The following is a 72,089-nucleotide window of genomic DNA, read 5'->3' on the forward strand; positions in this document are numbered from 1 at the left end:
AAATCCCATCTAAAAGTGGAACACTCCCTTTAACATGATCAAAGATGAATGGTTCTTGAATGAAATGATCTCCAAAGCCCGTCTTGCCCCACACAGCACCGACGTAAACAATACTGAGGCAGCCGGCATCCAACCCCTCCGACCGATGCACATTGCTGATTGCCAGGCCGAGTATTTTTCTTTACATTGTGTGAGCTAAAGGCATGAGCTGAAGAAATGTCTTTGGAGGATCTCGTTGAATATAACAAACGCATGTTTGATGGGAACCATTTCTTTGTTGTTCTTGTTGTATATTCGTGGAATTGCATGAAATCAATATTTTTATTCATCAAGTTACAGTCCCGCAATGCTTCGCACGGTCCGTTCTGCCCTCTCACGTTAGCTGACCTTTATCGCGAGCGCTGCCACCGGCCACAGACCATATCTGTCAAGGAGAAATAGCTAGCGCCTAAAGCGACTCGAACTCACTCCGCCACAGCTGGATGATTCGGATTTCATGTGCTCTAACCAACCGAGCCATCGGGACGGACTGTTCAGAGTGCTTTTCTACTCAAGCGTTCAGTATATACTTTAACTTCATAGAAGCATTTAAAAAAAGTTATTTTTAGCTTTTCAGTGCAATAATTCGTCTTGAAAACGGTGTTTGTATTTCTGCAGACCTTGATCAAGTTATGAAGGTGCAACTCATCTTGTTTTGTTGATATTTGGCTTGGGCGTCCAATGTTTTGATGCCATTTTTAAATTTGGAGACTTCGAACCAAAACAAGACCGACCGACTAGAGTGATTCTTTATTTTACTTTTTCCGTGTCAAATTTGCATTCTATTACGGCGGGGATGACGAGGTCCTACCTAAAACACACTATCGAGACCACGAAAATTGCACATACTATCTGCGTCGCGTTCTTACCAGCCATAACTCCGTTCCACAACAAGGACTTAAATTTCCTAACGGCAGTAATGCTCAAGAGCCAGCGGAAACACCCGCTGCAACGTAATGTTATGTTTAACGACGCATTGTTGCGTCACGTTAAGTCCATGCTACATTCAGCAAGTAATGACATGTTATGGAAGGTAAACCGAAGACTGACTTGCCCACATGAGGTCTACCACCTGAGGTGAGATTATGTGACGATCCTGACATAGCATAAAACTCCGTAAGGAGATCTGCGACTAACACAACGCATATAACAATGAACAACACAATACGCGCATCAAATGCCCAATATGCAGCACACAACGGAAGCCCATGGTAAGATACCTGGCAGAAGCCCGTCACACCGGCGGAACCGGCCGAGTCCTCACAGGAGGCTGAGAGAGAGCAGGCAGCAGTACTGCGGCCTGCTCCAGAGTGCCGCGGGTTTCGGTCCACTTCACTCCAGCGCACCGCCGCCCAGCGCCCGGGCTGTAGTATGCACCTATGCTGTCACCGCGGGGGTGTATGGTGGTAACGACGACGGCAGAAACTGTTGACAGTCGGCTTATTGTGACTGACAGGGGCGGAGAGCGTCCTCGCCCCCCCCCCCCCCCCCCGGCTCCCAGTCTCCCTATGCCCTCTCTCGCGCGCGTGTTTGAGTTCAGGTTCATGGACGGGAGCGGGAGCGACTGTAGACTTCCCGTCGTCGTTGGCGTCTGTCAGCGGGAAGCGGCAGCAGACTAGTCAGCCGGCCCTCGGACGTGCGGACGACCTGTAATCGCGGTGTGGAGAAGCAGACGTCCTGTACAGTCTATGTCGCCCACGTCCACGGCCAGTGTGATATGACCCTGCCAGAAGTATAGAATCAGTGTGATTTACATCCACCGTGCCCTCAAACATTGTTCGTCATGACCTCTTGTACGCCAGGAGCTTAGGCGATGCTAACAAATCCTAGCTGAGAATGACTACGACGAGTGATATAGCGACAATACGACGACGACGACGACGACGAGAGAGAGAGAGAGAAGAGAGAAGAGAGAGAGAGAGAGAGAGAGAGAGAGAAACATATATATATATATATATATATATATATATATATATATATATATATATATATATATATATATATATGTGTGTGTGTGTGTGTGTGTGTGTGTGGTGTGTGTGTGTGGTGTGTGTGTGTGGTGTGTGTGTGTGTGTGTGTGTGTGTGTGTGTGTGTGTGTGTGTGTGTGTGTGTGTGTGTGTGTGGTGTGTGTGTGTGTGTGTGTGTGTGTGTGTGTGTGTGTGTGTGTGTGTGTGTGTGTGTGTGTGTGTGTGTGTTATTCTCGCTAACAAACAAATGCGCATGGAACCATCCATATATGTGAAGGATCACGATAAGGTCGGATTGTAATGCGTTTTATGTGTGGCGGATGGGCGTTTGTGCCTTCAAAGATGATGGTATGTCAAGCGCAGCTGCTTATGTCTGTTTTGTGATATGTATGTAGTATGTTTGTTATATTCTTGCATTACAAAAGTCATGTCTAGGCATGTGGTTCCAGTTAAAACTATCGCGTGATAGTCTAAATTCTGGAAATGTGTGATGATATCGACTTTGTCCAAAACCGTTACTCTAGAAAATGTTCGATGCAGGATGAAGAGCCTGTCGATATATTTATACTGGATCATGTATTATGGTCACTTGTACCAGTTTTTATCATGAGCTTGATGCCATTTTCAACGAGCATCGACGGCAGCTTAAAGCTGTCATCAGATCCCTCGAAAAAAAACATCAAAAGATCGTTAATGGCGAATCCCCTGGGCTTGTTAACAAAAAATGTATGAAGATGCGTAAAAGTATATAACTGATGCATAAAGAGAAAAGGAGAGTCTGATTGTTAAATTTACACACATCATCGCTAGATGCATAATTTTGTGTATTACCGGTATAGCACAGAAATACTACATACATATCACAATGCAGACATGACCATTCACGCATTACATATGCTCATTATTAACAGGTAACAATGTTCATCCGTGACACGCAAAACGCTCAATTGATGATGGATTCCACACAGAGTGAGGATATATATATATATATATATATATATATATATATATATATATATATATATCAAACCAATCTGACGATGATTGACACCTGGTTCTGTTCTTTATGACCTGTTGCCTGAGGTCAGATATGCCGCCAAATTATACAGTCAATACGATGCAATCTGAACAACATCACACATCAACTCAAAGCTGCATGTCATACGCGCATGCTCAATGCGTTTATGTTGAGCCACCTTGGTCGCGTCGGGTCCTACACGATTTCGGACCTGATTCAGGTCACCATTGTACTGAGTGCACAATGGTGGATTATGGCCCAAGAGATCTCTCGGCTTTGGCCGCAACGTAATATAATCAAGGTTGTTTCGGAGAATATATCGCTCACCGCTTCCTGGTTAGGCACTGGAGCACGCACGGATCGGCCAGCGTTATGATTACTTTTTTACTTTGTAAACGGTGCATTTGTCCCCACAGTGTAGCTGGTTTTAAAGTGCTAGCTACTTTGATTTTCCACGTCGAACACTAAGTATTGGCAATGCCTCACACCGACAGCTCGCTGATTCTCACACCCGTCTGAAAAGTTGAGTTCGCGCCGCTGCCCCGCGGGGTTCTCGATTTCTGGACCTGGTTCCAATTCGGGTTCTTCGGGCATTTTTAGTTGCCTTTTTTCATTTCCATATTAATCACATGTGTAGCTGTTGTACTTTGTCCAAATCACAATCCTGCAAGAAAAACAAGTTTCCGGTCGGGCAGTTTGTGAAGCGGCTGAAGATGTGCAGCAAAGGTTTGAGCAAATTGCACATCCTCTTGCTGAAACCTGCGTGAAGATGCATTTAGCCGTTTGCACAGGTACTAGTCTCTAGACATCGTGACGACCGGCCCGGGGCAGGCTGCTCAGGTCCGGGCCGCGGGGAGGAGATGAAGCGGAACATGGTTTTACAAGCAGCTCAAGCAAGGCTCGCTGGGCCGCCACCTCGCTGGCTGCGAAATGGTCGACCAGTAACAGGATTGGGAGGCCCACCAATTGAATCGCTGGGACGCTCATGCGTACATGTGTAAGTGCGTAAACGGGTAAATGTATAAAGGTCACATCATTCCGTCGTCATGGCACACAGGCTAGTTTTGCCAGCCGTTGGTTATTCACACAGATGTTTGTGTTGATTCATTTTTGTAATCTTCTTAGTCACTTTAGGGTAAGCCGGTATGTAACTGAAAACATTAGGCATCGGAGCATGCACGTCGCAGGGCACAACGTTATTGCGCAGCGCGCTGAAACGAGCAGTCTTTCCGACGCTCTGTGTAAGCTGCTTCGGATTGGAAAGCTACTGTTTGGAGCTAAGTTATTTTGTTTCACCAAGCGATCACATTTAATTATATTTTTTGTTGAGCCTAGTTCCTTTAAACACAAACCAGCCTGGTTATTGATTACTATTTCAGGAATATCAGCATCATGTTCAGTTAAATTTGGAGAGAGACGCCTACACCACTCCTGCCTGAGACCGACGGACGCAGTACGACCAAGCGGGCTGCAGCCATACTGGCTTCCTGTCCACATTCCAAATTTCTACTCATAATTTCTCCTAGTGCTCAGTTGTCCTCAATTCTAGCTTCAATTTTCTTAAGAGTGTCCCAAACCACATTCACAAAGCGTTTCATTGTCCACAGGAGGCCGGCCATTGTTCCAAGTGGCTGGGGCGAGGGGCGTTGGGTTCTTCAGAACTCTTGAGGCGAAGGAAGGATCAGGGAAAAGCCAATTATATGAGGCTCGTCTGGTGATGTGTGCGAGGACGTTTTCTTGCGTGACCAGCTCTGTGGAAATGAAAACGGCGTGCTGCTTTCTCAGTCTGGGAGCTCCCATTGATTGGTCAGAAACCAACGTCAAAGTCCCCCGCGCCTTTTACTTTCGAAATGCGATTCGCTGTGGCCGCGGTGATCGGCGCCTTGGAGAGTGGCGTGGCTGAGGGCATGCTTCATCACGGCAAGGCCCTAGAAGAGCGGTCAAACGGCGGCATCGCTTAGCATTCTCAGATGAATCTTCTTTTTGGGGTGGGGACGATGAGCAACTTCAAGGACAAAGCCAAGAGCGCGGGCGTAGTCTACCATTGAGGAGCTGGGGCCCCTGGCTCCCCCTAGGCAGCCGGAGGACTCATCAATTTATATTTTTTGAGCTCTCCTCTCAAGATATTAAAATGCAACAGTGAATCGAGCATGAGGTAGTTAGATCAGATGATAAAAGCAATTTCGTATGCTCTAAGTAAGCGCTGGGTCCCTCAGGCTGCGGGGCCCTTCTTACAAACGTTTTCCTACCCTTTGTGAGATCAAGACTACGTGCCCTATTTATTTTGTCGTGCTTACGTCCCAGCTTGTCACTAAAGCTGGCAAAAGGAAAGACCCCGTCACGCTCATGTTGTTTGGTTTCGGTGTGCGGGGTGAGAAACATCGTCTCACCACTACGGTCGACGGATTGTGAGCCATTGGAGCTCACCTGCTGACGCGGTGGTACAGACACCTCGCTGTGTATTGGAAATAAACAATGGACGCTGCTGCTAAGATATGAGGCCTAATAAAGTTGGCGCTTTGATCTGACGTTAGCAGGTGTGCCTGCTTGGCATACAACCTGCTTCGATTACCGTCCAATGAAATAATCAGTAGGCTCGAATTGCTCGGCCAGAGACGAGCGCAGGCACGCATAGATGATATACACGCGCAGTATACCGAACATGTTTGCGCTGGCGGAAATCATCACTATTATCTGTTTATAATAAACGCAGTCACTAAGCTTCAGCCGAGCTCAGGAACCAGCTGAGGAATGGCTCTGATCTATAACACAAATAAACCGACACATAAATCCGGCTGCCCCGGTCGCCCGTGCTCAGCAGAGCGAGTCATCTCGCGCCACGCTCGGCGGTCGGCACTGATTCCGGCGCCGCCGAGCTGATTGCAGCTAACATGGAGCATGTCGCATGAATAATTCAGGCGACGCTCACGGATGCGGCGTGCGCCGCGCAGCCGCGTCGGGTTCGCCGGAGACGCCGCGCTGGGCGGCGCGGCGACGCGAACATAAATCAATGGCCGTGCGGGCGTCATGGACCTCCCAGCCGGGCCCGGCCCTGGGGTCCGTCCGTCAGCTGCCGCGTGACACATTCCATGTACGGGTTCATTAGTCTCATCGCCAGCCGCCTCTGTGTTGTCTGCCGGCGGGCTCCGGCTGTCGTCGTCACTTTGCCGGGTCTGGCCTGGCTTCTTTCCGCTGTGCCGGTCTGGATCGGTTGTCAGTTTTGTCGGGACGGGTCCGGTTTTCGTCTGTGCGTCAGGGTTTGTGCGTCGTCGGGGTCTGGTCCGGCTGCCCGCTCCGTCAGGATCTGCTCTGGCTGCAAGCTCTGTTCCGTTGTAGCAAGGTCCGTTATCGTATCGGTTTTGTGAACAGCCGTCTGGTTATTGTCCGTTCAGTCGTGATCTGGTCAGTTGTGTTCTTCCGTTTGCCAGCGATCATTCCCCACTCCATTACCTGAGTCAGAAAAGTGCAGTGATGATAGCAAGCTGTGGTGGGAGGCTCGACCGGATCATATGCGAAAGCATAGGTGTCAGGCTCCTACCACCTGATAGAGAGCTATTCGGTATTCGACCAATCTCAGCTGTGTTGCGTGCTAGCTAGGTGCCAATAAATTTCGATTGGGCAGCTGCATACTAAACAAACGGTGACACTCCTGGTGAGGTGTGCCACCTCGTCAGCAGTTCCTCTGCTGGTAAGGTGACGCACGGTAATTTTGGTCATTGCATTTCAGCGATTCACCGTGTTTTTGATGGCGTAAAAATAAGAAACAGCAGATACAGTGTGCGCGAGGATACGGAAGACCACTTTCCACTGTTCTACCACCGTCCAACTTTGTTCAAAACAAACCCTTGCCGTGCTCCACGGTTCCCCATTGTTTCGCCGGCCGCAGATAAGATCGCTCTACAAACAGGACACGCCGGGCGGTGCGAGGAACGGTGAGAGTCCGTCTGCTGGCGGTGGGGGGTCGCGCCACCCCTGCCACCCCCACCACCCTCAGGCGTACGTCCCGTCACCTTGCCGGCGCCGCCGCGTTCTCCCCGTCACGCCCCTTCCCCGTACCCCGCCGCGGCGCCGTCCGACCCCCCGCCTCCCCGCCCCCCCCCCCCCCCCCCCACCACAGAGGACCATTTGCATCGGCCGGCCGGCGCGCCAGCGGCCGATTTGTCTTGCATTGTGCGTGCGCCGGACACCCGGCCGGCCTTCGATGCACCGATCGCACCCCACCGGCACGACTCTGTGCCGCGGTCGTAAAGCGCCCTGTCACCGTGCGAGGCGCGTGCGGCGTGCAGCGGCGTGCACGTGAGCGAACGCACGTCCGCGACGTGCGGGCGCGCCTGCCGCGGCCGTCGCGGGCGCCGCGCCGGACGCTGGTGCGCTGCACAGCGGGTGGACTCGACCGCTGCCCGCGGGCACGGCGGGCCGCTGGGCAACTGGTCGAAGAGAAGGGACACGGCCGGCCGGCTCGCCGGCGCCGCTGACGCCGCGTGACGGCCGACGGGTGACGTGGTGTTGGTCGATGCCGGGCCCGTTCCCCTCACTCGTGACGGATTCGTAATGATGGGGGGACGGGAGGGGGGGGGGGGGAGATGGACGGATAGCGGCTGGTTCCGAGTCCCGCCGCGTGCCCGGCAGCACTAGGCCATGTTGCACGTGGCTGACGATGAGCAGGGAAGCTGCCGGTGCACCGGCACTGCACTGTCCGGCGGGAGGCGAGGGGGGCCTCTATCAGGGCGGACCCCTCTCTTTACTGCGGGGACACCCCTTCCCGCACACCTAAACAATTACTGTGTGGGTCGCCGCGTGGGATGGCCGCTGCTGGCCGGCCCACTATGATGATGACATGCAAACCTCGCCGTGGCATTGTACTGCAGTGGACGGGCTGCCAAGGAGTCGGGTGTGCGAACCACCACACCGCTCGGGGCTCACAAACTCGAAATGACAGCCAGGGTGGTAGTGTAAAAATGGAAATATTAAAAACGTGGAACCATTGGTATGGAGCAGAAGCATAACTTGCACCGGTTTCAAAAAAGTGCGTGCAGGCATAGTGTGTAACCGTATTCTGAGCTGAGACATTGCGCAATGCTTCTTAAGCTTTCAGCTGTTTGGTCATTTACACATAGGACAAAGTGATGAAATTAATAACTCCTGGCATATATTCCACGACGCAGTAGAACGTAGATTGTATTTACGCTTGATGAGCTTGATTAAAGGGGTTACCAGACGTCAGAATTGTGCAGCAAATGTCCAATTCAGTTTTGTGGTGCCGACAATGCACTTTCTTGCTTATATAGAAACTTCGTCGCTTGCCAACTAGTGTCGGTCTTGGCGACTGAGCTAACAGTGTTACCTGAGACAAGATCAAATATTTCCGGATTTTGATAACTCTCTATAAACAAAATTACAGCGAATATAGCCGCTTTCTCTGATGGACGTTTCTGGTTTTGGTATTTTCCGCGTGGAAAAGTCCAATAACGGTTCTGTAAATAGCCCCACTATTGAATATTGTATGCGCTTGTTGGGTACGCTGACAGTGTAATGACGCCACGTATGGAACCAAATAACAGCATGGACACACATAACGAGCCCCCGCCAACGAGCACGCCGTGTTCATGTAATCATACGTGTTGGGCCGTGAAGATCGATGCAAAATGGCTGGCCGCCCCTGTCTGAGGGAGGGCGCCAATGTGTGTTCTTGTTGTGTGACACGCAGGGCATGGTCCGATCAGATTGCTGGATCAACAGTGAATAGACCAGGGTGTATTGAACATGCAGAGGCGGAAACTTTCCAAATTGTGGCCAAATGGGCTATAGTGCTTGTGGGGAGGTTGTCGTAAAGCTCAATATGCCTTTCATTAAGGTCAGTTATATGTGACTGTATGGGTGTCTAGCGGACATTAATGAGCTGCGGTCATGATTGTGCCCACGAATTCGAGGTTAGTCATACGGCAACAATTTTAGAAGGTAGGGGTGTTGAGTCACCTGGGGTGAAGCTCACTTGGACCGAGGTTGTAGCATTCGCATTCTTTGAACAGTAACGGCGAGTGTTGACCGCCCACGCTCACCCCGTATGTAAATATTTGGTAGATCATTGAAAAGGAGTCGTTTTGATAGACCTTTAAATGCCGGGTTAAAGACGGGAGAATCGCGTGCCGCCCGCCTCTGCCTGCAAACCTGTGTCAGACGACTGGGTTTCGACACACGGTGAGCGGTGACCCCATGGCAGCGACTGGGCAACATTCGGCGGCTGGTTTGTAGTCCTCTTTGGCGACATTTATGTTCTTGAGCGATAAATTGAAGGGAATTGATAGGCCTCCTGAGGCTCGTAAACAGGTACATTTAGTTTTACGTGACTGGGAAACGGCCCACATCGGAGCAGATTTTCTATTCTGGCACTGGGTAGCTCAAATAACACGATGATTCAAACCCACCATTCCTGATGAGCTCCTCTAGCGTGGGCTCGATGAAAACAGCCCGAACGGCTCATATTTCCTGCTTTAATCATCGCCACCGCGCCGTTATGCGGACGCCCGCCCGCGTCGGGCCGTCGGCCCAGACGATCCTCGCCGTCGATTTCGATGTCCGTCTGTTGCCGGGCGGCCGGGCGGCGATGCGGGTCGCCAGTCGACATTTGTCGCGCTGACGGATGGCCAGTCCGGCACTCGGGTCCAGCTGGCGACAGCGCCGCTGCGATAGAGACTATCAGCGGCGCATCAGGGCGAGCGACGAAGCGGTCGCCCGCGCTTAGAGCTTGTCACTTTCAGCCTATGTCTGCCTTTGTTTTAAATCGGCAGCTGGGTATTTCTTCCCTGAACTTCGGCTCCCGGTTCTAGCAGTTCCGTTAGTGTTTCGTGGATGCTGCCTCGCGTGGACCGGGCCTGTAGGATACGCCCGACGTACCCCGCACTGTCGGGCCCACTGATTCAGGCACGCTGCTGGGCTTTGCTGACCCTCATTCGAGTCAGATGTCCGGACGTTCCCTCCAACCTCGCGGAAACTGACATGTGTCTATGTGAACGGGTTACACTTAAGATTCGCTTCAATACGAAGTGCCAATGTCGGGCTACCGTACGCCATCAGGGACTGCCGGAAAGAATTAAGACAGAATCATGAGTTGTGGGGTCCACTTAACTTTCTTAGGTGTTATGCTAAGTATTACCCGAACTCAAAATATCGGGCAGCCCGGGGAAGTTGCATTTGTGCTTCTCAGCAACATGTAACTTCATATGGGTCCGCAAGACATGTGGTATTGTGTAATTGTGTCCGCATGTGGGTCCGCTTCATGTGGGTCCGTTAAGTTCTTGCGGGGACTTTGTCAGCACTCCGTCATAACGGGGGCTCAGCTGTTGCTGGTCAGGATATAGCAGGACGTCCAAAACTCGGCGAGGGTTATCAAGCTTTATTTCGCATCGATAGAAGTTCCAATGTGTGCATTCACCGAGGTGAAAGCATCATTCAGTCAGGCGAAAAGAGATGAAAACATTTTCCCATCAAGTCCGAGATGAGATGCAAACACTTTCCACATCTGCGCATATCCGACGCAAGGGTAACAGGGGCTCCTTCGGAGCCTCGGCGCGCGCAGTTGGGCAACAACAGCTAGATCAATACACCACACATGGGGTTGCGTTGACAACTGGCGTGCTTGCATGGACGCACGACTGGAATAACCTGCACATCTACCAATGAGCGGAGACAAGGGGGAAGAGATCGCGAAGGAAATACGGCGTTCGAACATAGCCACACTGATAAGAGCGAGAGGGAAGAACGAATGTGCAAAACTGGATTGGTATAAAAGATAATCAGCAGGTTTTGCTGTTTACACCGTAACATCATAAGACAGCATTGGGTGAAGCGGCTATGCCTTCCATTCATTATATTCGACTAGAAAATGGGGTAGAAACACACATGTAACACTCACTCAGTACCTAAGCATCGTTCTGTTTTGCGCTCGGTTTTCGGAGCCTCACGGCTCGCTGCAGATATAGACCGTACGACCTAAATTATATCACAGTAATCTCTCAGCCAACACTAATGTCTATGCTTGTGACCGAACCACAGAGGTCTCACTCGCGTTGCATGCAATACATATTGCACTGAATTCGAGCGACCCAGAAGTAGAACACCAGGACCGGTTAGTCTTAAAGCCTTCGCAGGCGACGGTTGTGGCGTCGGTGACGGAGCCACCGAGAGGATCTGAACGAACAAGGCGGGCCAATTTGCCTCGTGCTCCGTCGCAGAGCAGCGGGCGCTGCCAACTGCACGGATGCAACATGTCCTCCCACATCTGCACCAGCGGGCCGAGCCACTGAAGGGTGCGGGATACCGCGGCTACAGGTAGTGGCTGAGCTGCTTGCTGAAGCCGTGCAGGTAGTCGAGGATCTGCTCGGCCGTCGGCCGCTCCTCCGGCTCGCGGCTCCAGCAGAACGCCATCACAGAAAACCTGCCGGCCCAATGCAGCACGCTCAGGCTTTAAATCAACCGAAAAAATGCCAGATAAAACATCTGGCCGGTGTCACAGTCACTCAAGTGTGGCCTCGTTACAGTTTAGCATAGGCCCTGCAGCTGCGGACTTCGGGAGCTCTACACCTGCAGAAAACGTCATCTCCATTTGTTACGGCCCTTGATAGAGCACATCAACGCTGCCCTGCTGCCGTAGCCGTAAGTGTAACTGGTGTGTATCTGTCGGTCCGTTGGGGGAGGAAGGGTCGGGGAGTGCAATGGGGATAATATCAGCTGCACCCTTAACCAGTGCGATGGTAAGTGCCCAAGTGACGTCACGCCCCGCTCTTTATAGCGGTCACTGATACCGGTATTGAATTAATTTGATTCCATCTCAGTACATATCAATGACAACTATCACCCGACAAGTGATGAATTTCACGCACATGCTTCCGTTTTTCCTCTCGTCTGCTGCACCTTGAGTGGCTCGTAAAACAGGCTTCAGCTCGCGCAGACCCTCAGCAGCGAACATTATCATCACGGCCGCCAGTCAACGCTATCTTCCTGACAGTAACAAATGGTTTGCAACACATCCCGACTGTTGATGACGGTGTGCAGCCTTCAGCATTATGCTCAGACAAAGGGCTCTTCATTGCGTGTCATCATGTGATAAAAACAAGCCTTCTTACACTGGGCTCGACAATGCCAAAATCCGCAACACAGGGTGGCGGCCCGGCGCGCGCAGCCACATCATGCGACATTATACTCACAGCTTATCGGGGCAGTTGAGGGGCTGGGCCAGCCGATAGCCCTCGTCCAGGAAGCTGGCCATTTCAAAGGGGTCCACTTCCACATATGGCTGCTGTGCCAACGTGGTCAGCTCCCACAACAGCACACCAAACGACCACTGAAACAGCGACATGGTGTAAGCCGTAACACATACGGCTGCTGTGGCAACGTGGTCAGCCCCCACAGCAGCACAACAAACGACCACTGAAAGAGCGGCATGGTGCGGACGGTAACACATATAAATCAGATTAAAAAAGCTCTCAGAGGCGCCGGTCCGACAATCACGAGCGCGTGTCCGTGTGATCAGCCCCTGTCCAGCCACCTTATGGCCCACACCGTTCAGGGCACCTCATCTCGTGTTTCACCAGGCCTTTACGGAGGGAGCTTGCACTCACCCTGATAGCCACAAAGACAGGACCTAAATGGGCACCGCTGTCCATCAGGACGCTACAGCGACTAATTAGTCCAGCCCGCAAACACTGCTAATACGCACAGCGATAGCGACGTGTGGCAGGCATCGCCCGCATGGTATTTCCGATACCAGTACAAAGCTCAGAAACCAGCATCCTCACACACGAAATGCTGGTTGCGCCGGTACACTTTCAAGAAGCACAATGTACTGCAATTGTAATTACTGTAGATATGTTTGGATTGCGCAACATAGTAATATTGACGTTGTGATGTCTCTCATTTTCTGGCGACTAGACCATGCCAGATTGGCCTTCGTTCAAAGTAGGGGCAAAGTCACACAATATTGGCTAAACCATGTGAAAAATGTTACTTGCTGCTTCAGATGGTGAAGCTTTTTCCTGGAACCAGTGTCTTATCGTAGAGGCCCCGGCACGACTGCCATTTGCACCATGTCCGCGTTCACGAGGGGAACCCACAGCATATTTATCTGTCTTACAGACGCGAGAAAGGAACGTGGCCTCACCACGTCCGCGGCTGGTGTGTACTGGTTGGTGAGGATGGCCTCCATCGCCATCCACTTGATGGAACGGTTGATGTTGTCGGCCAGACAGCAGTAGTCGTCCGGGAAGAGGTCACGTGACAGCGCGCTGTCTGCCAGCTTCACGTGCAAACTGTCGTCCACGCTGCAACACGCCCGGCCACCTCATCAGACCAGACGGCCGGGAAAGAGCCGGCCACAAACACGGAGACAATGCCTCAACTTCTCACGAAAGGAGCGCGATTAATTGACAGGAGGGCATTGCTGGGCATTGCAGCCGGCTCGGTCGTCAAGTGACGAGAGCACTTGCGAGTGACACGGATCATTTGACCGCGCCCCAGCTTTCGCCAGCGAACAGGGCCGGGCTCGCGCTCTCGGACGACCCGACGACAGCCCCCGTCAGGATATGTGCAGTTAAGTCGACAGTTTAATGGTAGGTCTAATTTGGCCACGTTGACGTCCTGAGGACAGTAATCCTGCACGGAGCCACATTGAAATCCTGCCGCGTAGTATGCAAGGCTATGCAGGAGTAGCTGTACTTTGCAACTGCTTCCCATTACAATGTTTTATGTGCTAAACGATGTACTTAGCAGAGGCATCATTTTTATGCATATTATATTAACGATCAAGTATGGATATATTCTGATATTTCATGATGTATTCAAGGTATATTCCTTTATGTCAGGCGATGTGTTCACATATATTCAGACTTTAACATGAAATGTACCACGAGATACACCTGATGCCGGCAGCTTTGCCCAGTCTGGCTAGTAGCAGCACCGGCCCACGTAAGACCGGCCCGTGCCAGTGGGCCCACCGGCCCACCCCGCAAGACGGCTGTCACGCTGACACGTGACTGACAGACTGCTGACGGGGGACCCCCGACTGACAGACTGCTGACGGGGGACCCCCGACTGACAGACTGCTGACGGGTGACCCCCGACTGACAGACTGCTGACGGGGGACCCCCGACTGACAGACTGCTGACGGGGGACCCCCGACTGACAGACTGCTGACGGGGGACCCCCGACTGACAGACTGCTGACGGGGGACCCCCGACTGACAGACTGCTGACGGGGGACCCCCGACTGACAGACTGCTGACGGGGGACCCCCGACTGACAGACTGCTGACGGGGGACCCCCGACTGACAGACTGCTGACGGGGGACCCCCGACTGACAGACTGCTGACGGGGGACCCCCGACTGACAGACTGCTGACGGGGGACCCCCGACTGACAGACTGCTGACGGGTGACCCCCGACTGACAGACTGCTGACGGGTGACCCCCGACTGACAGACTGCTGACGGGGGACCCCCGACTGACAGACTGCTGACGGGGGACCCCCGACTGACAGACTGCTGACGGGGGACCCCCGACTGACAGACTGCTGACGGGGGACCCCCGACTGACAGACTGCTGACGGGGGACCCCCGCTATCTGACTGGGCAAAAGGCCGGCCAGCTGGCTTTTTCTCATGCAGCGGTTTTCGGTTACGTGACAAGTTGGCACACGTGCTTTCAGGGAGCCGCCGTGATAAACGTGACCGTGCATGTCATCACGGGGTTCCTGCACCGTCGCCGCAGACAGGGGTGTTGTGACGGCACATTGCAGAAGCTGGTCCGTTGACCCCCCCTCCCCCCCCCCCCCCCCCCACCGAACGACCGGTCTCGCCGCGCGTCCTCCAGTGTTTTGCATGTTCGCGCAATCCCACAAGCTCAACGCTTTCGGCCATAGAATCTGCACTCCCTTCAACTTCTTTGAGTTGGGCCATGACACTAAGACGCCCTTCGGGAACAAACTTGCCTTGTTTGTCTGACACCGATGGGATATCCGCGAAACATCCGTTGGGAGTCCGTTGAACCATGAAGCGACGTTAAACAAGTGTCCGATAAGCGTCCGGCAAATTTTCGCTTCACAAATCACATGTCATCCTTGAGTGTTTGTTCAGCTACGAAACGCAGAATAACGTTTACCGCTGACTGTTTTAAAACGCTGGTGGGACGCCGATCGAACCCCGAAGACAGCCTACCGACCTCTCGAGCGTGTCCGCTGAAGTTTACCAGCGAGCGCTTCGGCCGCCAGGACACTCTCTCTCTCGCGGGCGTCCCCCGAAAGTCCGCTGGCCATCCGCCAACCGTCGCGCGAGCGCCGACCTGACGCGTCGCCCTCGCCAGACACCGGCAGGAGCTGTGACCAGCGATCCCGCAGGAGCGGCTCCTGCAGCAGCGGCCCGGCGGTAGCCGCTCCTGTAGGAGCCCCTCCGTCAGCCGCAGCCCGGCAGGTGCGGCTCCTGCAGCAGCGGCCCGACGGGAGCCGCTCCTGTAGGAGCCCCTCCGTCAGCCGCAGCCCGGCAGGTGCGGCTTCTGCAGCAGCAGCCCGACGGGAGCGGTGACCAGTGGCCCAGACCGGGTGTCTCAGCGTCGTACCGGGCGGCCCCCGCTATGTTAACGGGCCAGCGAATTTAGCGGCCTCGACTTCTGCGGGGCGTCAGCGGCGCTCCGCGGCAGCGCACGGCCCTGGCCGCGGTCTGAGATCCCGGCGGATGATGAAGATGGTGGTGTCAAACCACTATCGTGGAGGAGAACGGGCACTGGTTTATTGCCCCCGTCGGAGGTTTAGAATTGCCGTGTGCGAAACTCTCGTGGCCAATAGTCATCTATAACCCTCATCAATCTCTTGAAGAATGGAGGCATCTGAAAAAGATGGGAAGCATACCATGCCACAGGCACGGCATTGGCTGACATGACCTTGTGGACCTCGGAGCGGAGGACGGTGTCAGATTTTTGGGAGGGGAATCCAAGGACCTCATTGCCCATCTGCCTCCTCCCTTGGCATAGTAGCTAAAACACCGTTCCACCAGCGACCTCCTCCACGGGCACATGTGCCCCTGAAACGGTCAGATGTCCGGGAACTGGAGCAGCCAGTGATGTGACGCCTCCAAAGCACCCCATCGATCAGGACACCCCGCGAACTCTGCCTGACAGCCCTCCCCCCCCCCCCCCTTCCCACCGCGAAACGTGTTTTTCAGCGCCAGAGGGGTCCCAGCAGGCGGACCGCAATTTATGCCTTCCGTCAAATTTATGACGACTCTGTTGTTGGTTAGCTGCTTATGCGGATGGACGGGCACAAAAACGAACTTGCCCATCCCCTCTCGGCCTCTGATGAAGATATCTGGCACAGGAAACTGCCAGACCCTCCTCCAGTGAGAACCTAACCAACTAAGAAGGATAAGACGTCAGGAGATGAGGCAGTTGCTTCATGGAGCGAGAAGTATGATAGTCGTTAACATGAAGTCAAAAGTGTTGAGCACCACGTACACATCAAAGCCCACCGACTCACCAGCAGTTCCTGGCCGCTACGTCTGTGTGGCAGATGTTCTGCACGTGCAGGTACAACAGGGCCTGTGTCACCTGCTCAGCCAAGTCCACCACGTCCCGTACAGTCAGGGTCTTCACGTCGCTCCTGGCCCCAAAGCTGCATGTCTGAAGATACCTGCGGAGCAGGGGCATGAGTCAGGTCCAACACGTCCCGCATGACTATCGGCCAGCGTCCTCGCGTCTCCAAAGCTGTAAGACCAAAGCCATGCACCTGCGCAGCAGAAGCCGGTAATGATTGTTGGATAGACTATAAATTTAAGCCGTGTCGCTTCTTCCTAATGCTGATTAAGGTGTTCGGCACAGAAATAAATAAAACTGCGATCCAATCCAAGGTAGCGTGGACGAGAGCTTCTGAGCCTTGATCCTATCGCAAAAAGCACCAGGCCTCTGGTAGGACCCCACTCTGATCCGAGGAGCTGAGCGACACATGACGCCCCTAACCGCCCTACGTCACGCTCCCCACGTCACGTGACACCGCAAGGCGGTCGCACATGGCCGCAGTGCGTGGAGAAGCTCATGACTCAGCTGCATTTGTTGTTGCCCTCCGTCGGGCGGGCTTGATCTAAATCAGGCTAAATCATTGCCCTCGGGAGGTGATAATGGGCGGCGCTATTTTCTCAGCTCGGGCCGGGCGGCTCTGGCTCTGCCCAGTGAAAACACCGTAAATCTTGGCCAGTGACGAGAGCCAGAGCCGGGACACTACACACAAATCCGGCGCAACGGCGGCCTCGCAGGACAGGCTGAGAGCCCCGCTGTTTGTTTTCGCGGCCCGAGAGGGACGGCAGCGTGCAGAGTACGCTCACGATAGAGACTCCACAAATGTTGTCTTCTGAGGCTCAACCTGTTTCGTCTCAAAAACCGCGGAATTTCCTTTCGAAACACGCAACGCTTAGTTCGTGCACGAAACATTCCCAGTCGCTCGCTGCGGGTCTTTCACCGACGGGACGCCTGGGCGTGTGTTGGATCCCGTACTTGTGGGTATACGCTTTCAGCAGGCGACGGGTGTATACACGCCGATGGGGCGTGACGGGTGAGCTGGGCGTGACGTCCAGCATGCACGCGCGCTCTCACGCCGCGCTGGCCGTGTGAGCCGGGGTTGGTGTGACCTGCGTGAGACGGCTGACCGCTGGATGACAGGGCGCGACTCGCGGGCGGGGCGTGACTGCCAGACACGCACGCTCTCAGGCCCCCACACTGGCCCAGCACCGCACCCAGATTTGTGGACAGCGGACGGAGCGCGCCGGCTCTGTCTGGGCTGCCATGCCGGGGCGCAGTGAATGTACTGCGATGCGCCCATACGTGTCGAACGCGTATGGACGGAACGTAAGCTGGACACTTATATATATATATATATATATATATATATAAATATTCATGGCATTTCAATTATATGCCAGGTAGCTGTAGATCCAATAAATCTGATTAAATGCATCCAAGATTCAACACATTTCCACCTAGGTCTCCGGTTTGTCATTAGTACCATTTGTGTCACGTAAGTTGATTCATTTCAGAGTACAAATCTGTCATGTTCGTCAAGTATGTCATATATGACCGATATGCCACGCATGACACATCTTAACGACCAACCGCATATTTTGGACGAATTATCCGTCATGAATGTGACATATGGCACCAAAATGATAGTGACGACAGATGTCAGAACCATGACAGGACGTGACAGACGTGACGGGTGGCCCGGCCAACGGAGCTCTCGGACGCACCGTCCCGTGTCGCCGATCGCGCGCAGTGCGACCCCCTGCCGGGACATGCGTCGCCGCGACTCCAGCAGCGCGTCACAATGGCCAGCGCAGGCATCGTCTACCGCGAACACCGGCCGCACTCATAGCTAGGTGCCATCCCGGGAACAACGCAGGGCACCGTCTGCCGCCGACGCGTCGCCTTTGTCTGTGTCGCAGTGGTTGCGCCGCTTTTGTCGACGCCGCTTTTGTGAGACAGCCGGCGCGGAGGCGAAACGCGAGGGACGTGCCGAAGACGCCGCTAACGGCTGGGCCGCGTGACACCGGGGGAGAGAGTGGTCTGACGCCTCACACCGCCGAGAAAGAACCGATCTGGCGTCCCATGACACCGGCAACGAGCGTAGTCTGACGCCTTACACTACCGATAAAGACCCGGTCTGGCGTCCCAGGACACCGGCCACGAGCGTAGTGTGACGCCTTACACTGCCGAGAAAGAGCCGCTCTGGCGTCCCAGGACACCGGCCACGAGCGTAGTGTGACGCCTTACACTGCCGAGAAAGAGCCGCTCTGGCGTCCCAGGACACCGGCCACGAGCGTACCGTGACGCCGCGAGAGCGTACGACATCCTGCGTCGCGGGGCGCTTACGAGCGGTGGCACAGAAATGGGGCTGGCACGGGGGGCACGTGCTACCCCATATCCCTTAAGCTCCGAGGGGTCCGCCCATTCCCCGAGCAAGCACACAGCCGAGCCCGCAGTTTGCATTGGTAGGGGCGCTGCAACGTTGCGGGACTCCTGTGTCGGTCAGCAGCCCATAGTACCTAACAGAGTGTCCTTCGTCAATAAGGGGCCTCGAGTCGAGAAACCGAGACCTAATGATTAGAGTTCAGATTGAAATAATGGAGAGGCCCGGTGACCGTCAGCCACCAGGACCGAATATTGCACCCACTAACCTAATTCCAGCTATGGGACCGGTAAGTCAATCTGGAGTCTATGCGCCAATGATCCGACCACGCGTGGCGATCAGGAATCTTGTTGCGTCAAGGAGAATTCCTGCGTCGATCCGGGACCAGCTTCGCGGTTCAGAAGGCCTCCCGCGTCAGGGGGAGGACCAGTGTGATATGATGTATCCTTCTAAGGGCCTCCGGCTCGCCCAAGGTACCACGTCACCGTGTCGCCAGAATGGTAGCAGGAAGAGCAGCCCCACGCTGGACTTCCGAAAGTCCTTCAAAATAAATCCGCACCGTCTTAAGATTAGACTGGGGCACACTTCTGAAAGCTAGGGATGTCCTCTGGACGGATTAACAACTAAGGAGCACACAAAGTAGTTGTTCTGTCTTTTCTCTTTTAATCCTACACCCTATTTTCGCCCGTCTTTTTGACACCGCATAGTGTTAGTCGCTGGGCCGACGCCGTGCGACCAATGAAGACTGCAACACCAAGCGTAGAGATTTTTGGTGGCTTGGGGATGCGATCATGGATATTAACAATTGTATTGCGCTATTTTTCCCACTTAACGCCTCTGACTGAATGCTCAACACTTCCGGAAAAACATGGGTTGGCCATGTTAAGACGAGTTTCAGGGTCTAATGAGCCGTTATAAAATGAAGACCGCTGGCGATTTGTTCCATGCGAAAGCCTTACACCTGATTTCTTCAGTTTATTGCTTTCAAATTGCAAACCAAATTGACAGCGCGACAGCTTTTGGCTTCTGTTCTAGTTATAAAAAGTCAAAATATAAACAAAACCAACTAAATTCGTACGCTTAAACTACAAGTGGGCCATATCAACCGATATTTTTCAAGCGGGTCTTTCACGCTAAGGGGCCTTTCTGAGCCCTGCGCCCCCTAGCTAAGGCTCTGGCTGTGCCCCTGCCTACGAGCCGTGACGGTGTAGTGTTGTTCCATGGCGGTGTTACGAACCGAGACGTCATGAGACCGCGTCTCGGCGGTGGGTACGACACATGACACTCGGACACATGAGGTGGTGGCGTCGGGCTCGGCACGCGACGACCAGACACTTGTTTTTTCTTGTTTTTGCTTTCGTGTTTGCTCCGTCCGATTACAGCTTAAGGTGTGAGACGAAGCCAACGCACTGTCTGCCTGCAGGAGTTGAAATCATGTATGCCACTGCTATCAGAGCTGTCATTTTCTAACTTTAAGGGGCCCGACCTCTTGGAAAAAATAATTCGCAGCGTCAAGGATAATGTCCACGTATGGAAAGAATGACATCGAAAAACACGGAATAGTTTTTAAAGTCCCCTATCGTTTTTGGAAAGTGCCGCCATTGGTTGATTCAAATAAGTTGATCCACATGGCAACTTCAGCTTTAACCAGTAGATCCATCACCATCTTGAACCGCGTGGCTCTAGACTGGCGACTGCCTCAGTGTGGCTGGTGCTTTAATCCATATTGTCTGCACTGGGTATCACTCAGATCATAATTATCGGAATTGACAGACCGTCCGAATATTCCATTTCCATGCAAATCTAAACTTCTAAAGAACTGGGAGAGCGTCGATCACAAACCATACAGTGCGCAAGTTTCCCATGTATCCGACAATGTCGACGTCGATTAGGAGCATGATAAATCGATCGGAGCACGTCGTTCCCACATAACTCAAGCGGCGCGCGGATTATTCAACATAAATAAACCCATGTTTCGGGTCTGACGGTCCGTGGGGCGAAAATAGAGGGTTGGCTAGCCATGCGAACTCAACCGGAAGAGGATCGGACGCCAGTGACGGATCGCCGGGCGTCGCTGACAAAACACACCGACGGGGCGGCTCGCCCGCGCTCGCGGCGCGCTAGACGCCTAGCCGAGGCGCACCGACCGACGAACGCATTCGAAAGCATGTGGGAGTAAGAGGCTCGGTTGCCTCGCGTTTCTCAGGCATTGCTATGAATGTGGTCGGGGCGTGACTGTCAAACCGCGTCAGCACATAGCGTGCGGTGTGGACGGATGCCTACGCCGTGCCTCGTCCCTTTGAAATGAGCAAAAAGGTGGTTGGTGACTGCGACATGAAAACAAGCCCTTCCGCAAGCCGGCGGCTCCGAACGCGAACTCTGGCACGCCACGGAACCGCACCTCCACCGCCATTGGAAACAGCCCAACCGAGCCCGCTCTCGCCACATTTTACGGCAGGCGCGGCTGAACAGCCTCCCATGAAGGCCATTCGCAGCGTGAAACGAACCGCACGCCCCCGCAGCCGGTGGCCGGCAGCGCGGCCGGGAGGGGCGGCCCGCGCCCTGTGTAGCGGTCCCGGCCGCGACCGCCGCCGGAGCGTCACGCGCCGCCCCCGCCCCCGAGCCGCACCAGCAGCCGCTCGGCACTGCCGGGCATGGCACGGCTCCAGGCCACAGCTCGGCCTGGTGCAGAGGGACGGCAGGGGGGACGGCAGAGGGGATGGCCGGCTGCGGCGGTGCCAAACGCAGAAGCGAGCAGCCGCAGACACGTCAGTTTCTTGCCATCCACGGCCAAAACACGGATATTTCCTGGTTGTGGCCGTTGCGCACGTGCACGCGAGTGCGCAGGTGACAAAACAGTCCGTAACTGTCGTCAACGCCGATTGGTCAACTGACTGGAATAGTCAACCGATACACACACACAATGGTTTCACATTCACTCGCCGTTGGTTGCTTCGAGGTTAACGAAAGTACCATTTGAAGTCTTTTTAACTGAGGGGTGGGGGGGGGGGGGGGAGGCTATAGACATACCGTTCATAAGGCAACTCTTAATTGTATTAACACTGACTTACCAGTAATGAATGATATCATTAACATCAGCAATTGAAAATGGCCTGTTTACCTGCTCGGATCGTTTAAAATTTAAAATCCAATATAAAACCAGAGTAACTTTGGTCACGCGAAGAGTGGTGAAATGGAACAGACGATGCTCGTGAGGTTCGGTATTTCCGGCCACTGTCTCCCAGCCACGGTCTGGTGCGAGGTCACGTGACTAACCTCGCCTCGGGCGATGGCCCGGGCTCGGCGGGGTCGGGGCTCAGTGTGGAGCGGGGCAGACTACATCTCGACAAGGCGCAGCAGTGGCGGCAATACAGGGCAATGCCGTGGGACAGTGTACATCAGACAACAGCGTCAAGTCTTCATGCCACAAACTGATGTCCATGTAGCGGTGACGCCCTGATTAGTCGCACGGGGAAAGCAATTCAAAATTAGTCTTGTAATCAGTTTAAAGGCATCTGATATCCTCGCACGCTTCAGCGCCTGATTCTGACTGGCGTGTCTCCATGTAGGAGAAGCTGCTTCGAGCTGATTTCGAACGCGGTCGATGAGTCGCCCAGGTTCAGATGGGTTTACGAACGAGACTGGTGAGTGATGCTAGCTGCATCGCTAGGGGGAAGAAGGCGAGCGGTCGGTAGGATGGTGACTACCGACGGCTGCCAGGCGCTTCCAAACCAAACGACCTTAAAGTCCGGCTGACAAATGCTCACGTCAGCTGACCATGAACAAATCAGCTGACGCCGCCTGAAAGTGGCTTAAACGGACGAGGTCAGTCGAATATTGTTGTTGAAGTCAGCCAAACTGATAACTAACCCAACGAAGCTGTAAGCCAGCTCGCGTCGGTAAGAATACGCCGGAGAGAAGATGGCACATCTATAGATAGAGCCGAGTCAGGACATCCCCAGCTGGCAGGCTTTTTAGGACGGTAAACCCGATGGTGACATATGCGCTTCGTTCATCCGGGATCAGAGGGCGGACGTTTTTGCATCTGACAGGTTTTTGCGGACGAATCAGTGTTTTGCGCAGTTTGCAGCTGATAGATGGGGAGGGGGAGTGAAATTGAGAGGGATTAGAGACCTTTGTACATACCACCTCTCACTCACGGGGCACGTAACAAAAGATACAAATTGTAGAAATGAAACTATACGTTTCCTGGACCACCGCATGCAGGATGAAGTCAGCTATCAGACACATGTATCATCATAATGTACTGTTTAGGTTGGGCTTACATCAGGACTAAACACGAGCCAGTCTGCAAATAAGCCGTCACGGCCGGTTTCCTGTCGTTTCCAGATGAAGACGTTCCACATAAGCAGGCCTGTACAGTGCTGCTGGTCCACGGTCGACGTCACGTCACTGTGGAGGCGCCCCGGCCGCCTGCGACCGAGGCCATCACGTCATGGTGTACGGCGTCCCCATTCCGGGCATCTGCATCACCACTGGACCGCCGCAGCCATGTCCGCACAAAGACCGGGGCCATCGCTTTCAGCGGCAGACAGAGCAATGGCTGCCACCCCAGACGGCATAACGGGCCCAGCTGGGTGAAGCCGCCGTCGGAGCCGTCTTCAGACCCCACGCGTCTTCCATGAACGTGGCGATGCTGGCGGATTAGGGACGTGCTTGACCGGACTAGCGTCTGCCAACGGCAGGCGTGTCCCAGCATGGTAATGCCCGGGGTCGGCCGTCGCGTTGGAGCGTGGTAGTGTTTGCAGCCAATAAACATGGCTGCATGCGGCAGAATAACTGCCAGTAACAGCGCACCACGCCCCTGGGCGTCTTTACAAATTGAGCCTTGTGTTTGCAGAAGGTGGTCGGATTATAGCGTGTTCATGTTCAAAGGCGGTCTGCATCGAAATGAGGTCAACTTACGACACCGCATTGGCTTCCAATTTGGATGATTATGTCTTTTTAATGTTCCCATATCACGCTCATCTCTCATCACGGCAGTTTCAACGTCACGTCCTCTTCCTTCTTTGGAAATGAACCTGCTTGGCTCGCTCAGTGAGGCGCCGAGCGGTGAGTCATGAACCGCGGGTCGGCGCTCTTTCCTCCTGTGACGCCCGACTCTCCCGGGGCCCGTCCAGGTGGCCGGGTCAGGGGCTGAAGGCCCGGTGCACCCTAAGGCGAGGCCAGGACCAGCGCCCGGCGCCGGCTATCCGGACGGCGCCAGTCACAGCCTGCCACAGAACCCCCGGCGGCTGGTCAGGGAGCAGACGTCACTGCTCCGCACACTGGGGGCGGAGTCACTGGCTTCAGACTTCACTGCTCCTCACTCAGAGGACAGAGCTACCGGCTTCAGACTTCGCTGTTCCTCACTCAAGGAGCAGAGCTACCGGCTTCGCTGTTCCTCACTCAAGGAGCCGAGCTACCGGCTTCAGACTTCAACGCTCCTCACTCAAGGAGCAGAGCCACCGGCTTCAGACTTCAATGCCCCTCACTAAGGGTAAAAATTAATCGGCTTCGGGCCGGAGGATTTGTCCGAGTCAGCAGCAAGTACGAAAACAGCGTGCTAGGGAATATCAGACCAAGCGTGGAGCTTTGCTGGCAGGCATCGCTACCGAACACCTGTGTAGTACACAGGTCAGCAAGCGAGTCTGGCCATTCAGAAGCTGAGAACCCATCACATTTGGGCTGACACTGAATACGCTCGATTTTGATGTCAGCGTTCATAATTCTGATTACTAGCTGGAGCCATGTGCGCGCATGGTTTCACCATATATCAGTCACGTTCCTTCAGAATCTCGCATGAGCATGCCATTGATCCGGAACAGAACAGCGGGCAGCCAAAATCCGTAGGGACCGTAAGACGCTACTACGAAAGCTCACATTGCTTAATTATGGTTCCTGACTCACGAAAATGATAAAATATAGCGTGTGGAAGTCAAAATATTCATAAGTAACTGAATATACACATTACAGGCAATCCTGATATTTCTGAGCCAATTAGTGATTTGGGCCAAGGAGCGCATCGACTCCCATGGTCATTTTGTGCCACATGGCCTTTGCTTATGGTAGTAGGGCTGCCTAGCGAGGTTGACTATCTTATGCAACATCTCTCAATTAATCGCACTCCTTTGCTTATGGTACCAGACAAACTAGAGAGGGTGGCTATCTTCTGCAACATCTCTTAATTAATCGCGCTGACCCGCTGCAGCACACTTTCACCAGCATCACTTTCCATCATGGGATGCGGCGCCAATGCCCCAGCAGTTACATACATCCATAAACAAATTACGATAATCAAGCTGACGTAGCTGTCGGCATCCAACGTGTGAAATGTTTTAACCACCGGCGTACACAGGCTCCACAGCCGACCGTTCGGCACGGCCGCCAGCCTGGCGGTTCCCTCGGGGCGAAGGGTCGCGCGAGTCAGCGACTCCGGCTGGTAGGCGCGGCCCTCTAATGCCGTCAATCTTGCTCCACTGCTCACAGCGTTTTCGCGCGCTCAGCACAGTCGTAGCGTCGCCCTCGTCAGACACAAACGCACCCTGATGTCCTGATGGGCGGGAGCGAGTTAACCGCCGGTGACCTCGATTTCCGCTGTCGTTACGGCCCTTCATTGGCGGGTGGCGGTGCTGGCGGGTCGTCACACGCGCAGCACCCGCTGGCAGCCAGCCCTCGCTGGCAACACCACCCGCACTTAAGCCGAGCAGCGGTCAGCCTCCGCCACACGGGCGCCGCGTTGTACCTCGCGTGAATGAAAAGGAACCTCGCCCGTTTCTGATAACGCGCTGGAGATATCGGCAAGAAGAAGACGAATGGTGGCGACCGTTTTTAGGTGAATTATGCGGTACGGTGGTGGGTAAGACTGAAGCCAGAAGCTGTAGCGGCATGGCTGAGTTGTGACCATTAAGCTGTCAGATGAAGAAGACGGATGGCGGCCAGGCTTACCGGGAAAGCATTTCTGGTCACACGGCACAGGCGCAGTGAAACGAAGACGATGCGGGTCACGAGCGGTTCCGTCGCACGGCTGACCGAGCATTCCAATGAAATCGGGGCTTCATTACGATACGTCGTAGGACATTTTATGAACCCGCACTTGTTCGCTACCTTTCACGGTCTCCTCCGTCATTTCGTTGGTTTCAAATGCGCCATTCCATTTTGCCAATACACCATTCGCATGGCTTAACTCATGAGAGATACAGGTGGCGACGGACAGCGATAAAAACTGTCAATAGCACATGCGGTAGGTGTCGTGACATCAAATCTGTGTCCATAATCTAAGCACCCCTGTTTTATGTATGAGTCAGTTTGGCAAAAACGGGAGGTCACAGTCCCCACGTGCGACGCAGTGACTTTGACGGACGAAAGTTTGAGCTCCTGCTCTTTTTGTGCCCTCGTGTCCCCTGACACTTCTCCCATCGCGCAGACCCTCCTGAACCTACTTTTTGAGGTTCCAGTGCTTGACGTAGGGGTAGAGGACGAGGGGTGGCGCCCGCTCCTCCACGGCCACCCCCAGCACGGACAGCAGGTTCTTGTGTCGCAGGCCGTAAAACACCAGGCCCTCCTGGAGCAGCATCGACACCTGAGCCGCCGACGCGTGTTCTGAAAACACACACGGCGTCGTGTTACTGCGCCGTCGCTGGGTCACTCCCACAGCTGCTGCCGGGTGCGGGCCGGTCGGGTCCCTCCTCGACCGGCACGGTACCGGCGCCGGGTCCGATTACAGAGGAGGCCGGGAGGAGCCAGAGAGGCCCCGTGGACTTCCTTCAGCATTGTGAGGGATGTAGGGCAGGCTCGCAGCATTCGCACCGTGGTCAGGGAGGACGTGTCGGTACATTCGGAAATGGTGAGCGAGGCCGCGGAATGGACACTCATTTCGTCTCGCTATCAGATGGTCGCTTAAACTGACTGATGAAGAGTACGCGGATATTAGCAGCGATGCGATTTGGTCGACTTGATGGCGATGACTAACCATTGGCATGACATTTCAATAAGATTATGTGACCTCTGAGGTCTTGTCAAGACTCTTGATATTCCGGTCGACACGAACAAATGCATGCATTCGAAGCGTCCGTAATCTACGGCCAGGCGATTAAAGCCCCACTTAGTGACGGACGACTTAATCATACATTAGCGTGACCTAGTCATTATAATGACTGACGTGGAATCTTGTTATCAATAGGCCAGACCATGATTTCAATGCCCGCCATTCGTTGTTGGCACGGTTGTTTGCTTAGTTTAAGTTGGTACGGCGACAAGGTACGTTGGTTTGACGACGTTGTGCGCTAAACCCATGGATGATTAGCTGTGATTACTATGGTTGAAGGAGGTGATTATTGACGTGATGATTGCTGGCCATGTAATTTACATGGTCTACAACACTATATGTGTTCCTGGAGATGTCTCCAAGATGTGTCGGGATTTTGGCGATATCGAGACATCACGTTGTCATAACCGATCAGAGGAGAGCAATGTTGGATTCAGAAGTCATTGGGTATGGAGAGGGCAACTGACCTGTCACATATTTGATGATGAGCCTCTCCTTCTCGCCGGCGTCAGAGTCGGCCATCCAGCCGGTGGCGATCCGGCCGAAAGTGCCCTCCTCCAGCATCGTATCCAGCTCGACGCGTCGCCGGTCCACCATCAGCTCCGAGACGCGCTCGCCCACGTCCCGCACCCTGTGGCCGGAGCTGTGGCCCACGCTCGGCTGGCCAGAGCTCTGGCCAGAGCTGTGGCTCAGGCCCTGGCTCACGCTGTGACTCAGCGTCTGGCCGAAGCCGGCCGCGCCGCCGTGCGAGCCCAGGCTGTGGCTGTGACCTATGGTCTGCCCCAGCGGCGTGGTCACCGTCTTCTGGCTGGTGTACGACGGACAGGTGGGCAGCGGGCGAAGCGACGCATAGTGATGGGACGAGCGGATTGAGTGGCAGGAGTAGGACGGAGTGGGTACTTGCATGTAGTGGTGGGTCGAGTCGTACTCTCCAGACGTGTCACTGGAATGAAAAAAAGTTGAATATTATCTCGGTTCCAAGAACACGCCGTGCTGTAAATGTATATAATGTTTCATGGAGCTTCATAACAAGAGCGATGGCAATGTGTTGGGCCGCCAAGGCATCTCCCTTTATTCCATTGAAAGTAGGACCATTCGACAACTTGAGTAGGTACTGTTAAATGTCAGTCGTCTAATGGCTCGCGTTTCACGCTATAGGCATCAACAATCACCAACATTCTGAGGGCTAACATAGAAATAGTGTTTTCGATGTCACGTCATGTTTGCTCACACAGCTTCAACACATTGCTTTATGGATGCAGGCATGAATTGTGAGAGAGCACCTTCTGACATAGTCAACCTTTGCTACCCTGTGAAGAACAATTACGTGCGCCTTAACATGCAAACCATCGCCGACAGATTTGCTCTCAAGTCACATGGTATTTGGAGATTAATATAAGCGTTTTACTCCGGAATTACGTCGTGCCCCATCGTCTCGGACCTGAAGTCGTAATAAGGTTGGCTGGCATCTAGGTTCAGCCTGCTCTAAGTCGCCGGACCTGGCGATGTCTGGATTTTCAAAAACGGATGTCTGGTATCGATTGAAGTTTCCGCTAATATCTCAGCAAGAATGGAGAATATTTTCAACGCTTGCTGTTACCAGTAATGTTATGCCACCGCCGTGGTATATGAATCGTTTAACTCCTTTGCGCTTTCAGGCAGAACGTCCATTTCCTGTCCACTGGTCTTTTTTCAGGAAGGTGCTGCGTTCCAGCACCACGCTACTTTCAAACAGTAAAGTACAAAATTGCTGGTGTCTGTAGACGTAAGTGGCGGCAATTTCAAACGATGGACGAAAGTAGCAGTGGGGCTGCATTCATTAAATTTACTGTTACGCTAACAAGATGCGCGCGGCGGTGGAAAGTTATTTGAGTTTCTATCTAGCATCGGCATCAGACCATTCAGATAGTGCCACTGCCACCTGCCGTAAACATCCTGCGGCCGCCAAGGCTGTCGGCCCGCGTCCTGATCAGTCGATGGATGGATGCCCCCTGCCAACGTCTACCTACGAGGGTAGGAAACAACGACGCCGCGCCAACGCCATTACTGCCGGTGACATCAGAGGGGACATCATTCAGTCTCTCGCATCACATACTAACGATGGCCGAGAAGCGGACCTCAGCCTCCACCTGTCCCCGGTGCCCGAGTCGCTCCTGACGACCACCGCTTCGCCAGACAACAATGGTGCGGAGAGGAGACGAAGGGCCGACGGGCGATCGCCGCCGAGACTGGGGTGTCCGCTCGGTTGAGCTTCAAAGGCGGCGCGCCGCAGCTACGGCGCGAGGGTGACGGCCGGCGCGGCGCGAGTGTGACGGCTGGCGCGGCGGGCGCGAGGGTGACGGCTGGCGCGGCGCGAGGGTGACGGCCGGCGCGGCGCGAGGGTGACGGCCGGCGCGGCGCGAGGGTGGCGGCCGGCGCGGCGCGAAGGTGACGGCCGCGGGAGGCCGGCCTGAAGAGCCGTCAGCCCGCCGACCCGATGGCCCGGCCGATTGTGTCCGAGATGGATGCTAACGCGGCGATGATGTCTTATCTGGACGGCGCGCCGGGCCGCCCGGCTCTCGCCCCAGCCGTGTTTGGGACCGGGAAACTACGTATCGGGACACGATCAAACTCGGGATTTCAACGAGACATTCTTGCTCAATCTGACGGCGTGGAAGGTGCTTACCTGAGGGCGCGTTTCCTGCGTTTGGCGGCGCTGTTCCTTGAGAGCACCACGGCCAGGATGATCATGATGACCAGTATGACGCCGCACGAGCTGCCGACGGCCATATACAGCACGCCAGAGGAGGGCGTCTCGTCGTCGGCCGGCGGGTCGCCCAGCCGGGTGGGGCCGGCTGCGTCCTCCAACATCACGTCACCGCCGCCGAGCGGCGCTACCGTCGGCGTGACCTCCGCGCGGCAGACGCGCCCGCGGCGAAACACCAGCAGGGTGTTGGTCTTCTTGCGCCGGAGCGGCGGCTGCCTGGGCAGCAGCAGGCTGATCTTGAGCCTCACGTCCGTCTCGGCGGTGACGCCAGGCCGACAGGGCAGGTGCACGGTGAAGAGCTGGTGGTCCTTGGGCACCAACCCGCTGGATGGAATGTTCAGCGACGGGCGGTCCAGCACCGACGGGTTGGCCACTTCCAGTGAAATGTCGTACGCCACCTTAAAAACAAACAAGTGCGGTTTACCAAAACATTGCCTTCCACAGGCACTTGACCAGTCATTTAAGCGTGGAGCATCGGACTAAATCTTCAAACGGCGTGAGTGGCAGTCCTTGATCCCTGCTCTTATCACCCTGCTCCGTCTCATGCTGCCAACTGGTAACATTAGGAACCCCGCCAACCAGCCCGTCGTTCGCATCCCGATAAAGCCCAGTTGAATAAGCAGCTCGTATCTCACAGGCGGGAAGTTCGCGGGAAAGCGTCTGTCTATATGCACCGGCTCGTGTTTCAGATCACTCCAACGGCAGGAGCGGAGCTCGGACTGCCGGGGGTGGAGCAGTCTTGGCTGGGCCCGCTGCCCGGCTGGTGGGCCCTATCCATCACGCCACTAACCCGTTTTAGGAGTGTCTCGGTGGGGTCAGGTGGATGACGCAATCTCCCTGTCGGCCATCGCGCACCCCATGGCGCCGATGGGGAATGATGTGATCGGCACGGATTAAAGCGGTGGGATCGGCCGAAGAACTAGGGGGGGGGGGGGGGGGTCAAGCATTCACGCGCTGGAGACGTTGGGAGACCGCGGTGGAGACAGTGTGCCAAGGAAGATGAAAAATGGTGCAGCTTTGTACACGTTGCACTAAATTCCGATTGGAAATCAGTACAACATGTTAAGTAAATTATTGCTATTACTAACAGCGTATTTCTATCAACACTTATAACCAATATCAGGAAATGATAGCAAAGCAGTCCAAACGCATGATGATATCAAAATTTGCTCACAGCTCAACACCTCATATACGAGTGCTGTTGGCTATTCGAAAACAAGATTATTTAATTCAGCTTCCGGAGTAACAGAGAGGCTCGATGCCACATGAAACAAATCTATCCTGGTCCCGCATGTCGCGACCGGGACCAGAACCACTCGCGGATGTTGTGTCTCAGCACCGCAGCAGAGAGCGTGGACGCTCTTTACAGATGAGCGTCTGCGCGCACCTGCCAAAGGATGTGTCTCTTTCAGGGCGACCAGCGGCAATAATTAAGACGCCCGTCCAGACCTGTCCGGCGCACGAACACACGCACTCGAGTGTAATGGGCACGGCAGGTGACCCGCTTCGTTGACAGGGGCCAATGGGTAAAAAAAGAGAAGTGTCGTCCAAGATTAAGCTCAGAGGGATGGCCTCGCGAGCCTCGGTGTGCAATCGCCATCCTCGAGGGACCGCGTGGGTGGGAGGGTCCACATCGGCCTGGTGGAACAGCCGTCACCAGCCGGCGACAATGCAGCGACGCGCCATTTCTCGAGCTTGAAACCGGAGACGGATTCGAGCGCACCCAGACCGGACGCAATGGAAAGCCCACACAATGGTGCATCTGGCCTCGGATTGGGCGGGCTCAGGGCGATGTAATGTCTCAGGCCGGTGATGGCGCCACCCGCAGGGGCCCGGCGCCGTCGCGATGCGTTTCAAACGCGTTCCGTTTTCGCCACCAACGCCCGGTCATTTCTGTGAGATTCTGGGCGATTGAGCGAGATTCCGAGCGAGTCGCGGAGGTCAATCGATGATGGCGTGCGATCGCTTAGATGCTTCGGAACGAGGCCAATTTGTGATGTTCTGTCGGCGTAAAGGCCCGCCGCTCGCTGGCCTTTGAACGTCGCCCTCGCTGGATCGGACAGACGGCACCGACTGCCGCCGCTGATACGGGTCCCTTAGTCGCTTTGGAATCCTGGAAAGAGGTCTAACCGCTCTTTCTGAAACTTGGTGCTCCAGACCGCGTGTTTGCACAGCAAACATCCCAACATGGGCTGTGTGGGCTTAGTGCACGCAATGAAGTTAAGAGCAGCGTGGGATGGCTGCAGTGACCAGCAACGTAATGGCTGCGTTGGGAAGTGTACAGATTGCATCCGACCGGTTTGCTGAACTGTTTCATTGGCAACAATCATTGTTGTAGGTCATTTTATTAAATCGCTTGCTGGGGTTAAGCTTAACAACGCAGTTTGACGCTCAAGCAGTGAAGTATTTGAAATAAACTAAGCGCAGTGTATGTGCATCACACAAGCACACGGAGGTGTGCAAAATCGCCCGTCACTTGCACCGAGGCCTGCAGCATGCGCTCGCACCGGCCCCAACATCAGAGCTTCGCGTCACTTGACTGACGTTATGTGCTATCTGTCTTAACATGAGTTGCCCGTTACTGCTCTTACTGCCGTTGCCAACGGTCAGCACAGGGCGCACGCACCGAAGCGTGCTCGCATGTCTCCCGTGCTGCGCCCTCAAGCCGCAGAATGCTCTGTTGGGGCGTTACTCGCGTCCCTTACAAAGGGATACCACGTTTTTATCGTCCACCCGCAGCGTTCAGAATTTGTGTGTAAAACAGCACATTTCCGCACGGAAATATTCGGGCCGCAAGGTCAGACCGCCCCGCAGTGTGCGAGGGGTGGACTGGAGCTATCAGAGACCAATTGACTGGGCGTGATAAATAACCCGTGGTTAATCGAACCCAGGAGCCCGGGGCGTAGCCGGGCGTCAGTAGGTGGGCAGGTCCGAAGCGTGCGCCGTCAAAACAGTACGGGGCCAGTCATATATTTCAACTCTCGTCGGGCTTTTTGCGTGGCCGTTCCCTGAACGCCAGGCTTCCGCAATCGCGACATCATTAGTCCTGCTTTGTGGTTTTATGGCCGGATTGTGTGCGTTGCCGGTGTCAGCAACGTGAGTAATGATTGACCGTGCAGCGCACCGCCAATATAGCATGACTAATTGGCAGGGACAGTTCGTGAAATCACTACGCAGACAGGCAAAAATATGCGCGTTTGGTTCGGGCCGCCAGACCCGACAACTGACGATCGATGGGATCGAAAAATAATGGCGAATTTTAAGGGAGTGTACCCATGAGGCGAGCGTGCGCATTCTTCCCCGTCCGGGTTTCGCACGCATGTGTCTTGACAAATCACCAGTGACAGCTCGCGACAATTCAGCTGTCACTTCCAACAGAGCCGGTCGTCGTCCGGCAGCCGCGCGTACGTACCGCCTTCCTGCTAGTGCTTTCCCAGTTGAAGTGCAGGTCGGATATGTTTGGCGGCACGACCACTGTGAAGTTCATGGCGTATTCGTTGATGACGCCTTCCTGCACGTAGAATATTTCTGTGGCCAGACCTGGAACATAGGGAAAACATCACATGGTGATGAGTGTATCATGGATTTCGACGGTTTGACGTAATTTCGGCAATTAGATAACGTATGATGACATCGATTAACCATTTTCGTTCAGGCAGTGGATGTTTCTCATCAAATATTGAGAAGTACGGAGTCGATGTTGGGTCAGAGCCAACATGCTGACGAACATGAACCGACTCACTGGGTAGTTCCAGTAAAACTCCATGTAAAAGTAATGAGAAAAGAGTGCTCAAAATTGACCTAGTGTTTTCTGGTTAACAGAAATCAGGTACGTCATGTATCCAAACAAAAATAATCCCGAAAAACTACCCTACGCCAAACCATCAAATCGGATAAGCGATATCACATCAGCGATATGATAACTCACACCTTCAGAGCATCACACAGTCCTGGCCATTAGAGCACAGCATAGCTTCGGCCCGCTTAGCGCAAAGTCGCTGCGCTGGCCGATCAAAGCAGGCATTTGATTCTATGGCGCGGCACGTCCGCCTTATTGCGTGACAAACGCGGCGCATTGCAGCAGACGGCTCCGCCAATGGCCTGTCCTCGGCTGGCCATCACCGTACGATTGGCCTGGCGCCGTTCATCCCGGCACGGATAACTCGCAGCGGACGCGTGCCAGTTTGTCGCCATTTGCATGCTTTGTATGGTCCATAATCGACGGGGGCGGGGGGGACACGGGGACGGCAGACATCGAAGGAGACCTGTGTCAACGGCGGCCGCCGGCCCGAACTAAGTCAATTATGCCAGCGTGTGGCAGGCTCGTTTCCGCGTTTGGTGGGCGCGCCCGCCCACGCGGCCGTCTTTAATTACCACATCCGCCGGCGGGGCCACCGCGACCGTGCTGCCGTCGCCAAATCGGAGTGATAATCGATGACCCGGGCGGCCGTTCGGCATTAACGCCCCCCCCCCCCCCCTCATGACCCTTCTGGCGTATTTCAATCAGCGGCAATGCGTTACATTGGGGCGACGACCGCTCGCTGAGCCGGAATGTGTTCAGTTTTTTTGTGCGTTCCCGGCGTAAATTTTCCGGCTTTCCCCTCTCCTGACAGCGATTGGTTCAGGGTCAAGCGGACCCAGCGCAAATTCGACGCAGACGGAGTACCTCGCGGGCATCAGTGCGGGCGGAGGGAGGGAACCATCGATCGCGACAGCGGCGATCCGTACGCGTCGAACCAGGCGCCGGCGAGGCTCGGCTGGCGTCACGTGCACTATTGCATCCGACGCCTCCCTCAGACAAGACAATAGGGCGAGTAACGGCCGGCGTCGTCGGCCACCGGGCGATGAAACCGGAGCCTGGCGGCCGCTGCGGTCACGTTCAAGCCGGCGGGCCCGCCTCCGGAGCCGGTCGGCGCCGCGGCGGCTCCGCGCCGGCCCGGCCCGGCTCGGCAGCCTGTTGTGACGGTCGCCCGGGCCAGCCGCCTCGCAGCGCTAAGCTGGCCCGTGATGAAGACATCCTCGTCCAGGACATCACACATGTCAGATTAACAGGAAAGGTGCTTAGGGCTGCACCCGTCAGGGCGTAGCTGCGGCTCAAGAGCGCCCTGAGCGAGCGCTGAGCTGGCGACTAGCTGAGGTGAGATGACGGGCTTACCGGGGTGGAGCGGATCGGTGCGATCGGATGTCGGCGCGCTCAGTCTGATGCGGTCTGCCGACGGACGGAGCATGGACGGATTCGTCCGTCTGGCACTGGCACGGCACGCTGGTGTAACAGCACGCAATTGGAGGCAAGTGTGCATATTCGACTGACAGAAACACTGCTTTTCTTTACTTTGCGTGTTGTCTGCCCACACTAACGTGCTGACGCCGATGACCCGGCAGTTTGGCCGTGTGCCCTCGCTGTAGTCAGGCAAGCCCTCCGCCACTTGATAGCCTGCATTGTTCATCGGGCGCCAGCAGCAGCGCCGCCCAGTTCGGTACAAACGGCCCAGTTTTTCTTAAGCGGGCACCGCCCGGCCACGGACAGGCCGTCAGAGCTGAGCGTCGTCATCGCTGATGGCGCATGCCACCAGCCCAGGCCGGGCACAGGGGTGGTGACGGCAGCCGCGAGCAGGGCGCCACCCCGTCAGCGCCAGCCGAGCCCACCCCGTGACAGCGAGCTCCACCCTGCGACCTTGCTGCCGCCGCGTTTTTGCGGGACATGCACGCTGTACGCAGGTTTCACTTCCACGGAGCGTTTTTTGCCGGCGCCGTCAGGTATGTCACCACCACGAGCACGTGGCCCTCGTGGCGCTTTGATCCACACGTGCGCCGGCGGCGGTCGGGTGCCACGTGTCGGGCGGCGGTGCCCCGCCGTCCCCATCTTTACTGGGAGTGGCGGCCGAGCGCGACAGATTCCGACCAGCCCACCCCGCTGTTAAAACAATCCTTCAGCGACGCAGCCCAGTGGCGACATACCATGATGAAGCTCGGCGAAAAAGGCGCCCGAGCGGCAGTGGCGTGTCAGAATACCGATCAATCGGAGTGGGCGTGGGCCGCCGCCACAAAAGGCGGCCGGGCGGCGGGGTGCGACCGTCGGACGCACCTGTTGCGCCAGAACACTCCGCACGCAAGGCAGCGACCCGCTGCCCGAGCGCCACGGTGCTACACCGCTGTATGGGGCAGCGACCGGAGCGTGGAGGACGGCCCCGGCCATGAGCCGTTTAATATTTCCGAGTGGTATCCAGCGCTGACACATAAAACCTAAGTGAAACGTATCCAAGAGGCCAGCGCGCCCCACCTGGTAACAAGACGTATGCCAACGCTTCGCCGATCCGTTACAAATACACGGCTCGGTATGACACGGACGCTTTGTCCGAGGAGCGGGGGTGAGCCGCCCCCGCGGCGGCCACAAAGCGGCCCGCAGCTCGCGGAAGGGCGCCGTAAATAACCGTGCCGCCGGAGGATAAAGGTGTTAAAGTGTAGGATGCCACGCCACCAGACGGACACGTCGCGAGGCGCCGGGTAAGTGATGCGGCGGCACGCTAACGACATACCGCAGCTGGCGCGAGCCATTTGGCACGCATAGCCGCCGCGGCCCGGAGGAAGTCCGCACCAGACCCGTGAGGGACGGCCGGCGGGGCACCGCACCGGCACCCTCAGGGGAAGAGGAGCGGGCACGGCAGAGGGAAGCTCCGGACCCCCGCCGTGCAGATCCGAGCGCGTGGCGTAGTGTTTCGAGACACTCATCTGTTGAACAGTTTAGGGAAGATTTCTCGCCACCAGAGGACAGACAGTGTTGGAATAATTTTGAGTGGAGCTCGCATAGAAACTTTTCACACAAAAATCCACAAAAATCAGGTACTTAGTGAGACATGGGAATTACGTCCGTACTATGTCAGCAGCCCCAGTATTTTGATAAGAAGTGGTCAAATTTGGCGTCCCTGAAAATCCAGAAAAAAATGAGGGACGTATACAGAAATTTTTGACGGCGACCGATCAACTCACATAAAAGCAACCGTTTCTCCGAATGATGACGGCGTATCGTGATTTCCACAGACCGCCTACACACAAGCACAAAGGAGCTAAACGTCCGACAAAAAACTAGCGCCGATCACCCGCGCAAGAAAAAGCAACGGGCAAGCGACGTTTAACATCTCATGATCACCGCATTGTTCTTGCCAGCTGTTAACATGCGCGTGACACCGCCTGGACGGCCCGCTGTACACACACCAGCGGCTTTGTGGCGCCGCTGTCCCAACAGTGGGCCGGTGCCTCCGCGGCGCCCATGTGCGGCCGGAGCCCGTCTCCGGCGCTGTCGGGACGCGTCACACGCAGCCGCTGGCCGACGCCGCGGTGCGGTTGCGCCCACCGCAAAACGGCCACAGCCCGCCGAACGCCGCGTTGACTTACTTTCGGTACTGCTTCGTGGCGACGGTGGCCAACCCGACGCGCTGCGCGAAACGCAGCGCCCCGCTGGTCCGGGCTGGACTGCACCGGGCCGGGTCCGGTTGGGGCGTAATTGTGCGATCGTATTTTCCGGGCGGTTATTGATGTTTTCCGCCGCTTCTGGTGCCGTCGCAATCATTTCCACCATCGCGGCGGCAGGATGCGCGCCTTGCGGAGACCGTCGAAGGGAGGCAAGATGAATGGTCCGCTACCCGCACCGCCACGTCGTCGTTTTTATTCTGTGTCAGACGTAGTGAAAATGGGAATTTTCTCATTTATTTGGACAGGTAGGTATGCGGAAGTCGCCGAGAGCGCCATATTTCTGGCAGCCAATGCATGAGCTTAACTTCGTGATAATCCAAATGCTAGATCAAACCGAGTGTTTGATGAGCGACGTTTGGGAAACCTGTGTCGATGCAAACTGCCATGTAACAAAGTGCAAGACGCCCTTAGATTTCTTGAACTAACTGCTCGATAAGCAACGTTAGAGAAGCTTTGGAAAATCGCGCCGTGTGGGCTGTTATGCACAAAGTGTCAAGTGCCCTGAAAGCTCCTTTCAACCCAGTGAAAGTCTGCCAAGTGACTTATTCAGCTGTCCGGTCACGTAGGCAAGCGAGTTAGCCCCACAGTGCAAAGGCTCATCAACCGCAGCGCATACTCACCGCAAAATTAACATCTAAACGTCTGCACCTATAAACACGGTATTACCGCGAGTTGCCTGCAGAGCATCGGCTGACAGTTGAGCTTCTGCATGCTTGGTCTGTATTGCATCGCAGTTCGTGCAAATGCATGCATGCAGCAGCAAACATTGAGACGCTGGTTTGAAAAGCGTAGCGAGTGAACACAGTTCAGTGCCACCCATGCGTGCAGCTTCGAGACGGCCCTGGTTCCGGTCCGGTCCGTGCATGAAACCTGCCGCTGACATAGCGCCAGAGCTCCGAAACCCCGTGAGACATATATAAACATCAATAAGGCATTCAACAACTCGATTGCAACAGCACGGTGTCGCTGATGTAAGACAGTTCATCCTCTTTCAAACTGCCTGCTCACCTTATAAGAATTTAGCGGGCGTTTCATTCAGATCGTCGCACGCGGAGGCGGACGTACCCCAGCTGCACAAACACGTGCGCCTCCTCGGGTTTCGAGTACACGTGGCCAACAAGGCCGGTCCCCACGTGCGCACCGTACCTTTCAATCGGGCCAGCAATTACAGGCGTATGAGCGGTGATGTATGGTCCAGCGTGGCAGCCGCCGCCGCAGTAATAGATGGACGCGATTTCTTTGCGGGGAAGTGGAGTGCGAACAGGTCTGTTCATTCATCAAATCAGGGCGCGCCGACGTGCCAGAAAGTCCGCTGAAGAATCGCCCCACACGAGCCCACCCACCACTTCCTGAATCGACTGCATCAGCACCTGTAAGGTGCTGATGCGGGTGATGGTGCACCTGTATGATGCTGATGCCGGAAGCGTCTGTCGCATGTGACGACATCTGCATTGTCAGCTCCAGCCAGCGGTGCTCAGCACGGATGCCACGCGCCGGGCTGCGCCATCGCAGGGTCGTCTTTCGAGGGAGGGCACGGGACCAGCGGAGCAGACCTCTCGCTTGCCTCAGAGCGGCCTAAGCCCGATATCAGCCTCAACGCAGCGTGGCGCGTCGGGTCCGACCACGCCCATCCCACTCGTTCTGCGTGCGTGTTGTCATCACACGGCGGGCGCCACGAATCGCCTGAGCGTAACCGGCCCCGACGTGCCGAGCGCAATACGTGAGCCGCGGGACCACGGTCCGCTGGGTCCGCTCACTGCTGGACCACAGCCGGACCGTTGCACCACCGCCGCCGGGTCCGCGCGGCCCGCAGTGGTCCGCACGCTCGCTGCAGACTCGTTTCGGATCGAACGCGACCACCCAGCCCTGTTCGCTTCGCCGAGAACCGGTTTATGCGTGGCGCGGTTACGGCCAGGAGCCCCTCCATCTGTCCAGCAGGCCGCAGGTGAGGCGGCGCTGCGGCACCTGTGCTGTCGGACCGGCCGCTGCCGGTGTGCCGGCGGCGGCGGCGGCGGCCAACCCCGGCCGTCACGCTGGGATTATTCACGACTGCGCCAACCGGAAACGGGCGGGCCGCTCGGACAGGGCGCGTGTCCGGCCGGGCCGGTGCCCCGGGCACAGCGCGTGTCCGGAGCGGGCAGGGCAGGTGGGCTGGATAGGGAGCGTGTCCGGCCAGGCCAGCGCCGCGGACAGGGCGCATGTCCAGCCGGGCAGGGCAAGTGTTGAAAACCGCCAGGCACAGGTGGACCCGTGTGGCGGCGAACAACGGGACTTGCGCTGATTCTATGGGCATTGTGGAAACAAGCCCGTTCATTTGGCGCTGAATTAACGGTGCAAGCGGCGGGCGGACCTTCCGTTTGTCGGTCACTATACAAGGACCGGGAAAAACGCCAGGTCATTGAATTGAACATTTGGGAGGTAGTATCAGGCTTCGTTTACCCTAGTCTGTACATACGGAAAGATCCAGTTTGCCTCCTCTGCAGGCCTGCACAGGAGGAATCAATCCCGTTTTAACATTGCGCTTTTCAGGATGCAACATCAGAACGTTACAGCACTCGGGAGATTTTCATCCTAACCCTGACATGCACCGTCCTATGCCAAACATTAAAGACGCGATCTGAAGGCGAGTCCTCAGCCGCGTTCCTCCGCCCGCACGGCATGGCTAGGACTTAAAGCGGCCCCGTGAACTAAACCCGGACAGCCAGCCAGTCAGTGGATCAGCTGACAGCCCGCTTCCTTCCGGTGATGTCAGCTCAATGAATCTCGGGAGCCGCCCCAGCGTCCGCCGTGCCGCCCCGTCGGCCGCGTCCGCGCCGCCTGAGGTACCGACAGCCGCCGCGCGAGGCACCGCACGCCGCACCGCGCGCCGCTGGGAGCCGCGCTGCGAACGCGTCGCTCTCGCTGTCCGTTTTTACCGCTGCCGGCCTCACATCTGACGAAAATTCGCACCGGTGGCCGTTCCTTGTTATTTCTGACCCCTGCGGAGTCGGCGCCGCGAACAGAGCCATCTGGTGAGCGGCAGGCGGAAACGGTCCGGACAGGCTCAGGCGACGGCACAGGCCCGGGTGGACGGGACAGGCTGACCAGGGCGCCGTCAAACCGGACAGGTAGACTGGACAGAAGCGGGCAGTCAGGACAGTGATGGCAGACAGGATTCGATGACACGGCAGTAGCGGACACGGAACGCCAGGACACAACAAGCGAGGAGCCCAGACCAGCCCTAGGCGGATCGGACAGGCGCTGGAGACGACAGCCGGCGAAAACCGCCGTAGGCAAACTGGACAGGCGAAGGCGGACATGACAGACGCGAGCAGAGGGGACAGCGGTAGGGGGCAAGAATAGCGTACACGGACAAGAAAGGAAAGAGCACACGCGACAGATGCACGCAGCCACGACAGGCGTAGAAGACAGACGAAAGTGGAAAGGGTTGAGGCAGGCCGAGAACAGGCTAACCCACTACGCAGACGGTTTGACAGCAAATGGAACCAAAGGGCGTAGGGTTGGGAAAGGGGTGAGAGCCGGCTGCTGGCGCACTGGCGCCGCCTGGCTCTGAACGACTTGAATGCGATGCCGTCCGGCTGCCTGACACGCGTCTGCGCCGCGCGCGGCAGACGCGGGCGGCTCGCGTGACGACTTTGACAGGACACCGGCCTCTGGAGAAACCCGACTCCGACACGGCACGCTCCTGCATAAGGGCTGCACCCGGCCGGCGGCCGCATCGATTTCAGAATAGTAGACGTTGCGTTGGGTAATGGGTATCAGGAACAGACAAGAGGGTCTGCAGCGCCTTGGTTATGATGTTCCGGTACCAACTACACAAGGCGGATACAGAACTCGGCCAGGGGAGAGGGACCTAGGCCAGCTTTGGAGTCCACGGCTCAAAGGCGTCCTTATTTTCACTTCACTTCACATCGAAGGAGCGTTTTAAGTGATGCGCCCTGTCACGAAACTTGTCTAAATTTTCACTGATTTTCAGTCATGTGCTGCTTAGTTTTCCTGCTTTATCCGTTAAAAGGCCGCGCAACCTGGCCATGGCTCTGCTCCCTCCTGCACCCGTACTTGCAGTTACACTGTCATGCTACGGTATAAGCACGTGTCAATACTGGTATCGGCCAGTAAAAAACAAATTGTGTAACGCGCGCAGGTGATGCGTGCGTCACGGCTACATTCATAATCACAAGTGACAGTGCAATTTAGGTATTTTTGAACAACCCTAATGTATTACGAACGAGTATCAATCGCAGTCAAAGATGCATTGTTCTCTTGACCCAGCGAGGTGTGCAGGTCAAATAGACAAAACAACCATTCGGCCCATGACATCTTGTTCGCTTTTGTTGAAGTGGTAAGAGGAGCTTTATCCACATTGATAGCATCATTTTCGCTGCTGGCATTATGCTACACGATAATTTTATCTGTATGATCATCGCCGTATTTTAATCAAATAACGTTGACATCGCACAACAATTCGTGGATAAAACTTGCAACGCTTACTAAATTTGGATCACTCACAAAAGACCGCATTATGTCCTGGAATTTACGACTGGTGGCTTCCAATGGCACCGGCATTGAAAGTTACCATCAAGGGCAATTTTCAGACACCAATAACTCAAAATTTTATCTTTAAGGTACATTTGCATTATACTACAGCGGCAGTAATTTACGTATTGCGGTACAATTGGGCCTGAAGTTAACGGAACTGAGTAAACATGCTTTTCCTGCAGGTCGCATGCTTAAAAAAGCCGTGTTCCCATACTTCACCTCAACCTACTAATTACACCGCAAGGAAGAACATTGTACCATGAAAAAATGTCTTTCAATTGTTTTAAGCGTCTTGCTATCGAGTTGCATGATGTGTCACAAATGTGCTTTTAGCCTCATGGGCTCGCACAGTGGTGCGTATAGCTGGAATTTTGACCAACGCAGTCTGAACGATCCAGATAGAGACGGTCTAAAATTTATGCCGTTCCATGCAAAAGTCGCAAGATGCGCCTGGAATGTATCGTTATGGCAGAGCGAGCAGCTCAGGAAAGAATGCAAAACGTCTATCTTTCAACAATCGTGTGCAATTAGCTATGATTTGCACGTGCACAACAAAAATTGCATGGGTTTGGAACGGGAGTAATACATATTTATAACGAACCTCCTGTTTGACTTGAGGCGCTGTGACTGCAATACACCCCAGGTATGTAGGCTGGCATGGCGGACATGCCCCGAGATTGACAAAATACAGCGTTTTCCTTACCTATCAGAGCGCGCGTTTCCGACTTGGAGACCCACAGATTGACGCTGGCCCGGCATCCCGTCAGGAGCACGAGCAGCGCGCACACCGCCAGCGGACGCATCGCGCCACCGTCCGCCTGCTCCAGGATGGTCCACTGAGGCCGCTCCTCGCTCAACAGCGCATCACTGCCGGCAACCAGAGCCGCGCGCCATACGGTCCGACACCCCAGCGACCGACCGACGCACCGCACGCACCCCGACTCCTCCGCTGCGAGCGCCACACTGGCCGTCACTGACGCCGCCGCCGCGGAGCTCGCGCCGCCAGCCGCCGCCAGACGGCGCCACTGACGCTCCAGGAGGGCCCCCGCGGCGGCGGAGCCGGGGAGCGGCGCGGAGGAGGGAGGAGCGCACCAAGTGGCGCGAGAAACGCGAATCGAGCAGGGGAAGAGGCACACCTCCACCCCCTCCCCTTCATACCCCGCTGGCGTTGGAGTTACGTCCCCTCCTCCGGCCTCACATCGGGGAGGGGGAACTTTCGTGACAGCGCGTGAAAGAGAAGAGGTGTCGTTCTTGCGGGCGCACAGCGCCTTCGATGGACTGTGTAACGATGATTGTTCATCATGAGGAAAAACACATTTTTCGTCGACATATCACTCGCATTTGTGGGGAAAGCACGGGGCGAAATTAGATGATGTTATGCAACCACGTCCACGCGTTTAATGCAGTGGCTTGCAAGAAAAGAATGAGATGGAAATGGTTAAAGAAGGCATCCCAGAGTCTTTTGATAAATGGAAACAGGCAGCCTTACACGCAGTTCGAGCTGACCCATTAAGATATGTAAGGCTAACAGTAATTCGCTTTACTAAACCCGAAGGGCAAATGTGTCGCGGAGAGCGCCATCAGCCTGCCTCGGAATGTATCGGTTAGGTGTGTTCAGATGTCACACCACCCAGTAACGGGAATGCTTCACATGTGAAGATATTAAACCGAGCATCAGACGTGATGAAACAAGCTCACTGATAGCTTTTGGTATATTTTTTAGGCGGAAAAACTGCTCCAGACAGCACAATTCTGTGTTAGTAAATCTACTCTTCAATGCGTTATGGTTTCAGCCCGTCATCGTACCTTGCACAACATTGATTGAGTGCCAATTGGCGGCCGTTATATTTGGAAACGGTGCTCACAAACGCCAGAAGTGAGCGCCTCGATAAGGATATTTTTCTTGACCTTGAACGCCGCATGACCCATGGAATAATGGCAGGATTTGAATGATGTTACTGTGATGTCAAGAATGTCAAGGTGACTTTGAAATACTCTTCCCAATACACCTCAACCCATTTACGAGTGCGTGTAGGTCAGAAACTAGACGGGCTTTGATCAGAAGGGCAGGATTGTGAACGGCACCGACAGGTCTTCAAGATGGCAGTTTCAGTCCAAAACCCCACATAAATGCGGAACACTCCCTTTAATGTTGGTGTGGTGTTCAGCGAAGGACGTTTTCATTGTTGGTGGTTGAGGTCGCGGGCATATGGTTTCAAAGAATCACGGCTAACACATCAAGACGGTTACAAACAATGGGCAACGCAATCATTTATAAGAAAATACCGATGGAAATGCAGACCCAAAGACTGTAAGCTTGATGTGGCGTTAATGTTACCGGAGCGCGGCACTGAAGCGACGCAGAGCTCTGGGTAAGCCACAGGCCCACTGAAGCGCCACCCGATCCAGGACAGGGCTAATTCGAAATCTCCGCTATCACGACACATCTGCGGCCCGGCTCGCCCTGCTGAGAAATGATCCGCGGACGATGCTGTCTGGCGGGCGCATTCATCTCGGCTGCTATCTTCATCTGGACAGGGGCGTTGTCTTGATTGTGCTGGTGAGAACGAGAGAAGCGGTCCGGAGAAAGCTCTCTCCCGGTCACTTGCCGTCCCGAGTCAGACAAGCCCAGACGGAGGTGGCCCTCAGCGAGACGAAACTGAGCTGGGCCGTGTGAGGTCGAGGCAAACTGAGCTGGGTTCATCTAGGGCGTTGATGCATTTCAGCTTTGGTGGGGGTTCCAGCCCACGCTGACCGGCTGTCGTAAGGGCATGCCAGATATGGTAACTGAAGGCCTTTCATTTGTGCTGATTGGTGCGTGACAGGAGCCAATGCGCTTCCGTCCCCGTGAATAAGTGTCTTATTTGGAATCGCTAAAATAAAAACAGCTTGAAAACTTCCTACATCCCTATCGCAGTGACATATGTTCATAGAAATGAGTGGTAGAGTACAAATTTATGCTTCTTGTTGACTGAGAAATATCAAAGGGTACTCAATTGGAGGCTTTCAGTTCGGTTATTATCGTAACTTGCAATTTGTGCTGATAACAAGCCTTAGATCCGCAGCACAGCAAACAGACTGGAAGATTGTTTGAACTAGCTGATCGCTAATTCGAGCAAGGTGGAGTGGAGATGAATTTGAATAGCTAATCATAGTTCAGGCCAGGCTCGCTGAATGGTGGAAAATGTTATTTATCAATAATGCATCCCTTCCTGACAGAACGCGAGAAAAGTCTCGAATTATTCAGTCGTGGAAGAGGAAATAGCGACCAAGTATCGTGCAACGAATGCCAAGCTGAATGTGAGTGGTGCTGCTCCCCTGCCTTAGCGAAGCGCCCAGAATCGCGTGAGACGCCCAGTGTCACCCAGGGGCGGATACGGGTGGATCATACGGGCGGATTCAGGGCCAAATTTGGGAGGGGTGCCCATATCCGGATGCTGTGCTACAGCATCCGGATATAGTTTTAGCATCGCGGTAGGGGTCATGAATTTGTACACCTCTCTGATCCCAGGACCAACCCATGATGTTGCTTTCAGCTCATGCTCTCTCCCGTACAAGACAAGTGAATCCTGTTTGTAACGACATAGTTTTACCCGCTCACATGTAATGTGAATAAATGAAAAACTTCGATAGAACTCAACTTAAGACGCGCTACGTAAGATAGAATCATGACAGTAGGGGTTCAAGTTGTCTCACCACGTCATAGGTGCGACACCCGCGCAGATACCTCTGCTAATTGCCTGGCCTGTGATGACGGTGTTCTAACCCTCGTACAACGGCAGTTCCTCCACCATCGCCCTACGACACTACGTAGAAGACGGCATCATAAGTTCGCGCAAGGGGCATCAGATAGGAGCGTCTGAAAATGGCAAATGTGACTGTTGACCGGTCAAATCAGGTCAAAGGAATCAAGCTAGCGCTTTAGAGATGCCTCCTGTTATTTCGAGAACTATGCATGCTACGAAAATACGGAATACGACGTTGAGCAGCTCTTGGAAATATATCAGATAGGTATTGGGTATCAACTTATTGGATATGAAGATGGATATCGACGCTTGCGATATGTCATGTTTGATCAGAAATCAAGGCTAATGTTACACTGGGCCGTACATGAGCGCGGCAAGAAAGGAATTATCATCAAACCTTAATCATACCGATGATGTCTCTGCCGTCCAAAGGCAGAACCCCATAAGGTAATTTGGGGCGATTTTGCATTATTTATATCATCTGATTCGTCTGCTCCTGCTGAATTCGGTTAGTTAAACAATCAGTTGAAATTTTCGCAAACTTGTAGCCCTTTCTTTTAGCTTAACAGCCGTAAACATTTCAACTATTGGTTTCAATATCCGAATTCAGCATGAGTAGGCCAGACAGATGGTATGGAAAACGCAACATGACCGAAAATGAGCATATGGGGTTTCACCTTTGGACGGAAGATCTGGTCACAAAGTTAAATAATGTAGGTGGCTCTAAAGCCCCACATTGTAGGCTTAGGCGACGATTATATGGCACTATAAGATTTGGAACTAGAATATATGCGTTACGAAAATAGATTCGAGGCGAGACGAGATGCATAGTTTTGAAAGATGTTTCACTTGCTTTCTGTATGGCAAATGCGCCTGAATTCAACCCACAGATCCACTCACCCTGAATAAAGGATGCATTCTACAGCGTCCGAAAAAGAAGAAGTGTGATCAATTCAAAACGTTTTTGAAACATAGTGAACGCAGGCGAACTATATGCATCATGTGTCCAATAACGGCTTCGGTGCCCGGCGCACTTATTCTATGCAAGGCTGTGAATGCTGTGAGGTAGTGTTGGCATCGGACTGGTGCACCAGTATTCTTTTAAAGAATATGAAAGACTAAAAAATTCGCGGAATGCTGCGGTAAAAAGAGCAAACGCCTGGCAAAATAAACATGCCGCTTTGATCATGAGAACTGCAGTAAACAGCCATGATTGCACGTCAAAAATAACTTTCGTCATAACCAACATCGTTTCAGACGAGCTGACAAAACGGTATGTCTTTTAGAGCTGTGAATTGGGTCAGCGGGGATGTTTCTTTCCGGTCGGTGACGGCGAATTTTGGTGGATTGGAGCAGTTCTGAGGCGGGAGTAGGATGGCCTCTTTTGCATACAAAGCCAGGCTTGCGGGGAAAATAAAGACATTAATATCAGAGGGGCTTTGTGGTTTCCTCTCTATAGTCATCAGCCTGAGAAAAGAAATTGCTTGTGATTTAAAATAAGCGCATAGGCTCCATTGGCAGACGATTTAGGCCATGCCTATCTAAAAAGAAAGAACCGTATCGGGCAAAGAAGCAGTGCAACCTTGGACTGAATTATCGCACTAGCTTTTCATTTTGATCGATATATTTTTTTTTTAATCAAACTCGAAGAAGCACATATTTTGTTTCCTCCTTAGTTCGGGAAATATGCTGAACTCGTTATGGGTAGGAGCCCCACAGTCGACACATTGTTTGACCCAATTGGTATAGAACGGAGACCTGGCAGCTGGTCAACGAGGGTCAACTCAACTCAGCGCAGAAGTGGGCTCATCGCACATGCCACAAGCCTTGCGTAGCAGCCAGGTGCTGAGCCAACAGTTTTTGATGGTGGACGAGGTCGTAAAACCACCACGACACTTGAATGAATAAAACAGCGAAAAATAAATCCTGCGTTTCAAAACTGGCATTCTCGTAGACGACCATTGCGATGTAAATTCCTCATGTGTATTGAGTTGCACAGCCGTAAGGCATGGAGTGCTGGAATCGGGGATAGGGGCAGCGGCTGAGACACACATGCTCCCGAAAATGTCATATTTGTCTTTAGATGTTGACCGAAAAAAATATAAATGGCTATCATCCTTTCCCCTTCTCAACTGAGCGAACGTCCGTTGCTCCATGCCGGCGGAAGTTGCAGTGTCGTAGCTTCTTCTCAGTTCAGTGCATATTGTCTAGACCAGTTGACCAGCTTCCAGCTAACGTAACTTTGTATGCACGTGGTTGCGTAAAGTGGCAAAAGTTTTACAGAGTGACATTTCATTTATTTTCATCGCGCAGCCACATCATGGTTTGAGCGCCTGATTCTAAACCTTTATGTTTGCTTATGGAAAAACAATAGCAAGTAAATATGGCCAATTATAATTAAATATGGCGAATCCTAAATAGTCCTAAGCGAAGACAAATGCTCTTTGATTTAATGTTTTTGGACGAACGAAAACTACTGCGGTGTGAACTGAGTTAATTTGATCCAGGCGAACTCTTGCACACTTTGCCTGGATCACACGCTGCTACTACGATGATCCTCCTCTGTATTATCATTAAGCGTGGCAAGTTTTGAGCCCCTGTCGCCCGCTGAAGCCGCATTCAGCTTTAGCTGAACTAGCGGGCAGTACTGCGAGAAGACGAACAAGTTTGACGGCTTCAGGGATGGGTTCCAGCGAGTTGTACTTCACATTGCGGAGAATGGACAGCGGGAAAGATGCAGATGGGAAGGAGATATAACGTAACGGACTTAAAATAACGAAAATGTTAAGTTCGATGCTTTCATGTACAATGCGGGATGAGAACCCGTGCCCAACTATTAGCGGATATTTGTGGTCTTTTAAAGATTTTCCGGTGCATCGTGAAAATGATGTGGCGCAATGCTCGCGAAATCTTTAGTACCATTTGCACTGACAATGGGCAAAATCTTCCTCGCGGAAGCCAGACGTCAAATGTCCTCCGAAAACCTGCGGATTTGGCCCCGATTTCTGCAAAATTGCCCGGTGCTTTGTAGACACCTTCCGGCTTAGGGGGATATGTTCCACTCTGTCCCATCTTGGCTTCTTCCCAACATTTCCGTGGATGTTGTTAAACATTGCCCGCAATTGTCAACGACATTGCAGATCAGGTCATTGACAGAGGCTTGTCAGATTAGATAAAAGGTATTATATTTATACATTCATCTATGCTTGCCGGTTGTAAGTATTAAAATAATAATTCAAACGTCATTTCAATTATGACATTTAATTAATGAAAGCAGTTTCGGGGATCGAAAGGTATAAACCGTATTACAGATGTGTCTGATCAACAACCAGGCAAAAAATACGGGCCCAACCACTCAGGAACAATATTCTGAAGCTGATCCCGCCAGTCTGGTCAGCAACTGCCAGAAAGCTCATCTAAAGCAATTTCGCTACCATTTTTGAGACCATGGCACGCTTAAAGATTAAACGAAACCAGTGGATGTGCATGTAATGCATAGCGGGACACGTCTGCAGTATTTACCAAATCTGTCCATACCTAACCAAGATATGAGGGTTCTAACTTTTAGACTTGAATCTCAGACTACATAAGCCATTGTAGTGACTTGCCTTGAACTTCAGATTGCTTCCGGATACGAAACAGATAGTAATAAAACAGGTACTTAAGATTTCGCGCCGCTTCGCTCCACAGTTTTGTGTGTTTGGGGGGGGGGCAAAGTCTCAGAAGTTTTAAGCGGAAAAAAATCCTCCCACCCTCCCCCCCCCCCCCCTCCCCCGCCCCGTCCGTCGTGTCATTATTCGGACTTCACGACGCACTCAGCCACTGGGGCTATGCGGGGTCGCTTGCCTCTCACCCTGGCAGGCAGCGCAAACACCGCGGGGCCGCCCTCCCCCCCCCCCCCCCCCCTGCTGAGCCCGACTGAGAACTTGTCTCCTTTTAAAATCGATACTTAAACACACCAACACTGCTGAAAAGCCAGTTGTTCAAAGATGTAAGGGTACGGGATTACCTTCCTTTCCAAAAACAGAATTCATCAAAATTATCCACGTGCGCCATTTTTTAAAGACTTAATCCTTTTGGGGATCAGTACTCACGCTAAGTAGTGCTTGTTGTCTGAGCCCTGACTCCTGTCACCCGATCGCGCAATCCAGGCAAACCGCAGAAATTGGTGGCGAAAGTTTAACGTGCCACAATGCTCGGTACGTTCCTCCTGCCCTCCGACGTCACCTGACCTTAAGCGCGGCCGCTGCCGCCGGCCGCAGGCCATACCTGTCAAGGGCAAATAGCAAGCACCCAACAGCGACTCGAACGAACCCCGCCACGGGTGGGTGGATCGGAAGGCAGGCGCTCCAACCAACTGAGTCACGGGACGGAAGGGCAATGAAAAAGGAACATACCCAAAATTGCAGGGCTGCGTGCATTGGCGTTCTGCAAAAGTTCTGCATTTGACCCTTTGCAAAAACACGACGGTGAGCGTGGTCATACCACGTCATGGTCACTGGCGGAGCGTACAACGATAGCAATCTTACGTGGGGAACTAAAGCTATCGCAATGTTGCGCGTGCGCTAAAATTTAATGTCAATTTTGCTTTGCCTTCAAAAAGGTGTTTGATACGAAATGGCTGCGGGCACGTGATGATTTAAATACCTCTTCATCGGATCTCGAACTCCAGACACGGGAGATGTTGAATGTACTCGGGCAGCATAGGGGTAACATCGCTGAGCGGTCTTGTGGACTCCTAGAAGCATCGCACAAGATTTGTATCAATGTAATCCTACCGATGTCAGGTAACTTCATTATGGTTAATATTGGGAACATGGACCCGTTTGTGAAAACCTGTGTGAAGAATCGTTTTTGCACTGCAAGAAGGTCGACAGAATGAGGAGGCTGTCTCACTCCAACCTCGTCCCCTCTCCCGTCCCGGTGGCGCTGCCCCTGTTGGCAGCTAGCATTTTGAACCCTATCCTCCCACCCAAAACACTTCAATGGTAAAATAAATGGTTTGACAAATCTGAATGCGATTTCTATCAATGAGCGTTAAGCATAGGCACTGTAACTTCAGTTTATTTATTTACTTGATGTGCTAGCAAGTACGTCTTAATGGCTTACAGGGTAAAAATTGGGTAAAGGCATGCAATGTACAATATGCATGCAGTCTTTTCCTATCAGCTTAACTAAACGCTTGGGGCTATTTGTATATCAACTGGACGGCCACAAGGACCGTTTTTCGCCCCCGGTGCTGGGCATGACATTTCCAGACAGTACTAATGGCCGCGGCACTTTCCGTGTTTACCAATGCCTCCTTCATTCGACATGCTCCAGCCGAGCGATACGCGCGCCGAAATTGCCGCGGGCTGTTAGCGCCACGTGGCCAGCTGTTGCGGCACGTGTCGCGCGGGGTCCAAACGACCGTCGCGGCCGATATCTCGGGGCCTCTCCTGCAGGGGAGGCCGTCTGAGTCACGCGCGCCTCTGCCCTCGTAAGAGCGGATCAGTGCCGGGAGAGGCCGGAAGCCGCGCCGCAGGGCGTCTCGCCCCGACGTCGCCGCGGCCGCTCCGCCGCCCCATCGCGCGCGAACTTCCGCGGCGACGCGCGGCCTGCGTGCCGCGTCCAGCCGGGCGTTCAGGACCGCCGGCGCCATCAAACGCCTCGTCCGAACTCGCGGCGCACGAGATCGATGCAAATCGCCGACCGCGCCGGAGATCGGGCCCATTAGCCTCGGGTCTCGCGGCGATGGCCCGGCGACAGGACCCGGGCGGGTCGCGCCGGCCGGTGACGTCACAGCAGCCTCGTAACCGACGGTGCTTGGCCGCCAGAAGCGAGGCTTGGGCGGACGGCGTTACGCCTAGTCAGTGCCGGGATGTTCGCGGCAGGGTTTCGTCGGCCAAAGCCGTACGATCCTACAGCTGTTAGGATTTTACAGCCGGCGGCTGTGAGCCATAACCCCGATCCCAGCCCGCTGCGGCCGGTCGCCAGGAGGCATGACCTGCAGCCAAATCGATGCCTTTGCTCGAGCGCCGGCGTGCCGGTCAGCAGACTGCAAGCTTCGGGTTCCGCCAGAGATCTTACTCAGCCCGGTTGGGTGCGGCTCAGAAACTACCCGCTGGAACCGCCGTGCACCGGTGTATCGGTTAAGAATGCCAATGATTATCACATGCACTCGCGGGCGATACTAAATTTGCAAGTCGGCGACGTCGGCAGCTCTCGAACGGCGTTCGTTTGTAGTGGTTTCCGATGAGCCTTCTGGCGCAGAATGGCATCAGAATGTAAACAGCTTGATTGCTGATTGGAGCTTTGTGTAATCAAACGCCAAAGACTTGATCTAGTTTCGAGGTCGTCGGATGATCAAAGATGAGGCGCCGCCCCGGGTATCAACAATCGTCTGGTCTTGGTTGCTGGCCACAATCAAACATGTCTCCCGTATAGCTGGAACCGGCTTAGACGCCGGGAGAGATAAAATGAGCCGGCCATGGATTGCACCAGGATTTGCATGAACGTTAAACGATTCCTTCGTATGCAGGTATGACCTGAAGTTTGCGCAGCTGCTGTTTGTCGTGAGCTGGAACACCTCCCGGTGCGTTCTTAGCTTCTCGGTCGATGTCAACGTTGTGTGCGACTTGCGATAATGGCATCAGACTTGGTAAGGAGGACACGCACCAGGAAGCAGTCCAACGGCCCATATTAGCGGCGCCTCCGGTGCAGTTCGTTAATTTGTTGCCTACTTTTGATCTTTTCAAATGATGTTGACTGCAAATATGTATTCAGGTCTTGCAAGCCTCAACTAATTGGACGTTTGGGTGGGCTTAAAACGCCCAGCTCGCGACGAATGTGCCGCTTGCACCACATAGGGTAATAAAGAAACAATATCAACCCCCTGGCAAGCTGCAGCATCATCGATTACAGATTACAGCCACCATATCCCGACTTTTACCCAATTTTTATGGCCTGTCCGGTGCCGTGCGAAACGCCCGTATGTTTGGCCGCATCGATTCGCTAGAGTTGCATGGTTGCAACCGGAGAGTGCGGTCGTCTTTGTTTCCGAGTTTTACAAGACTAAGTTGAACTCGATCTGTCGGCATCCTGTCGCAAAAGTTGTCCAATTAACGTCGCATTTCTCAAGGAAGTAGATGTCACAGCAGATAAAGTTTCATCGTTCTTGAAAGCAGATCTTTATGAACTCAGACCAGGAAGGAACCTGTGCTGACTTGCCCCAGTTTTCCCCAGCAGCTGTGGAAGCAGGCAGTGATGCATCCTTTTATAGTGCAAGGTCATCAAAATACAGTTGGAATTTTTATTTCAAACGAGTCAACGGGAAACGAAGCTGCGTTGGGTATATCAAGTTAAAGTTTTGGGCCTATTGCTTTTTCAGTATGAAAGTTAAATGATAAATGTGACAAAAAATAATTAACTGGCGTACGATCAATGATCACGTCACATTTAGGTGCGTGTTCAGGTATTCACGCCCGTATAATTGCAAAGGCATTTTGGCGGTAAGCTCCGCCAATCTGTACCCACCTGGTCTCAGTTATGGTCAGATCAGAAGGACGCCCGAGAGACGTATGGCCCGTTATCGCGCTTCACCGCTGGTAAAACAGATCTGCTAGCAAAAACCGCTGATTTCGCGTGGCTTGAAAATGCCATGCCGAATAGAGGCTTACTTCCAACGCGTGCGGTTATCACGTGTCGTTATGGTTCAGCGTTAGGTCGGCAAGCCAAATCGCCTAGTGATGGTCACATGACTGCACCCCTCCCTTCGCCGAGGCACGCGGTTTTGTTCTCATGAAGTTATGGCCGGCCGCAGCGCATACCGGTCCGGGCCATTACCGCGTGGCCACGTGCCCCTGCGACCTGCACCCTCTGCGGTCCGGTCGTGATCGCCCGGTGACGGCAGGGGCGCCACGTGTGTCCAGCCACGTGGCACGTGCCGGTGACGCGGGGTGGCTGGCCGGCGGGCGGAGGCCTGGCCGAGGATCCACGCGTGACTCGCTGCACCACGGTACACCGGCGCTTACACGGACCGGCTCTAATTGAAAGTGAGAGGCCGCGTTTAATTAGCGCGCCTAATTTTGGTCGAACCGTAAACACCACTCAATTCTCGTCGGCGTAATTAATCATTTACTAATGAAATGCGCGCGGCCGTGGACGTCTGAGACGTTTGTGGCGCGGACTCCGCGGTCAGTCTCAGCCTGCGGGGCGCGTCGATTCATTTCGTTTTGACTCAAAATACATCGAGCATGAGACAGCATACCGTGCTCCGCATCCCACGCGCCGTCTTGCGCGACCGATGGCTCGGCATGGCTGCGTGTCTGATCTGCCGATGGGGCCGAAGATCCTCCCCTCCGGGCGCGCAGGCCGTCGCGGCGTCCCCCTCCCCAGCGACGAATAAAATCGCTTCTTCCACTATCGCCCCCGATTGGGTGAATGCAATTTGGGGCGCATATTCTGTGAGGGAATATTTGCGGCCGGATAATACGCGTGGCGGCACCCCGCGGTTAGCGGCTAAACGCTGTGAAAGCGGCGTCAAATCCGCGATAATCAGCTCTCTGTCCTGGAGGGACGCCAAGCCAGCCGATAAATCTGCCACCACTCGTCTGCGGAGGCAGCCACAGTGCCGCAAAATGTGCAATCTGCCGTCTGGCATGGGGCGAAAAAATTCTTCAAGGGGGGACGATCGTCGCTTCACAGACGGAGGCCCTAGATCGGCTCCGGGAGGCCGTTGCAGCTGTGATATGCGTCTGGTGGCATGGGCGAGAATGTGGCCGATGGTCGGCGGGTCGCGCCCGGTTTTGTGAGGGGCTCTGGACCCGGGCTAAGGGACATTTTGAACCAGGATGACATGGGATTGATTCAGATCCGAGGCACGTTTCTGCTTGACTGGAGCGGTGCCAAATGAATCTTGCTGGTCCATTCAACGAATCAAAGGGGCTTTCTCAGATTATGACGGAAATCCTTTTATGGGTTACCCTCACTCTGAGGTCCAATTTCAAGGCAATAAAGCAGCAGCCAAGGACACACAGCTTCAACAATTTTTGAGAAGGCACTGAGCATTGGTGTCTTTAGGGACTCGCTTATCAATGATGACTGAGTAGTACAAAACTATATGTCGCCGAGAGTATAATGACGTCATGCCTTAATTGGATCCGTTTTGTGTTAATAAATTTCCAAAGGCCTTGTGCAGATGCAGTTTTAATTATGACCTTGCGATTTTATGCCCAACGATCTACTTTTAACTCCGAAGCACATGCAATGCTATATTTTTCCTATGCTTTAATCCGTAGAGGCGGAGCATGGTAGGATAAATATTGCAAGGGAAACAGGAAAGCAGATGATTTTCTGCTCATGTCCGTAATCGCCCTTCATCATCCATCATCCACGTCATTATGTGGGCTTGACCACCTCTGTGCCATTCTCTAAATTTGAATTGTGCGTGACAAAACCCTCAGAAAGCTCAGGAGGACTTAAAAAAGAAATTGGCGTTGTTGTCCATCGAAATATCACCACATCCGCTTGAATTTGATGGGACTTCGACACAGAAATCAAAGCGTTTTGCAAAAGTTGAAAATGTATGTAATGACTCATTCAGAGCAAAGGCAGTTGTGAGCAATGCACAAGTTAACAGACGTTACTTGCCTCGGTTCAATAGGCTGCTTTTCAATACAATTTCCTGCAGATTCAGTTAGTTATGGCAGGCTTAGAAATGTTAAGTTATGTGCAATTTTAGCAGCTTGCCAAGAGCTCAATGCACAGGAAAGTTTCTCAAAACCAGTTGGGGGAGGGCTGAACGACGAAAAATAAAACAGCCTACACCCAAAATGCGCCAACAAACTGGTTTGTTCCCGTATTTGGTCCCCTTTCTATCGGAGTTGGAGAGAAGGGGGGTCTAGAGCCCAAGTGGGCAAAAGCCCCTTCCCCAACTGAATAGGTAACTACTCACCAGTGTGAAGGTTTCAATCATTGTGGCATGTCGAATCACGTCAAAACTGGCTTGGCATGCCGAACCTGGATTGGAAGTACACCATTTGTTTTATCTCTTCCAAGGAGAAATAAAAGTTTTTCGTTTCCACATTAAAAAGGTTGTGAGCGTCCCTTTTTTTCCCATGGTAAATGGTCACATGACAGGTCCTTTGGTAATGAGCTTAAAATTATAATAAACATAATTTTGAAGTAGGTTAAAGATGCAGTGAATCCTTGTAGAAACGGAGACGCGTATTTCCGCATTACCCTAGCCAGCCATTATTAAGTGACATGTGCAATTGCAATGGTGACTTGCATGGTGAATTCAAAGATAATCCAGGTTATAATACTTTTCCCGTTGTTCCAATTGTTTTAAAATCGAACAGATGGATTCAAGACATGGGACGACCACATGCAAGTGCGTTTATCAAAATCCGAAATTTAGATAGTTTTGTCGGCCCCATCCGCTGTCGATTTGCAATGGCGTGGGCCTACTCATGGAAATTATCAACTATGAGTTTGTGTTGTGCTATTTTGTCTCCAATTGAGTGCGCGTTATATTTCCAAACACTGTTACTAGACGCTCCAAATATAAAGGTGTGTGTTATTAGTCATTTATTTAAAGTTCAACCAGTTTCGAATTGCGCTAGGCTGCTTAAGTCATTCGACTAAGTTTTGTGTGACATAGGATTTCATCATGCGTGCAGGATGTCATTAAACATGTATGACCCTGCTACGTTCCCACCAGTACAGTCCCAGCCGGTGGACCGCTTTTGTTCCCGGTTGATTAGCACTCACATGTAGTGTTTTAATTGGGGGAGTGACATTTGGGTTTGCTGCTTTCCCTCCCACGTCGTTCCAACAAAACAATTGCCTTTTTCTAGCGTTTCGGGTCTGGTTCTGGTTCATGAAAGCAATCATGACTCCGCGCTTTGGCACTATGCCCGCGGTAGCCCACCCCGTGAGATAACGCCGTGAAGCGAACGTGCGGAAAAAGAAATTACTTCCACTGCGATTCGCATTGTTTAACTTTTTTGCTCTTCTGCAGAATCCTAAGTCATTTCTATCGAGACGGCGCCACAGTTGTGCCCGCCGGCGCCCTGACATTCAGCCTGCGCTCGCAGAGAAGCTGTGGACCTGGGATCAGACCGAATGGCCTTCAGTCCCTGGTTGTTCGGCATTATGAGTTCAAAGTTCTGCATTATCGACCTTCAATATGCCAGGAGGTACTGGTTGGTCAATGCTTGCGCTATAACGCTGCGTAACCAGCACCTCCTAGTAAATTAAAGGGCGATTACTCAGCGTAAGAACTTTGAACTAGTAAAGCTATTTATCTTTGTAAGATATACAACATGTACACCCGTGCGACATGTTTGTAGAAGAAACTTGCCAGAACGCATCTTTGGTCGACATGCCTGCAAATCAACCCCTACGCTTGAAACGCTGGACTGTTAAATCCAGCAGGCGAGCGTCGCTGTCCCGGCTTTGGCTGCTCATCTGGCACGCATTCCAGCAGCTGACGACTGCGATCCACGAGACCCGCGTGGCGTCGATATCGCGCCTCGTCACTCAGCTCGATCGCAGAATTTAATAGTGGCAACTCAGCGGCTCCGATAGCAACCGCGTCTTCTGCGGCCAAATGGTGCGTCTATTCCGCTGCGATCGCGATAGTGCCGCAGTGCCCAGAAGTAGCTCTGCGTCGAGCCGGGCCAGGGGCGGACACAGAGTGGGTTAACGGGGTCATGCTCCACCTAAGACGGTAGGAAACATATAAATTCACACTTCGCTTGATTTGTGCGCTCGCGTGCCCATCGGTCACACTACTGGATCGTCAAAGCAGCCCTGCACAGCCACGGCTGCAGCACGGGTGACGCGACCCCACACGGTCGCAGTCGTCGGCGATGATTTCACTGCCCTGCTCTGCAGCCGTCTGGCTTTGTTCACACATTTTAATCAAACGTCAGTGGTGACGCGGAGCCCGATCATTAGCGCACCACGTGTTATGGTTGGCGGCCGCGCCGCCGGCCGCCGGGCCGCTGTTCACGCGGCCGGTATATATAGCGTAAACAGTGGCCCCGCCCTCTCCGCCAGCGCCTGTTTGAAACGTCCCAGGTACGCTATCCATCAGGTGGTCGTCCTGCAGACGCGGCGCAGCGCGGCGGCTCCCCGGAACAGACGGCGCCAGCGACGTGCACGGGACGCGCGCGGCGCTGCGCACCGCGAGCGTGCACTGTGCACTGTGCACGTCACGCCGGTGTGGGGGCGGTCACGGCCGCGCGCGCCGGCCGGCCGTCGCGGCGGCGCGTCACGGAAGCCGCGCCGGCCGCGCGAGCGGGCCTGGCGACGTGACGTTGGCGTGATGGTTTTCAGAGCGCGGCTGCCCGGCGTGAGGGCGTGCACTGGTCGCCGACACCCGTTTGCGAAGCACGCGCGCTATTGTGACCCCGCCGCCGCTGGTGGACGTGATGTGGGGTAACGTAATTTTTCAGTGGGGGCGATGAAGGGCCGTGGCACATGCGAGTCGGAACTAGTCCAGCGAACAGCCTTCATGTTGGTACAACTCAAGCCCAAGATCAGGGTGACACCAGGTTTGACGCCTGGGAGGGGGGGGGGGGCAAATGCTGAGTTGTGAGGTCTGAACAGCTGGCACGGTGTGGGGGCGGGGATTAAAACCGATTCCTTGGGGGCGACCAAACATTTAAAACATTGGGTCCGTTACTGCCGCCAGCGGGGCGGGGTAAGACCTCGAGACTGCCGCGGGAGTTGCCAGGCTAGTGTCGTTTAACTTCTGGAAAACGCAGCCTACAATTCCCTAAAGCTATCTCAAAAGCGATTCCAAACACACCTGAATCTACGAAACTCTCATTGGAACTTAGTCTAGGTTCGCGCTGTTGGTCTGATATCTATGGTGTACTCTCACAACTCATATGAGTTAGTCTGTCGAATTCTACGAACTTTGCATGACTCAATAATTAGTCATATGGAGTCACTATGTGATGTCAAAGAACATTCCAGATCCTCTTTCAGTTCCACAAAAAACATGACAAAGCTTGGAAAGAATTCCTTAAGAATCCAATCAAGTTGTGAGAAAGCACGGAAAAGTGTAACAGATTGTTCAGCCACCTTGAAGTCGGGCTGAGCTTAAGGGAAGTTCAAGGGGAGTTTTGAAAGAACTTCAATGAGCACAAATCGGCTTCCCCTGTACGTCAGCCTTTTCTCGGTAAACAGATCACGAATCTCTTGCCCCCCCCCCCCTCCCCTTTCTATTAGCGATGCCCTTGCTCAGATGGAGACGTTTCGCGCTGCTGTTTGATATGCATGGCAGAATTTAGCCGCAATACCCTGGCGAACATAATCAAATGTAGAGGATTGTTTAGCCTTGGCTCATAGCTCATGTTGTGCACACGTCCTTGCCAGCGGCAGTCGAGTGCCCCGTGCCTCCCTTTCACCAGGCACTAACGATATCAGCAGGCGCTGGGGTGTGTCGCTTTGTTAACTTCTAAGCAGGGCGGTGACAAGCCCAGGCTGTCCTATTTCAATCGCTTTCCGCATGTATTCCTTGTGGTGAAATACAATCACGCAAGAAAGGCAATTGAACAAAAGCTGCTGAACAGCGCTTCTGCCTGCCGCGTCCCATGTGTCCACTGCACCTCAGGCAACGTCCATATTAAGCATGCTTAAATGTCCGCGGATACACGCTGGTTGTTTGCTTAATCAGTTCTCAACAATCTAGCCCTTGAAATGTGAGCTGTGTAGTGTGCCTAGGGGAATGTCCAGTGCGTGGTTGGATGGCGCCGGCATGGGTCGAATCCTGTATCTAATAATAAAACTAGTGATCATGACGGTGGTTGGGTGCTGACTAACTCGGGGACCTGGTGGCTCTCACTATTGGCACCTACACTGGTATGCACTTGTCGCATTTTTTTATGGCAGTGTGATTTAATCAGCACGTTAACTTTAAGGAAACGCCGTTGTATTTATATGAGCTTTGGTGTTTGTGTGCTTGAGATGCTTCAGGTTTTAGTGGTTTATCGGCTTGGAATTAGTCCACTCAACCAGTTAATCTGTGCTACAGCCGCCTTTGCAAAACAAGTATCATAGGCACGTGATTGAAATATGTTGAATGAAGTTAACAACAGCACTCTCACATTGTTGATGTAGCCATAGCTCGTAATAATATGCACGTTTGTCAGCCAACGACTTACTAAATGCGAAGCAGCTAACGAACCTTTCAATAGTTCCTGATTTAGTCCAAACAGAATGGCAACAGATCATTCAGCGTTACGTCCGCCACATTTTGATAATAGCACAGCTGGCATCTTCGTAAATATACACAGAAGATGCAACGAACCAGCTGACGACGGCAATATTTTTTTCTGACAACCACAGCCAGCACCAAACACAAGCTAAGGCCGGGCATCCAGTGGCGCCCAGTTACCGCGGGAAAAGCTCCATGATGTAAGCGCCATCGCTCTTCCTGCTCTGCTGCAGATTCAGCATGGACTGCGTCCTAACACTGATCGTTAACATGACCTAAGGCTGATGGATGATGCGCCTCTCTCGGGTCGGTTTCTTGATGTATGAACCTACGAAAATGTAGCTATGTGCAGAGGCGGATCCAGGGGGCGTCACGGGGTCATGGCCCCCTTGGGCCCCGAACGGGCCCATAGGCTCCGTGGGGGCCCCCATAGCCGGCCGAGCAAACGCAGTTTTTTTTACACAGAACGCAACAAAGTTAGATGCCTTCGGGCTTCCACGCGACCAATAGCAGTCGCAAACGAAGTGGGGGGGGGGGGGGGGGGCACGAGGAGACAAAAATTTGTATTCACTGGTTGAACGCATGGTGGTTGAGAAGTCCCAAGACTGCCTCCGTCGTCCAGAGGCCCTACGCTGTTTCAGGGGGCCCCATATGTCCCTTTGCGGGGTCAACCTGATTGTTCAGGAGCCTTCTACGTAGCCCTTGATTCCTTTGCATTTGCTCGGAGGACCTCGTCCTGTTGCTGGGGCCCTTCCTGATAGCGTGCCGAGGCACTCTTTGTCAATCAGAAGCCCCCCACGGATTCTTTCCATTCGCCCAAAACCCTCGAAACGCTGGAGCCATATGTTGACATGCCGGAGCATGCTCGGTTGCTCAGGAACCCTTCACGTTGATCACGGTTAACCTACCGCCGCACCCACGAAATGCTTATGGTCCCTTTACATTTGTGTACGGCCCTTCCAGTTTTATGTCACTGGCTTCGGACCCTGCGCTCTTGTCTGGAGCCCACTTCCAACCTAGCTGGGCTCACTCGGTCGTTCGGGCCCTCCACATTGGGTCTTGAGTGCTTCCTTTTTTAATGGAGGGCTCTATGCACTTGTCGGGGTCCCTATCTGTTAACCTGCTCGGGTGCACTAACAAAATTGGATGGCTTAACAACAAAATTGGACAACTTTGGACCTCCAGACGACCAAGAACAGCCACAAGCGAAAGTGAAGCATGTGAGCAGACAAACCCAAGTTGCGCTGCTCAGAGGCGTTACGCTGTTGCCGGGGCCCTATATCGTCTACTTGCAGGGTCGATCCGATGGCTAAGGAGTCTTCCACGCTGCCTTTGATCTCTTTGCATTTTCTCGTAGGGCCTTACGCTACTGTTGGGACACTATCTGTGAACATTCCTGGGCACTCTTGATTGATCAGGCGCCCTCCACACAACCTTTACATTTGCCCGAAAGGCTCTATGCGCTTCTGTTGGGGGCCCGTATGTTGTGGTACACTCAGTTACTCAGTGGCCCTTCATATTGGTCTTTGGCTATTTCCACTTGTTCGGAGGGTCTTGTGCTGGTGTTGGGGCCACTATAAGGTAAGGCGCTGAGCCACTCGATGCTCTGGGCTCTCTACATTGATCTAGGGCTTTTGCCCTTTGATCTCGTTTGCGGAGGATCCTTTACTCTCATCGCGGCCCTTTCTATTAACCTGCCCGGGTACTCTTGGTCGCACAGGGACATTCATTCACGCACCCTGATCTTGGGTGCGCACACGCGCACTGACGCCTTTGCTCTGGCCATGGTTCCATATGCCAGCCTGCCGGGGCACTCCCGATCGCTCAGGGGCCTATCACATTGGTCGTGGGCTCTTCCCACTTGCTCAGAGGACCCATGGATGTTGACGGAAGCCTCTTTGTTGACCTGCCGCGGCATCCATGGTCGCTGAGATTTCGTCGATGTTGGCCTTGGCGCTTTTGCCGCAGAGCAGCAGTCGGATGTGCGCCGATGAATTTTCACGCGCATTTGTCGAACATAGTGTGACGTGCCGCCGACGTCGTATGTGGCATTTCCGTTGGTTATTAAATTTGTGGTCACTATTATACATCTGGATCACATTCTTATCCATTTGATATAATGCATTTTAATGTCAGGACACTTCATACTCCTTCATAACAAAGCACAACTCTGCGTTGGTCATCACCCATCAGCTGATCACATCGACCAGCCGGCTAGCTGTAAACATGCCAGGTATCAAGTTTGCGGTTACTTTTAATGGTATTTATCAGCCAACTTGGGCTTATTTTACCAATTTTTGCGAAAACTTCAGCCTTAAAATACAGGATTCACCATAATCTGAAAACATGAATACGCTCCATGTATACGCATACGTAGCATGCTTAGCTTTTTAGGGATGTTTACGGTAAGATGCCTCTCCGTACAAAAAGAGCATATTAACTATCTTAAAATTTGATGGCCGGACTTCGATAATTTTTGGGGAGGCCTAAGCTCTGTGGGGGCCCCACAACGTAGCGTGCTCCCTCCCCGTTGACAAAATCCTGGACCCGCCGCTGGCTATGCGACTGTATATATCTTGCGCTGACACCAATTTTCACTTAAGACACTTTTGATGAACGGTGTAATGACCACCTTTCCATAATGTTGCACCCTCTTGCATTAACTGAAAAAGGCATTCGCTGAAGTCAGTACTCGCGCGGGAAGAGCATGTGCTGATTTGTTTGTTGCTACAGTTGCTGCTGGCATGCATTCTAGCTAACGGCTTCCTGCCATGAATGACTGCAATGTATCGACATCAGTGATGTCATGATGTAATCCAAATATTTGTAGGGCTGAAAAACGATGTGAGTAGATTCGTGGCTTAAAGTCCGTCACGAAAACTCTTTCGAACATTTTTGAGGCAGGCATGCTTTTCAAGATTCATTGCCCTGCATGACACTTTAAACATTGTAAACAAATGGGTAATGGTGCATGCATGTTGTAGTAAAGCGTGCGAGTTTTAAATGCATGAAGTACGTTCCTCGGAGTGCGTGCGTATGTTACGACTCCAAACCCCCGTCAAGATCCAGGGACACCAAGTGCGTTCCCCGGAGTGCGTGCGTATGTTACGACTCCAAGCCCCCGTTAAGATCCAGGGATATCAAGTGCGTTCCTCGGAGTGCGTGCGTATGTTACGACTCCAAGCCCCCGTCAAGATCCAGGGACATCAAGTGCGTTCCTCGGAGCGCGTGCGTATGTTACGACTCCAAGCCCCCGTCAAGATCCAGGGACATCAAGAAACCGCGTCGTATGTCAACCAAGTGTTGCCTAAACCCAGCATCTTTCTTACGGCACTGAACAATAAACGTAGGATTCTGAGAGATATCATTCGATGAAAGTGAGCATGGCCAACACATTACGCGTTCCCTCAATGACATGCGTCTTAGAGCAAAGGACAGGTGTATTTCTTACACATCACGGTCGGCAGGCACCAATGTCGCTGCTATTTGAAACGTGCTTTTGGGGCGCACACAGTTAATCAAGCAATCCGCCAAAGGTAAATAATGATAGATTAACAAAACATGCTGCACATAACAGACTGCATATTCATATCCTATCATAACTTTTAATATCATTACAATCACATACGATAAATAGAAACATTATTTACACACTCAATTTCAGCGCTCCAATTTGGAAATGAAGCAAACCAGGCACAGATAACTGACTGAAACAATAAACAGCTGCCAATTAAGCCAGCTCATATCGAAATATTAAGAAGATTAATGCCACTAGGAGTGCGGTTTTTTTTACTTTAATCACGTATTTGAATGAAGCCAATCCGCGTGTGACCGATGCAACGTGCGGATGTGTGACAGATAACCGGATTGCCCCAGATGCCGATTGGTATTTGCGCAGATACTTCTGATATCGCGTACAGATCACCGATGAGATCCCTTGATAACAAATGATCAGATGTCTCCTTTCTTACATTGCGGATGGTAATGAAGCAAGCCAAGTTTGCATCTTTCTAACCGTATTTGCATTACGTTCAAAGCATCCGGGCTATTCAGTTTCTGTGCCTAGCTGACAACGGAAAGCTGCCGGCGGCTGCAACATCTGAGTGGTAGTGTCGTTGTGTATTAGCGTAAAAAGTTAGGTGGTGCTTATATTGCTTAACAGAGAGGAGTAGGCTAAAACACTTGATGGATGATGAGCGAAAAAAATTCATGCTGTTCATTTGTCTTCGCCGATGTAGATATACTTTTCATGTTCACGAATATTTTTCTGAAAGTAAGGAAGTTACACTAGAAAGAACTCACATAATATGGGAAAGTATGGGTTCTATTCAGCTGCAAAATGGCAGATGATTACCTATAGCTACTCGCCAGTGTACGTCATGTGCAAGTTCCTAATAATATGGCAATCTAGCACTAAGAACCTTCCTGCATTGAGCAATTTTAAAAGGCGTTCAGCAAGTCATTTTAACGCAAGAAAATTTGCTCAGAACCACGATGCGGGTGAGGCTGCAAATGAAGATACCAGAAACAGATATGTTGCCAGTCACCTGTGGGATCATCCGTTTTAGGACTTACCAAAGCTGCAGCCTGCTTAAATGGATTAAAATTTGGGGACCTTGGCCGTTGTATTCGCACTTGCCACAAGTTATGTCATTTAAGTACACAACCACCGTTGAAAGTGTTCAAATTAAGAAGAATGAAGATGGAAAGAACGTTTGTGCACAACTATTGCCAGATGTTTCAGAAATATGTTCATTTCTGGACTCCGAACTCAATCGGTTTTCGGCCGTTTCGTCTCTATGAGATTGGTCTGCTTTGAATAATATTTTGCAATGACTCAAACCTAACAACACTTGTGTATACAGTTGCGTGCCATCGTTATTACCAGGGGCGGCGCCACCAATTTTTGATATGGGTGGGGGTGGGGATGGGGTCGTAAAACCATTAAAACGCTTGAATAAAAAGTGAATGAGAAACCAAGTGCTTAAGAAATGTCGTGCTCCTAAAAGATCATTGCTGTGCAAATTCTTAATGTGCCTTTCGCTGCACCACCGTAAGGTATAGAGGTGCAGCAACAGGGGAGTAGTGCAGGGACTGAGGCCTATAACTTCCTGAAAATTTAACCTTGCCTCTGTGAACTTTGAATGGAAATAACATCGAAACGGCTATCTCTGTCTCCCCTACCAGCTTGGAAGGACATCACTTACTTTAAGCTAGCGGAAATATATTTTCACAATGTAACGTAACTGTTTCTCAGCACAGTGTGTGTTATTTCCTAGGCCAGTTGGTTGTAGCACTGTATAAACGCAATACGTCCAGTGGCAAGAGTTTCGTGGTTGGCTGTTGTGCCCGTGTATTTTACCCCCGAGCTACGCTAGCTATGGTTTGGCTGCTCGGTGCAAAAAGGGTTTGTTTGCCTGTTGAAAAAGTTAACAGACAGCAGATTTGGTCATTCGTTACAGTGGCAATACAACTATCGTAACGGGACGCTGCTTACGGATCAGAGAGTTCACCCTTTCCTTCTACGTCTACACCACTACCACGTATGGCATGGCGCTAATCCCGACCAAGCGTTTTCTATTATGGCGTGCTTGTACTGGCAAAAACGACTGTGACATTTAATTATGGAAAAAATTGCCGATACCGACCTCTTAGTAAAACTATACGGGAATGATATTTTGTTCGTGATTAAGCTTTAGTTGGTGACAAGCGATAAATTGATCTGAAATTGACCAATTATCTGAATGCATAAGCCACACACATAACATCACTGATGATGCAACAATTTGGCAGATAACAAAGCACAGTGGCACTGATAATCAGCTACTGATTAATGACACTCGTCACAAATGTTTCATGTGTGTACTTCACGGCCTGTGCGCACGCTTCTGGATGCATTTGGGTGCAGCTAACTTTGCTTGGCCGAATATTTCGCCTGGATGCCTCTGGGATTAGCGTAGTTGTTAAGCAGCAGCTTGCAGCGCGGTCACCTGCCCTGCTACCCGAGTGGTCCGATATGGAAAAGGTTCCTCCCAGCCAGGACTTGTACCATCCCACTGACGGCCATGCCATGTCCGCAGGGGGAGTTGCTTCCCACATTGTGAGCGGAGGTCTGACATTCCGTGTGCAGATGAAGCCGCACGAGGCGACGTACCTGGAGCCCAGACGGCGTCTGCTGTTCACCACAAGCGGTGGCGTACCTGCCAGCGGCCCCCGAACTCCTGAAAAGCGGCCCGGGTGGAGCGTCAGCGGTATGTCTGTCATCGGACCCTGAACTCCTGAACAGGCTCACGCTGGAGAAGGCTCCCGCGGAAAATCGCCCAGAAATGCTCGTGGCTGTCAACGCTTTCTACCGCAAGTTCGCGCTCGTAGGGAAACTCTCAGGCACAGCTGTATAACCTGGTAAATGTGCCGCAATGAGTTGGGTGCTGAACGACATTGCTAGTGCGCACTTAAGAGGGTAGCCTAAGAATAATTGAACAGCGAGGCAAAAACTGTTGAGCTTCATCTCGAATACTTGTTCGTCATCTTCGGCTCCCTATATCCGTAAAATATGTCTTCAACGGTTGGTTACGCGAATAAGCTGATTTTGCCGACAGGTGGGCGGTGAGCTTCAAACAGCAGCTCTCGGTCAGTTTGTGGATAAACTGGCGTTTATTTTTTAGGCCATTTTGATGATACGGACTGCTCAGAGCCTAACATCCCTATCTTGTTGGTGTGCCGTCACTCGAGCCTGTTGAGTTCCTTACCAACTGGTTAGATGCGAGCACATTTGTGTTTTTCGCGAGTAAAAGCTGCTCCGTGAACAAGTATAAGTGGCGACAAAAAAAAATGATTAATTCAATCTGTCAGTAATGCCAGAGGGCTGCCGTTTTTCATAGCATGCCAGTGTATTGCCTGGAGATTCTGCAGACACCAGTTTAGAAAGTAGTCTCGCAGGTGTCCAGACTAGGTGGGTCGAATAACGAAGGTGCACACGTGTCGACATTCTTGGAAAGGACACGAACTCCACCTGACTCTACAGCCAGTCACTCGACATTTCTGACCACGAGTCTCTCTATAATGCAAGGTCTAGAGCACATCTAGCTATCTGATTGCACCTCCTCCTGTTGTGGGATGGTCTGTCTCATGTTGTGAGAGCCCAACAGGCGGCTTGATGGATCATTGACTCGGATTGCACCTCCTCCTGTTGTGGGATGGTCTGTCTCATGTTGTGAGAGCCCAACAGGCGGCTTGGTGGATCATTGACATTTCTGATTCCATTCGGCGCCTGACGAGCCAATTCGACCACGTGTTGTCGGCAACATCAGAAACGGGATATCCGGTTGCAGTCATCAGACTATAAAGCTGACAACACAGAAGGGTCATATCAGAAGCCACCAATACCTCCGCGAAACCTGAATCAGCATAGACGTGAGGAACTCAGTAGTTACGGCCTGTGTGCCAACCTCGAAAGATCTGGGGTTCGAATCCCGCCCCAGGAAACATTTACTTCTCGGTCTTTACCGGGGCTGGAATAACGCTCTTCGCCATATCGTTAACGTGCATCGATGGATAATCAACAGTTTAACATTGGTTCCAATCTACCGCCTCCCCCCCCCCCCCGTCCCCCTACATGACGTTTACCAGCTCAGCACTCGTGGGACGGGACCCTCGGGACTCTCGGGACAGAACTCCCAGGTCAGCTCGAGACAGGGACTCTCGGGATAGAACTCCCAGGTCAGCTCGAGACAGGACTCTCGAGACAGAACTCCCAGGTCAGCTTGAGACAGGACTCTCGAGACAGCTCGAGATAGGACTCCGAGACATCCCGAGGCTCTCGGGACAGGACTCCCGGGACATCTCAGGACTCTCGGGACGGGACTCTCGGGACTCTCGCGACATAACTCCCAGGTCAGCTCGAGACAGAACTCTCGGGACAGCTCAAGATAGGACTCCGAGACATCCCGGGGCTCTCGGGACAGGACTCCCGGGACACCTCAGGACTCTCGGGACGGGACTCCCGGGACAGCTCGGGACTGGTCTGATCTCCGCGGACCGGACCTGGACCCCGGCTGTACAGCTGCCCCAGACTCGGTCTCGGTCCCGGTCCGGAGCCCGACCCTGTGCCGGCGCTGCCGCGAGTGACAATTTGCGCCCGCAGCGCAGGCCACAGCGCCGCTGGCGACGGTGGGTGCGGCCATCTCGCTTCAGTTCCGCGCCTCGATTCAGGCTGTGTACTGACCGAAGCAGTGGCCCGTTCTTTACTAGCAAATCAAAACCCACTGATTTCTTCGAGTGAGCTGCCACGTCCATAAGCTGAACCTGTAAAGTAGCTGCTTGGCCCGCCTTTGACGTCTCGACTGAAGGTCACTCCCTTCTTGGTCGAGAGGCGAGGTAAGTGTGGTAAGTCGCGGTCGTTTACGTAGCATCGCTTAGCAATGACTGACACGTTTGGGCGGTCTTGTATGCCGAAAAATGGTCCCGTTCGCGTGCGGATGATGTGATCGATGGCAATGTGTTAACTACATAATTCGTCAATAGCTATACAATCAAAGCCCAATCATTGTGGCATTGTTGCGCGTTAAATATCTCTATAGACCAAACCAGCCGATGCCCATTTATGCCCATATTTGGGACTAACAGACGTTCTTGATATGACACTCTTACCTGGAACGTCACGAGTTGCTATCTCAGTGGGCGGAGCCTGGCTGTGAAGAACTGGGCCCTGGACTGGACGTCTGTCAACGGCAGGTCCAGGGGTCGCACTTTAACTTCCTAGGACTGCCCCTCGACGATATTGAATTACACTGCTCCCATCGCGCAGCTCAATTTTGGCTTCTATCACACATTAGTTTGCATTTGATTTTCACTGTGATACTCTCACAATGAACGCTACGCGGATAGCCCGCCGCCATCCCTCTGCTGACTACGCTCCTGCCGCCAGCGGTACAGCCGGGCCGCGCATGGTGGGGATGTTCAGCTGCTGGTGACGTTCAGGGTGGTCTGTGAGGCCAGACACTGGGCGGATAGCCGCCGCCATCCCCCTGCTGACTACGCTCCTGCCGCCAGCGGTACAGCCGGGCCGCGCATGGTGGGGATGTTCAGCTGCTGGTGCCGTTCAGGGTGGTCTGTGAGGCCAGACACCGGGTGACACCAAAGTGTGGTTCCCAACTGCACAGCCCACATATTTATCTTTCGCTGCTCGGTTATTGCGGCTGCTCCAGTAATTTATAGACATGGTTGAATACTATGCAGAGGGGACGTGGCAGATATGGTGGCCAAAATATTTATATGCTTCTTTATTGATCAGTGATTATATGCGACATCAACGTGGCACTGAAGTGACAATACTGGGTACAAAATGCACCACCGGTTGTCAAGTACTTCTCAGGAAACACTCACCAGTCCAAGCAGCTGCCACTGCATGGATGTGCCCACATTTGAGCTGACTTACACAGCTGATGGTGGTTTGATGAGGTGCAAGTGGCTGTAAAATTACCTGCGACGTTCTCGAGGCCCACGAGGCGGCTGGCCCGTCAGGCATATCACTAGTGGGCAATTATGCATGCGGCCAGAAGCCCAAGTCATCAGCCTGCAAAGCCAATGCGATGAGCGGGGACAGCCCATTGCTCCGCCCGGTCGCGCGGGCCACACCTTGTGTTTAGTTGGACATGTATCTCAATTAATGATACCTTATTTATTTGCCGCGGACAGGCCGCTTATTAGCCTCGGCGTTTCACGTTGTGGAAATTATTGGGCGTCGACCCTGCGAAGCCGCATGACTTGATGCTCCCCGTACCGTGACTGCTGGCTGGCGGGATGGCTGAGCGGCGCTCTGGGGCTCGCGGCCGGCGCGGCGGCTGTTACAGCTGCCCGGCTCAGCTGTGCTCAGGTGGGCGGCCCGGCTCTGAAGATGGCGACTGGCACGGCGGCTGTTACAGCTGCCCGGCTCAGCTGTGCTCAGGTGGGCGGCGCGGCTCTGAGGATGGCGGCCGGCGCGGCGGCTGTTACAGCTGCCCGGCTCAGCTGTGCTCAGGTGGGCGGCGCGGCTCTGAGGATGGCGGCCGGCGCGGCGGCTGTTACAGCTGCCCGGCTCAGCTGTGCTCAGGTGGGCGGCGCGGCTCTGAGGATGGCGGCCGGCACGGCGGCTGTTACAGCTGCCCGGCTCAGCTGTGCTCAGGTGGGCGGCCCGGCTCTGAAGATGGCGACTGGCACGGCGGCTGTTACAGCTGCCCGGCTCAGCTGTGCTCAGGTGGGCGGCGCGGCTCTGAGGATGGCGGCCGGCACGGCGGCTGCTACAGCTGCCTGGCTGAGCTGTGCTCAGGTGGGCGGCGCGGCTCTGAGGATGGCGGCCGGCACGGCGGCTGTCACAGCTAACCGGCTCAGCTGTGCTCAGGTGGGCGGCGCGGCTCTGGGGATGGCGGCCAGCACGGCGGCTGTTACAGCTGCCCGGCTGAGCTGTGCTCAGGTGGGCGGCGCGGCTCTGAGGGTGGTCGCCGGCGCGGCGGCTGTCACAGCTGCCCGGCTGAGCTGTGCCAAGCTGGGCGGCTCTGACCGCTTTCGCAGAGAGCTTGCCGCTTAGGTGCAACATTGGGAAGCATATCTCGTAAAGATTTTCAGACGTATTTTTTGTAGTAGTAGAGTTGATTTGGTTTCAGAATATGTCTTGATCCTGGATCATCGGGACCAGGCCAATGTTGGGTGGTACTCGAGCCACCGGTACATTGTTGACATGAACGTGAACGTGCAGGCCTGATTTCATTTTCAGCTCATGCTTTAAAGAAGTTGAGTTTATCGGGCATGCTGGATAACTGACGGCTGAAATATCCAGGACACTACAGGGAGTTCGTTTCATATGTTTACGTCCTTCATGCTGTGCATACAGCACGGCACAACCATCCGCGGGCGTGGTGCGGCGTCTGCACTTTGAGATTACAAGGCTGTTCTAAGTTATGTGACTTTAAGCGGTACAAATACTAGACATCGCAGTCCGTTTAACTGATTGAAGATCGCATCTCTCTTAACAGCGGGTGAGGCTTTTGTTCTAAAGTGGCAACTTAGCAGAGCTATTCGTGATGACGCTGCGTGACAACGCCTTGAACACTAACCTTCCGGTTCGCCTACGCGTTGCAGCACATTGGAGTGCTGCTCACACGGAGTAATAACATCAATGCTCCACCGAATGGCCACTTATGCTTGGAAGATTCACGACCAGCCACGGCTAAACTTACTGCTGAAATGATGGTACGAGATCCATGGCCAGAAAAGACGCGCGACGGTCCCGTGGAGCAGATACGGCGCCGTAACGCGAAATATAAGTATTGGTTGCGGAAGAACAGGTCGACTCCACCGTTCCCACACCACATTGGGTTTGCCGAGGGACTTTCGAAGCCACGCATCACGGTGTGTTTTGGGAACTTAAGGCAAGGTACTGGGCAAGGCACTGCACGATAACCGAGGATACCTATTAAAGTTCAATGCGCCGTGAAAGGATCTCATGGTAGTGATGCAGATTGACCGGCATAGATCATATCTTTTTCGCCGCGTGCGTTTGAATTTGCCTGCAGCCACGATGCATCATTTGATATCTGCAAACGATTTCATGGACGATTGTACCATGGTACAGATGACGTGATCTGCACTGGTGTCTGGAGGCTCTGGCGCACAAGCGCATACAGCGAGAACTGCGTCTGTCACCCCGCTTGCTGCCGGCTGGTTTGTCTGCAAAAAGCGCAAATCCAATCGTCTTTTTCGTTCGCGCTCCCCAAATCGCATCGCCTCTATCAACTGCCGTATGGAATCCGCCACACTCGGATAACAAGAGTGAAGCTCTGCCACCCTTCGGTGGCGATTTGGTAGTCTGATTCTTTCGGGGCCTGCTGTTCCGGCCAGTGATAAACTGAGGTCGGATTTACTCTGCGCCGGCGGCGAGCGCCGCACTAACCCTTGCTTTGTTACCCTGTGAGGCAGCTGCTATGCTCAGCCTGGAAGGGTAGGTAGATAGGGGCCGATTTTTACGGCTAGCAATAGGAGGGGGGTCGGGTGTAACGCGTGTCTGCTCTGCCGGCTGATGACGCGGGCTGTAGATGGCTATTTCATCAGGCAATAGGGGACTGGCGACCGTGCCTGCTGCTGATGTGTGACCGCGCTTGTGGCTGTTTTTTTTTCCAAATACCACACGAAAGAAAACATTATAAAAGTGGGTGATCTGACCGCCGACACCTTGTCTGACAAACGCCGAAGCCATTGACGGCCATGAGTCTGTAAATTCCAGCCCCGATTTGAAAGCAATCAAAGCATATGCCATTAGCATCGTGTCACTCGGGCTTCGTTTCAACTGTTGCTGTGTTATACGATTAGACACCGAGGGAGCCTAATATTTAACTAGATTA

The 72,089-nt window shown here is 53.4% G+C and overlaps 1 protein-coding gene across 1 annotated transcript; it reads right to left on the bottom strand.

The window, feature by feature from the left end:
- Window positions 1-10,404: 10,404 nt before the first annotated feature.
- LOC119096542 (tyrosine-protein kinase Dnt) lies at window positions 10,405-42,711 on the bottom strand. The gene is made up of 9 exons (XM_037219449.1): window positions 42,461-42,711; window positions 33,161-33,288; window positions 29,668-30,146; window positions 27,470-27,945; window positions 26,398-26,557; window positions 16,538-16,690; window positions 13,182-13,341; window positions 12,229-12,365; window positions 10,405-11,459 (listed from the first exon to the last, which is right to left on the bottom strand). Exons 1-9 carry the CDS (start codon window positions 42,558-42,560, stop codon window positions 11,348-11,350), a joined length of 1,905 nt encoding a protein of 634 aa, XP_037075344.1. The 5' UTR covers window positions 42,561-42,711; the 3' UTR covers window positions 10,405-11,347.
- Window positions 42,712-72,089: the final 29,378 nt, after the last annotated feature.

This window comes from Pollicipes pollicipes, unplaced genomic scaffold, assembly GCF_011947565.3.
Source record: "Pollicipes pollicipes isolate AB1234 unplaced genomic scaffold, Ppol_2.1 Scaffold_4295;HRSCAF=5057_pilon_pilon_pilon, whole genome shotgun sequence".
Classification (NCBI taxonomy): Eukaryota; Metazoa; Arthropoda; class Thecostraca; order Pollicipedomorpha; family Pollicipedidae; genus Pollicipes; species Pollicipes pollicipes.

What these genes read in the sequence shown, in the direction of transcription:
- LOC119096542 (XM_037219449.1), bottom strand. Translation starts at nt 42,560, where the DNA reads ATGCGTCCGCTGGCGGTGTGCGCGCTGCTCGTGCTCCTGACGGGATGC. An exon ending in AAGCACTGGAACCTCAAAAA is followed by an intron (nt 16,691 to 26,397) that starts GTAGGTTCAGGA and finishes CCTGCTCCGCAG; the next exon opens with GTATCTTCAGACATGCAGCT. An exon ending in CTCAACTGCCCCGATAAGCT is followed by an intron (nt 11,460 to 12,228) that starts GTGAGTATAATG and finishes TTGGGCCGGCAG; the next exon opens with GTTTTCTGTGATGGCGTTCT.